Source organism: Eleginops maclovinus, chromosome 20, assembly GCF_036324505.1.
Source record: "Eleginops maclovinus isolate JMC-PN-2008 ecotype Puerto Natales chromosome 20, JC_Emac_rtc_rv5, whole genome shotgun sequence".
Taxonomy (NCBI): domain Eukaryota; kingdom Metazoa; phylum Chordata; class Actinopteri; order Perciformes; family Eleginopidae; genus Eleginops; species Eleginops maclovinus.
In genome coordinates, this window is record NC_086368.1 from 7,977,296 (window position 1) to 8,049,384 (window position 72,089).

A 72,089-nucleotide genomic window follows, 5' to 3' on the forward strand; every position below is an offset into this window, starting at 1 on the left:
AGTCTGATTTCATTCATCATCCACAAAGCATTGGGTGTACTTTTCAAAGAAAAATGGAACAAGGTATTTCTCAAACACAGGTTTTATCATCATTCTCTCAGAAACAAAGTGTTAAATATCAGGGACACTGTATTCCGCAATACTCTTGGCTTACATAACACAAGCGTGACACTGTACGTTCATACATGCAAGGTTAGTTTACATTTCTTCCAAACACTGTGTGTGACATGTGCACACACCGCAGCATTTTCCAGAGGTCAGTCTCGCTATTTGTCAACTCATTGGAATTCTGTGAGCCAGTTAGGAGAGGAAGCTCATGGCGTGAAATTGTCATTGCGGTGACTGTGGGGGACTTGAGGGACGTGGGTCAGTTGACAACCAAATGACAGGCTAGTCCAATCCTTGGCTGCCTCCCAGGGCGTGTGTCTCAGTGGCACACACTTCCCTGCCAGGAGACAATATAACACAGCAATCCTAAGCTGTTGTGGCTTATGTTGGGATCCATCCAGCAGCCTGTTGTGACATCTTTCTCAACTTTTAACCCGGTCACAGTCACTTGCCTAAGAAAAGCCCTGACATTGTTAGCACTTATGGATTGATAAAGACAGCTCTACAACTGGCTTGTTGAATGGACTTCCAAGCCACTCTGAGCCTGTGTACAATTCAGACAAGTCACAATGTATTAATCTTAAACATGGAGTTCAAAAGAACCCATTGACCAATAAAACCCCCGTGCTTTTAACCCTACACACATCTCATCCAATGACTGCCGATTCACAGGAAACAAGACCTTCCTTGTAATTTGCAACAAAAACATAAACCCAACCTAGGTATCAATATTCCCATCATCTAGAAATGTGTCCGAGGCAGAGTTGAATGTATCCTCAAAATCTGCCGGGACTCCCCACCCTACCACCCAGCCACCCAGCCACTGTTGTTATTTTTTCCATTTGCCTCAGCAATAGTAACCGGAACCCCAAACACACCATCCAAGAACGTATTTTTCAAACAATCACGCAATGCAGACGTTTATTTCTCCCTCCTGAACTTTTCCACACATCCCAACTCAACACAGCAACAGAACCACACAAAAATAAACAACACAATACTCAAACACTTTCCGACCCTTACAGCGCTACCTCAAGACAAATTCAACACAGAATAGAATCACATCACTTGGACCAGAACTACAGCCCAACACATTTTCAGGAGCTGGTGCAATTAACTGCAACTCCATGATTAATTACTGCTCTCTATACACAACAACCCACAGATGGGTAGGCCAGGGCAATTTATTCCTAACCTGGAAAACTCAAATTTCAACCATAATCCAAGCCTAACCCTAACCCTCACCCTGACGCTATTCAATTTGAAATCACAGATCGTGGAATAAGACAAAATAAGATGGTTTAAAGAGAGAATATTGTACTTGCTTATCCTTTATGCTGTCTTTTTTTCTGGCTGAATTCCAAGCCATTTAAGGTTACTGACTGGTCTGAAGCAATGTTTTTTTGTGTGGGAAGAATAAACCCATTTCAGATATATAGGATTTCATTGAAGCTACAGAATGGTGTTCACAACTTCTGTGCAGTTCTACTTTCTTCACCCCACAACTCCCACTTGATTTAAAGTAACATGTGTTAGGTTAAAAGACCCCGGGCCAAAAAGACACTTAAATCCCCCATAAGCTACAGCGGCACCCAGGCCTGACAGCAAAGCTGACGTGAAACTGAATAGCTCTCACCCAAGCCCTTGGTTTGACAAAACTATATTTGCTTTTAATCTTCTTATTGAGTTCAACGCTGGCCTTTTAAAGACCAATTGAAAAAATGTAAATCACATACAAATGAGGAGTAATTCTAAATTCCTCAAACCACATGTCCCTCAGTGACTATATCCAATTTTCAGAGTTATATTATCAGACTTGAGGAAGTGGTCAGCACACTAGAAAGGAGCTAATATCTACTGGACCAGCTACTCTGCCAGGGCTGCAGCTTGAATCATACAACGCTCTGTTAGCCCATTTACATGGATAGACTGGAGCTAATTTTAAATAAAGTCTAATTACAGACATGCTTTTGAAACGAAAAGAAACATAAGCTGGTGCTACCATCTAGCAGCAATTATTCTGTGGCATTATGCGTCTTAGAAAATGGAGCGAAACAGACTGCATCACATTAATCTTTCTTTTAAATGTCCATTTAAGGTCAAAGTTTACGGGTCATATATTAATATTTCCTCTCTTTGAAATGTTATCTTGTACGTTGTGCGACTGTGAATCAATGATTTCAAAGTATGAGCATGTCCTCCATCATAAAGCACTGTTGAGGGATAATCCAGCCTCCTGCCAAGAACCAACCAAATTAAATATTGAACCACTGAAATACGAATAGTTCAAATGTATATGATTTATGTAACACAATCTGCTCACTGAAACACAGATGACTGATTAAGCTTTTATCTTTACCAGTTGTGATTATTCTCATTGTGGTAGTGAAACATTTCTATGGGATTGAAAGAGAGCGGTAACAGATGAGGTTTTTTGAATGAGTGTGCCAGTTGTGCAGTACGGAAGAAAAGTGCAGTTTTGATTATATTTTGGCATTTGATTCATAGTTTTTTAAATCCAAGTTCATTTAAATGTTCTGACCTTCCACCTAGAGGTTGTTTGTTTTAAAACATGTCAGTCCTTTGGCTCAATGAGGCCAAATGTAGGTGTGCTATTGTTATCCTTTGCTCTTGCACAGTAAAAGTCTTTTCACCTCAAGGCTTTTAAAAAGTTATGGGCTGGGCAGAAAAGTATTGACGTCTTTAAACCACTAGATAAAGCGCCAGACATATGATCCGTGCTAGGGAAGTGCATTTATGTGTACTTACGGTAATGGTGTCTGTAATTGAGATGGTTATTAACAGCTAGATCAATCTTTCAAAGTGCTGGACTTTTGGAGCATGAGACATTCTGTATTCTTGTCAACAATTGTCCTCATTACGAATATGGCTCAGTGTTAATACGGACATGTATTAAACTGACACATACTGAAGTGTTAAGAAGAATTGTGTTATTGTGATTACCCCTGCTTAAGAACACCTTCCATCACCTTTCGATGGACTGACCCATCAAATCTTAAAATACATATAAATGCATTTACGTCAGTGTTAAGTGCTGCCACTCATGCCATGCTGAGTACTTAAAGGCTACATACTATTCGTCTTTGATTATATGTCATTTTGTAAACATGGTTGTTCCTCCCTTTGGGGTTTTGAAACACTTCCCACTGTGATGGCAGCCAGAGCTGGAGCTTTATGTATTGACGCGAAAAATAAACCGTGACCTCTGTCAAAAGGAAAGGTCAGAATCCCAAATGCTCTTTCCCAAAAGGCGTCCTGTCAGCCGCTCTCACAAACAGCATTTACCCAGCTTGGTGGCACTCCTGCATAAATCCCACCAGCAATTTTCACCATCTAAATGAACTGTCATTCTCTTGTCATAGTTAACTCTAACTGATTCTCAGCCGCTAATCTCCTTAGCAGATATCCCAAAAGGACACGTTGATAAAAGACGAAAATCTCGTGGAAACATTTCATAACAAACTCACATTAAGGTCGTTTGACAGTCATTGTAGTTCATCTCTGAAGGGTTAAGGCTCATGCTCAGTAATGGTATTCATCATTCTGCACAGTGTTTAATGGACATGTTGACATAATCTGCATTAACCAGGGATTTTAAATGTAGTTAAGTGCTGGACAGTGACTGCCATATTCCTGCTGCATTCAACCGTCAATCAACTTTAATGCGCTGGGCTGCTCTGCTATGTTGCTCCTTACTAACTTGCTTAACAGTTTAAAATGTCCAATTACACAGTTGGATGACCATTATGACTACATAGGCTCGAGACCGGACTAAGCTATTGAAATTGCAGTGTGGAATAATCTGAAATCCAAATGGTATGCAAATGATGATAAATATTAAGACAAAGAGAGCGATGCTGATTTGCTTGTAGCTCTGAGCTCTTCCTTCAATTCCCTGCTAAATACTGAATATATTAACTGTAAGGCATAACACCCCTCTGAGGATTTAGTACATTTGCACTGCATATGAAAACAAAACTTTTCTTTCATTTTTTCTTGTCTGTCACAATCACTCAAATTCTCCAAGCTTATTTTCCTCGCCACATCCTGTCAGGAGTCTATTCATCAAGTCCACATCTGTGCCATGTGTGATTGATGCATGTGTTTGATGGCAGCCAGCTGAAAAATACCTCAGAAGAAAGTGAGGATGCTCTTCAACAGACTGATTTTTTCGTCCTCTCGACGTTTTGCTTGCAGAAGCACTCTCGCACGATCTCTCACGGCAGAATCAGTCACATCAGAGCAGCCTCTCCCTGGTGATGTCTCTGTAAATAATATCATTGCACGCAGGTAAACAACAGCCCTTCCCTTGCACCGACCACATTATTCCCTCTGTAAACTGATTTCCATTTCGCATTGCTTCAGATGACCGATTCTTGTCTTCAAGTTCCAGTTGGCCTGCATGTTTTTGCTGCATGATAAATCTGCAAACAGGGGGGAACTAAAATTCAACACACAGAGAAAACAAACCAAGCTACACAAACATTTAAATAAGACTTTTCCTGCCCAAATTTTCCGAAGCAAAATAGTTGCTTAGGAACATAATTCTCATGAGATAAGGTTGCCTCCTCCTGCGATGTATTCCAGTAATTCATTTTGGACTCTGTTTGAAGAGGTTCATTCTAGGCAAGCTCTTTGAAGCTGTGTTTTATTCTGTTGAAAGAGGTCATCCTGTCCCAGGCCCCCTAACACCTGTGAATCACAAAATGTAGATATTGAAAGCCTAAATCTTACGGTCCGTCCTATAGAGATGTCTGGAGTTGGTTACGCCTGGTGCAGGTGCAGATAAGATGCAATAACAGGTGCAATAAATATGCTTTTTACAGCTTCACAGCACAAAATGATCCCAAAACATCTCTGCTGCTGGTTTGATTGGGCTGTTTATCAATACCAATGACACAATGATTGCTCTGCTGGTAACTGAGGTCCTTGGCTTTCAAAACTCACTTTCCCAGCATTTGCCAAAACTTGCTTTCGAGCCTGTTTTCAAAAGAAATGTCAAAGCCAACCCATCTCTGCTTTAATTGACATTGCAACAAGCAGACATTTATTTTTTATTTCTGCTTTAATTAGCCCCCTTTTTTCATCTCAGTTGAGAAAATGTTACTTTATTTTGTGCCAATTATTGTAATGGTTGCCAAAAACCTACCAATGTTGTTGGTCTTCCTCGTCCTAGACATAAAGTGACAATCTATATATATATCTTTAAACAGCATGTCATATTATTCCACTTTCTAACGCTTTACATGTACCTCCCACCTAAGAAAGAAGGAGTTGGATGTTTGTTTGCCATCATTTGTGTCTTGGAGCAGCTCCTCTAATACTTTGTATCAAATGACATTGGAGCACAGACATGTCCTATTAGAGGGTGATACAAGTGTTCCTCAATTAAGGATCTCATTAGAGGCATTTGATAAGCCTCCCTCTCCCTGGGGTATATCAAGAAACTCGCTAATTCCCAAGCTTCAATAAAGTGCCCGACATTGCCTGCCCCCCAGAGACTGACAGATCTGACGGTTGTTTGGATATCTGGGGAAATTAGTCTGTGCAGACATGACATGTTTTGTACTGTGGTACACATTCCTACACATGGTAGTATACATAGTTGCATATAAGTATTTCTTTACTCATTTTATTGAGTCCTAAACTGTCCAACAGCCACATCTTACATCATATTCATATTCATTTATATTAGTTATACAATGAGTGTCAAATTAAGTCTATAGTGTTGGGATATATTCCGTTGCAATTGAAAGTTACCTTAACCTTTAGTTTTGCATTCCCACAATATCAAATCCAATGAAAACATAAGATATACGAGTATATTATTAAGTTGTACTATGTAACATAAAAAACTATGTTTCCTTTAAAGTGAAGTCCTTGTCCTCTGATTGGCTGCCTTTCATTAAGCATACAGTATTCAGTTGCCTATACACTAACAATGAAACACATGAGCACGCACTAAGGTTAAGAAATGCAAAGATTTAATCTGAGCTGACAAAAAAGGCTTTGTTTTAGTTTAATACATACTGTTAAGCTCAGAGACAGTATTTTATGAACATAAAAGTTCACATCCTGAATTAAAAAATGAACAAATGAACCAAAGAAAGTGCAAACCATAAACCAAATTCAGGCAGTAGGTGTATAAACTTAACGTATTAGCCTACAGAACAGAACAGCTTACAAAGAGGAACAACATGTGCTCCTCGTACAGCAAATATAATTTTCTCTTTTAGTTTTGTTGCAGTAATCTGACTCTTTTTATTGTAATTGTAAGGGAATACAGTTACCTTTGTTTTAAATTGTGATTACTTTATCCTGTTACATGTATTCCGTTGCTCCCCAAGTCTGACTATATCATCTTTATTTCCAGCAGCATTTCAACGCACAAATAATCCAGAACGATAATCCCTTTTGAATCCATACATTTTCCATTTAACCATACATCCCTCCTGAGTGTGTCTGGAGTGTGCGGTTGAACTGGTTTAGCTTCCCCCAAAAATAATCCAACCCCTTCCTCATAAACGGACATATTATAGCAAATAGTAGATCAAGGGGTGTCAACAAATATATTCAGGCGAGTAGATAAATATTCAACACACAACATTTGTAGGCCATGTATACAAAAAAAACAAGAAGTGTTAAACAATTAAAAGAAAAACCAAACGTTTATAATAAACTCAGTTAATGAGTCATTTATAATACAGCTTAAAGTGTTTACACCCATAATTTATCTTCATAAAGCATATAGCTAGGTTTTAAACACCTTTCATATTTAAACACTTAGAAAACTATTTTATCATACCTTATTTTGCAATTCCGGTAAGCATATTATTGTCACAGGACATGTACTTTGTGCAATGACAATAAAGTGAATTCTAATTTAATATAGAGACTACTATCTGCTGTGCAGGTTTTAATAGTGTGAAAACAGACTTTGTGCATGGCATGGTCCACTCAGACACCCTGACCTTCTCCAACAGAGGCGTTTGACTAAAACAAATGATGAACATCTGCTCTGGAGTCAGTGTAGGTGGCACAGAGACACATCCGGCATCCTTGATTAGCGGCACATTTTACTCCGGGGTACAAAACCCACCAAAACCTTCAGCTCCTGTCCTGATGCAGAGGGCAGTAAAACAAACTCACCTCAAGAGTACATATTCTGATTGGATGATTCCCTGGATAATGTGGATATATTGAGGGCCACACGAAGTAGGACAAGGCCAAAACCTTACCATAATTATCCACACTGTTTATCAAATATTATTTTTGTATTAAATGAATAAACAAACCTTCAATTATGTAACAATACACATACAGTAGGTTGACCTCCATCATATTTCCTTTCTTACTCCTCATAATCCCAGGTGTGCATGTAATTTCTGTATTTACTCATGCATTAGGCCATGCTCATTCAATCTTTATTTACTTCTCCAGAATGTGATTAGGGGGAGGACCCTCATTTGCTATCATGCTGACATTACATTAGGTAACAGACATAACAATACACTCAAAACAAAAAAGGACAATGATAGTGATCAAAAACAATTAATGAGAAATTAATAGCAATATTGCTTACAATTACTAATTAAAACAATGTCATGCTAAATCATTAATATTTAGTAAATGGCCAATTTGAAAAGCATTGTTGACTTGACATATTTTTAAAACATACTATTGTTATCAGGGACTCAATATTGCATGTGTTGTAGATTATTTCATTGGCTTGAATCTCATTAAGTCATGAGAACTAAATCTAAAAGCAGTCTTTTAGAGTTCAAAGTTAACTTCCAGTCCTGAAAGTGTGTTTAATAAGCTGCTACCTTGAGTTTGTTATGGAGGACTTTGTAAATAAATACATTACTGTGTTGATGTTGTATCAAAGAAAGAGAGGGCATCTTTTCCATAGAGAAAACACGATGGGTCATGTAGGAATCACCAGTAATAAATCTAAGAGCAGAGTGATCTATAGCATCGAAGGGCTTAAGGGTGGTAACAGCAGCATGTCTATATATCACATCACCATAATCCAATACTGAAAACAAGACGGTTGCAACACTTGTTTTTCTACTAAATATGGGAAACCAGGTTATTTTTCAATAAACAAAGTCACACTTTGGCCGTAGCATTTCAACCAGATTATTATTATAATTTTTAACGCATTAATACATTATTTATAAGCGATCATTTCCTTATCTCTTTTTAAAATGAGCATGAGGGTGATATCAAACCCCTCATATATTTCCATTAAAGCAATAGATACATTATTCAACCATTTTTTATTATAATCTTTGATTATTATCTCTCAATTAATATATTAAGATAACAAATCTGCTCATTTTTCAATGGCACCAGATTCATCTCAATCCCGATTTACTATTCCCTGAATTCACCATCAAAGCAATACATTCAAACATGTTTGCATAGCATTAGGAACTGAGCCTCAAAAAATTATGACATTTAAAAGACCCCTCCTCCTGTCTTTGTAGCCAGTTATATTCCTTTAAAGAAACCTCGCTTTACATTTTTCTACACCGAAATATAAGATACTGTTTGAGAAACTAGTATCCTGAGCTGATCAATCTTTGGATATTAAGCAGTCGTCAACGACATACAGTAGTACTTGATAGGCTAAGGACCGGGACATCTATAAGCGGTTGACCTATCACAACAGAGCAAACCAATCAGAGCAGACTGTTCTCTGGTTTCAGACAGAGGGTGAAAAGAGGTGCTGCTGCACAAGACAGTATGAGAAAATAAAGAGCTTTTTGAACATTAATGCATATAAACATGTCACAGTAGAGGCACAGAATACAAATATAAAACCTGGACATTAACACATGGGCCCCTTTAATTCCTCCTGAGAAAATATAGAGACTTTATCATCATCACATATCTGCTCACCATGTTATATTTTACTAAAGTGACCCTCAATATAACATTAATTAGTCACAGAGTAACACATTATTAGTCTTTCATCTCATGCAACAAGTGAAATAATTCTTGATAATATATCAGATGGTTCTGCTCTTTCCAATGTCTCTGAAATTCAAATAATTCAGAAACAATCATAACTAGACAGTCTTTTATGTTTCACCATATGTCATTATCAAATATATAAAGTTTATTTTTTATTTATTAATTGAGAGCTACATTTTTTAAGGCTTTTTTTTTACCAGTGAATTTATGACACAGCAATTTTGACATTTACTGCATGTTAGTTTAAATCACAGCATCATCTGAGAACACTTGCAGCGCAGGAACAAAAAAACAGTGATGGTACTGTAGCCAGAAGCTTTTCCCCTTAAAACATATACCTCATTTTGCTTTAACTAGACAAAAGAATAAAGCAAATAGGGGCCTCGATGTACATTACTTCCAATAACATACCATGGCATACTTTATGGAAATGCTTAAAGGCCTATGGAGGCTCTATTGAATGTTAAACAACACATGTGAAGTGATTCCAGCCCTGTGTGCATAGAAGAACTGTGCCCAAAAGAGGAACAATCCCAAATGTTATTTGCAAATGGACATTTTATTACAACAGATTACTAGATAACCATGGTCAACTGGATTTACCCTCTATGTAGCAGCAATATCTGCTATAAATGTCTTGCCACTCCATTAGAAATGGTTAACTATGGTTAGCATGACTGCAACTGAAAAATCCCAATTCCCTCCAACATTCCCCCTCTGTCTGAAACACCTTCATTTGACCCCCTTGGTTTACTTCAGTAACAAAGTGACATCACTATGTAACACTAACACTTCTATTGGCTAGCGCTCCACTATTGTATGTGATTTGCTGAAGTGTGGGACATCTCTAAGCAGATGCAAAAATCACTACAGAGCCGACCAGTGAACCAATCAGAGCTGGGCTCTGGTTTCAGACAGAGGGTGAAAAGAGGTGCTAAAGCACAGGCAGTATGAGAAAAATAAAGAGCTGTTTGAACATTAAAGCATGGAAACATGTCACAGTAGAGGCACAACATGCAAATATGAAACTGACAATCAGCATAACATGTGCCCATTGAATAAAAAAATTCCCTAACCCCATTTTTATTTCTTTTGTGATATTTCTGACCTAGAAGGGGAATGTTAAGCATATTGGTACAGTAGCACAGGGTGAAGGGATCACACAAAAACGTCAACAAAGCTAAAAATATACAATTGTGTAGATAAGAATTTAGATCATCTCCAAGGGATTGCCTCAATCACTCTCGACACAGCGACGGGTGTCTGTGAGACAAAGGAAACAGTTTTTTCTGAAAAATGAAAAATCTATTGGTGTTGATAGATAGTGTTTGTAATTGCTTGGTGCCGATCAATTAGGAAGACAGCAAGAAAGAAAGAAAATTTCAGAATCCTTTAGTGTTTGACTTTTCAACCCACCTACCCCAATCTTAAGCCTAATAGTGCAATATTATCTAACAATAAATAGTATTTTTGCTTAAGAAAAGCTTTATTTTCTAACATTACACAGTTTAATCCAAGAACCATCCCAAATCTCTTCCTTCTAAAAGACAATCACATTACCTGGTCCCCCAGCTCCTTCTACGTCTGCCGTGAAGCATTTGCTTTCTTGAGCAAGTTGGAATGCAAATATGAATCTATTATGCATCATCAGAAAACACCTGCTTCATAATTCATCTTTGGTAATGCATTGTGTGGCTTAGTTCAAGCCTATATTCAAAAGAGCCCATAGACAGAGACTTTAAGCAGTAGATAATAAGGATTAGACATATGTAATTATAATTGTAATGCCACAGTGAGTGAGCATATTCATGAATATCAAAATGCCTCAACAAAGGAGTTATTCTGTCGGAGCACTGGTACTGAGTAGCTATTGTGTGGTTCTTGTGACCTGTTTTAAGCTGCAGAAAAAGGAAGTTCACTCTTTTAACAATAACAAAAAATAGCAGGTGACGCTTAAAGCAGGAAATCTGGATCGGATCTAACTACAGTTGAGGGAGATAGAGAGCTATTTAAAGAGGTTCTTCTAGTTTTTCTCTCCTCATGTGATGGCTGTTTTATATACTGTAACATATGTTCAGCTGATTGAGGGGAGTCATTCACAGCCTTGAGGCAAAGCAATTGGTTAAGGCCATTTAGACAAGTAGGTCAAACGCATATTAGCTAAAGTCATGCAGAGAACTGCTTAGTGCAAAAAAGTCAGCCAGACTTTATTGGGGTAATTAGCGTTCTTAATGCTATTGACCGGCTCTCTAAACTATCTCTGTAGCGATTTAACATCAAACAATGTGATAAAATAGCAACAGGACAGCAGAGACGCAGCCAGGTCAATGAATTGCACCGAGGCTGAATAAGTGGGAGTGTAATTGCCACTTTGTCGGTAATTTTGCCAGCAGTGGGGACATCAATCCACTATTCAAATGTAATTACACATCAAGCTGACAGACAACTTTTAGGTTATGGCAACTTGTGATGCCTCCATGATCCCAGAAAACATGCTACTCTATTGGTTTACTGTGGGCAGGGAAAATGTACCATAATCCCATGGGGGCCCCCTTTAGGTCCACAGGGTCACTGTGTAGCAGCCATGGGAATTCCCGTGAAAATGTGTTGCTTTCACAATGATTCTTTTTAGGTTTATAGGGGCAGGCTAGCCCCCCATGTCAAAAGCACAGCACAGCACAGTTAATAATTATGTATTTCTAGTATGGCTCTTATTGCTGCCATAACACTTTAATTTCACATTAAAATCCATTTTGATCCAAGCTAATCAGAATATAAAACACTCTTATAATCCTGAGGGGAATTACTTTTCGTGACAGTTATAACATTTTAGAATCAGTTAAATAGAACAAAATTAAATTAAAATAATTAATATGAACATAAGAAGTAAAATGTGTGCGATTAAAGGTAAAATACAATATATAATTATAAGGAATGTGTTCTAAGTACATACAATATTAAAATACAATTTTATTTCATTTAACATATTAAGGTATGACATTTAAATACTGGACTGGCCCGTTGTTCTCCATTCTAGGTTAGGGATTGAAACAGCAATGATACAGCTTGAAAAAGAATGTGTTGATTAAGAATCGAGACGACATTATATTGATCCATCTTTAGGAAAACTATTTTCTGCAGTACTTGTCAGGATGAATATGCGTGAGAATGGCTGTGCTTTAGAATGGATGCTGGCATACGATGAGACTTACTGTATATGTTCTTGCATTGTTCATCTTATATTCTCCTTGGCTATGTTTTCCATAAACCTTCAGTATTGTAAGACGTCAGTTTCAGTTTCAAACAGCCACTTTTAGTTTTCCAGTTAAAACCCACTAGGTCAAGGATATTCAAACTTATTTTTCTATAAGGTCTACATGTGAATGCTGCATAAAGCGGACTCTTTAATAATTTAATTATTTGAATAAATGCTGTTGTGGTGTTGAAGAGAACATTTATGACCCTAGAGAGGCTAAATATTGTATATGTCGATTTAAATTTTTCAACATGTAATATTAGAGCTTTACTTCTTGTCACATAGTGGCACATCACTTTTGGTTCACACACAACACATAGGGGAAATTGTCTGCTAATAAATTGCTTCACTGAGCACTTCAGTAGCTGAGCTCAGAGTAGAGTTTCGGAAATCGTTAGCTCGTTTTTGAAATGTTTTGACCAGAGGAAAGGCAGACGCGGTTGAAGCACTGGGTGCATGAGGGCATTTCTTTCTCTGCATGGAGTCATTGAGTGAGTAGTTTTGAGAGGGAAAAAGTTGCTGACTGATGAAGTTACACTAGTGGTGAAGTTTCCCCATTTCCCCGTTTCCACTGGTTACATTTTGACATGTTTTTACCTCAACTGCACCTTCTTAACAAATGTTCATAGCTCGTTTTCCCCTATAGTGACCTAGATAGAGCAGTTGTTTCATTTGAAAATCGGCAACAGGTGGCGAAAGGAGCAGCAATTGTCACAGAAAATGAAGTTATCCAACGTGAAGTTCGAACCAGTATTCAGATTCTCAGCCCACCCAAGATCCTCTCATTTCTGCATACTGTACCTCAACTCTATAGCTGCTCCATCTGCTGCAGCCCATGCATTTAAATAGGATATTTAACTGAGCTGCAGCAGCATTTTGGTATATACGGTGGTCACTTGTACATTTCCTGAAAGTTAAGCTCACACTTTTAACCTCTAGATATCACATTTTAATATATGTATGCCTCATTTCAAGTACATATAATGTGTCAGTGTAATCTGTATGAAATACTTCTGTATCAGCAGTTTATAAGTCATGCAATGCATAGTTAACATCATATAAATAGGCACTGTGCTTAATTCTGTGAAATTCAAGTCGATGTGTATATTTACCGTGCATTGTTTCTAGTCAATATAATTACTGGGACAGTAAAAAAGTCCTTGGTTTAGCACTAATCCACCAAATTATGCAGAACAAAATACATTTATTTTTAGTAATAAATTACCTCATATTTGTCGCTTTGCAGAGTAACTGCCTCAGGGTTTAAGGTCATGCTTTGTAGGCGAATGGCAGGAAAAGCCTGGATAAAGTTTGACAGCTGTAAAAAAAAAATATATATCTATATACCTCAGAGGCACTGTGCAGTCATGAGTGAGCAGAGGAAATTACTTTCCACTAATACCCAGCTTGGACAAAGCGGACAGGGCAAAGTTTGATTTGGGTACACATCTGGGATCTTAGGTTAGGAGGATTTGTAGTTGTGGATACATATACTGTACAATTTACATTTACTACAAGCCAGATGGTTCTTATTAACTCATCTTAAATAAATAACCTGTCCGGGAGGATGTAATGTTTATGGTTTGACTGTTTTCAGGCTGGCCCTGATTTTCGACCAACAATTTTTCATTGAAGCAACATTTAAAGAGATGCTTTTTATGCAAATGTTTAGAGTCATATTTGTATTTTGTGTTTCTACTGTGACATGTTTACATGCTTTAATGTTAAAAAAAGGTCTTTCTTTTTCTCACATAAACTGGCCCTTAGCCTATCACATACAATGTGTTATAGCACTAGCCAATAAAATGCAAGCGTTACATAGGAATGTAAACAAAGGAGTCCAGAGGAGGCGTTTTCCTGTGTTTACCTCACAGGAAAGAGGAAATCCAAAAGCCTAATAGTGCCACTTTAAACATTTGATGAACATCTCCAAAGTGAGGCCATTTCTCTCTCTGAGAATCACAGAGAGACTGATGAATGCTTTTATTACCAGCAGGCTCGACTATCCTAATGCTCTCTCAGTTTCTGTTCCACTAAGGAACCCAATCAATCAGCTTCTATTAATTAAGGATTCTGCAGCATTAGTGCTGACTAAGAACAAAAGGAAAGAACACATTACGCCTAGTTAAATCTTTGTTACCTGGTATGTTCGTATTGATGTTAAAGCATACCCGTGCATCTGAGTACCTCTTCGAAAGGTTTTTGATTTATGGACCAAAAGGAGCCCCTGTTAAGACTTTTATTATTTTATCATTATTTCTAGCTCTGAATCATTTATTTAAGGGTTTTGTGCCTCTTCGTTTTATTTTGAAAAGTCGGTGTGGCTTCCGGTGTTATTGATGACGGCAGTTGTAACCAGGTTTTGCCAGAAGCACGTGGCCAATTGGTAAGCTGCAAGTAGCTGGGAAATAGCCTGCTAATGATGTGTAGCCTGTAAATATAATGTGTTGATGTTTGCTGCACTGTTAGGCAGTCTTGAGAGAGTGATATGAGAATGAGAGTGTTATTTAGCGCTCGCGGTTAGCATTCGGTTAGCGCCGCTAGCTTGTGTTAGGATTGCCGCTAGCTCCCGTTAGCATGCTAGACTGACTCTATTAGCATTCCAGGCTAGCGCTGAGCTAGGTCTTGCTAGCATTTAGCTATTAATGTTAGCTGCTAATGTTGGCCAAGAGACTGTGTTTAAGCTTTTGGGTCCGTTGTGTTTACTGCAATGTATTACCTTAATTCACAAGAAGACATTTGGTTGATTATATATTAAAGAGTCAATGTTTTGTTTATTGTAAAAAGTGAAATAACTATAAGTTACAATTTCATTAATATTATTATATGTAACCTGTTGTATTGGGTTTAATCATTTCAGGTTTATGACCTCATTTTATTCTTTTACATTTACCTTTTACTACTTTTAATATCCTAATGTTTGTTTATCACGTACAGCATTTTTAATTGCATTTTAATTTTTCCAAAGGTAATATATGAATATAGTTTGATTGATTGAATGATGAATTATATCTTGGAGCACAGGATATACAGAGCTTGCATCAGAGACCAGTTACTGTAAATATCTCTCCGTAGCACACAAGTTGACTACTCACCAAAAGCAGACTCATCAGCCCGCAGGAAATATCAGGGAGAATATGTCAGAGGTAAGAGTGTGTAGCACATGTGTAAACCATAAAACACAGGGACAAAGAAAATGAATTTGCCGGAGCAACAAGAGAAGCCAGGCAAAGGCTAACAACAAACAACCGGTGCCATTTTCCAAATATTCAATATGGAGCCATCTCATCTCCGTCTCTTCCTCTGGCCTCTGCAGGTCCTTGGTAGTGCAGGCCACTGCTGGATTACTTGGTCCTGGCAAAAAAAAAGGTGAGTGATGATTAAAGAACACCATCTCATGGATTTGGACAAAATGTCATCCGCCATAGAAGAGTCTGGCGATAATACACCAGAGCAGCAAAGAAATCCTGGATAAACAGAGCTAGCAGAGCATCACGGAAAGTGTACGGTGGAGGAAAGCGGGGCAGCTTTAAAGTCAAACACAGGCACCAAGAGGCTAAGAAATTTGGTAAGGATTTTTCAAAACATGCTGACAGATATTGGTAAAACATTCAGGAACAAGTTTAGTGTGTGTGTGTGTGTGTGTGTGTGTGTGTGTGTGTGTGTGTGAATGCAGATAGAGTTTCAGAACCAGTGAATAATGCGAGATAATGTATTTGAGGAGGAATTCTTTACCATCTTCTTATTAAAGGGGCCCTACAGTATAATGCTAATTGTCAGGTTCATATTTGTATTTTGTGCCTCTACTGTGATATTTTATTACATTTTCTCATACTGGCTGTGCCGCAGCACCTTTTTTCACCCTCTGTCATAAACCAGAACCCAGTCTGCTCTTATTTGTTAGTTGGCTGTCTCTGTTGAGATTGGTCAATCGCTTAGAGATGTCCCTCCCCTTAGCCAATCACGTACAATGTGTTGGAACGCAATAGAAGCCTGACTGTAACATTGTGTTGTCACTGTCATGGACGAAAACTAATAAGTCCAATCAAGGCATTTCAGGCAGGGGCCAAGTGTGTCGGAAAGAAACTGGGTTTTAGCCTTTGCTTGCATTTACATGCGCACAAACTTATGTAACACATAGGGCCCCTTTTAAGTTCTATTTGTTTTTTTTCAACAGAACATGTTATTTCTTACTTTTATCAATATTACACCTTTTTGGAGGATTGAGCAGCCTTGGCAAAAGTATTCCTCACTGAGTTATTGCTTGTTCAACCTATGATACCTATGAATTGTTATCTTGCTCATGTAAGGACATCTATCCTTGCACATTGTTTTACCTATGCGTTACAGGTCTCTCTGTTCAGGCTCCAACACCGGGCTCAAAGGAGCAGTCAGCAGTCTCACTCATTTAATTACGTCCATGTGATGTACTGGCTGAGAGATACACCTCGCCTGGCTTCCCTAATCTGATGGCAAATAAGGGTGACATCCATCTCACCATGTCAGAAATAGTAATGGCCACAATTTCTCTTCTCTCTTTGGTCTACATTGATGCAAGACAGCCATTCAGCCTCCACTCCCCTCTCATCCTTCCTTTACTCTTATCATTCATCACAGTAAGTCTCAACAGATGAGATCGTTTAACAGTGGGCGTGAATGGTGATGTGCACTCTCTCCTTCTGTTAAGGAAGAGACTCTGAGACTTGGAGTCCAGCGCTTGGCTTCAAAGGAATTTGTCACAGGGACGGACATTTTAATTGGACCATTAACTTTTGGAAGGACTCTTCCCGATATCTTGATGAGTCGTTTTTTCTCACCTATCCTAAACTCAAACTCAGTCCTTTACACACACCTCTAACAACTTTATACGCACCATTTACACATAAAACTATCGGAGACTTTCTTCTCCAAGGTGCATTACACTCTAGCCCTGTTTCAGTCACTGTGGCTCAATAAAAGAGATAGGAAAGGTTTTGAAGTTGTGAAAAGTAGACAATGTTCCGTCGTGCAATAATGGTTCGTATCCCACTGTATGTTTTAAAGATATTCAATGATGTAGTGAAACAGTTTCGCCAAGAACTTATCTGCAATGTAGAAACGTGATTTCTTTTGCACCTCTGGACAATAAAAAACAAGATCTATTAAATAGTGTGCAATTACAAAACAGGTTTTATTTTACTATAGGTACCAAACATACTAAAGGTAAAAAGCAACTGAGTAGATTCATGTAGATGTTGTTGCCATAATTTATTCAAAATATGCCACAATAGAAACTATTGATTCTGATTGGACAATTTGGACTTCCCAGAGGTTGTTAATTCTCTCTTTCACACCACTGCTAATGAGAGCTGACCGTTGCTAAGCATGATCAAGGGACGTGTGCAGTCAATCCACAGAGAGAAGTGCGGTATATTTAACTTCAGGTAACAAACACTAGTTTTCTTCATCATAAAAACACCATGAAATACTTCTTTAAATATTCACTTTTATATTTCTAGAGAGCATGTTTCTATTCATGATGGCTAAACTACCCCGTAAAAAAAGAGAGCAAGAAAAGAGGTTAAAAGACATAGCGCTGGACGTTAGAGAAAACAACACAGAGGAAGACAGACTAAATATACAGTGATAGAGACAACAGAAATCGGCAGAAGAAGACAGACAGGAAGTAAACACTTATTGGAACACGGTATGGGCAAGGGCAGTGTTTAAAGATTTGTTCATGAAAATGTCGACAGAGTTTGACAGTTACAGCCGGTTGTAGGCGATAGGATGGACAACTTTTTCTTAGTGGAAGAAATACAATCACTTTTAAGCAGGATAACGCGTAGTAACGCCTCCCATTATCATGAGGGCCATGGTGATGCAAGATCCGTCCGCTTTGGGTCAGGTTCCTGATCACCATGTCGGTGTTATTTTCCATTAATGACCGCCTGGCTGCACATATCCCTCATATACCATAACCATTGTACTATACTGTGTTCTTTGTAACATTTTCATGGCTAAGAGTTTTAATATAATAACCACAAAAACATTTTTGAAAAACTCTTGCACTTTGAATGATTACCATAATTGTGAACATGCTGAATCACGTCTACATCTCATATTACACAAAAGAGTGTTGATTGCAAACCAACCCGAGCAGATTCAAGAGAGAAACACAACTTTTACTATACTTTAAAACACTACCACACAGCAAGCAATGAGAACAAGGAAGGGGAGTAGGTGTAGTAGAGAGACTGCCAATTCTCAAACCCTATCGAAAATTACTCTCGCCAGACGGATGAGGTGAGAATGAAAATAGAAGCATACAATAGAGGAAAGACTTGCTATTCTTCTTTCTGCCTGTGATCAGTAATCACTGAGGCAGACAGGAGAGAGTAATCTCAGAGAGGGTTCAACAATTCTGCCCATCCTGAGATTACATTATTTGCCCAAATTGCAAGTGAAGCCTCTCAATCCACCACCCAATGAATCAACAGTGTAGGAAGGGAGGGGAGCGCAGCATGCCGTGTCATCTAAGACAAGACGTGTGTGAGGCATCCCATTAAGGAAAGAAAAACAGCTGGGAATAGTCTGTGTGGGCCATAATGGCAAAGCGGTGCAGTGGCAGGAGTAAATTACTTCTGAGACCCCTATTGAAAAGTTTCTGTGGAGAAAGTCTCGTCCCCAGGAAATAAAGAATTAATGATGCAAAGGTCGGCCAAATCATCTATTAACAGTAGTGATTATTCTGGTGATGTGATTCTGTTGTTTTCAATTTGAAAATATGTATGCACAAATACAGAAATAAGATATGTTGCAGTTGTACTAAAAGAAAAGTGTCTTCAAAACATGGCTGTACTGTGGATCCTACCTATCATGAAACAAGAGTAGAAGTGGATTTTTTTAGCGCTATTTAGCAAAGTTAAGCTCAACAACCATTAGCCATCGTTTGTCATTTGTTGTAATCTCAGCTCCACTCTCATAGGTTTGTGAACGTAATGCTATCATGTTAGCATGCTTATGTTAACACTGAGGATTTTTATCAACTTGAAGTCCGAACACTCGAATAACCCTTATTTAAAAAAGGTTGTGTAATGGCTAAAAGCCGAATTTGAGTTATTTTGTGTCTCCATTCATTTTACTGAGCCAAGATGTGCTGGGACGGTGGCTTTAGAAAAAGGCATGTGTGCATGCTCTACAGGCCAACGTTGTATCCAGTGCTCATGCCAGGGTAGCTGTCCTAGCTCAGCATAAAGGCCAACAGCCGTTAAATAATAAACACGTTTTTTTTTTGTTTAATATTGTACATCCATGTTTACGGTCATGCTAGCGAGCTATGTTTATAGCCCAAGTTAAATTTAAGCGTAACCTGCTGTGTGAAAGGTTAAGGGACGGCTATTGTATGATGCTATATATTATTAAAAACTTCAATAAGTCTTGTGAATGTTGTGCAGAATTCAGGCAAAGCTGATGTTTAACTAGTTTATAAGTAGTGCTTTATGTTATATATATGTTTTTAAGAAAATGTCCCATGTTTCTCTATATTGTTGAATGCTATGTATTGTCTTTAAACCAGTGTTGCAATGCGACATGTTGCTTCATCAGTATTCCCTTCATTGTCAGTCCAACATACACTTTCTTACTGCCACCAACACTTACTAACACATCAAATCCACGGCTGAATTTACTCTCCAAAAATCACTTTCTATTCCTTTCAATTTGAGTAGAATATAGTGCCCAGCTGTTTAAGGAAATCATTGACACTTTATGTGAAATGAAAGTACACTTCCTCTTATGTCTACACAAACAACAAATATGCTTCTTGCTGAGTGCCACAGACTGTGAGAGGAAGATGCAAATGAATTGAAGGATACACTAATGGATTGTTGCTTTTGGTCCTTTCATGAGATTTGTTGGTAATATCAAATAATGAAGAACATCCCCTGCCTTACTCTTAAATACAGAGCAGTGTGTCACCACAGAGCAACAGACAAAAGTGCATTAGTGAAAAAGCCTTCAGTTTGTTAGCGTCTAAGTGATGATGATTGTCAGCTCTTCAGGTTAGCCAGCTCATATCTGTTTTCAACATCATGGGTTTTTTTAGAGAAAGAACCATGACAACATAGTGCAATTTGTATCTCATTGTAATGATGGCAATTTAAAACCTATTACAGGCCAATATACTGTAACTGTTATGGGTTTGCATGTTCTCATATATCAGAATAATAATGTATTTAGGCGTCATGACGTCAACAAGCATGGGGCACAGACCAAATGTACAAACATGATATGAAATGATCTGCTTTTTAGATATCTCAGCTGGTTTGTATTTTTGAATAATTTGTAACTGCAAATCATTCATGAAATATATGACACTCAAACCATATCTGTGTCATATGTTAATGCTTTATTAAATAATTAGAGAATAACTTCTGATCCAATGAACCCATTGAGTTGAATCCCTTAGGGGATGACAGGCTTAAACCAGCATGTTTGCTTGGCCGATTAACGAGTCTGAACCACCAAGGAAAATCATCCACAGTACTATTGATTCTGAAAATCTGTGGCACCTTTCACAACCTCTAGAGAAACCATTAAGCTCCTCTTAAGATGAGAGCTGTTAAAGACATCCGAAAGATACAGATTGATTACAGCTCATTCAACATTTCTGGTGGAACTGAAAGCCTTTTTTATACTAACGTCCTTTTTGGTAACTAACTAGTCAGGTTTTATAATAATACATTGCAAATCAATTAATAATCATAGACATTAAACCAACATGAATCAGGTGGTGAAGCCATTGTGGCCCAAAGAGCATCTGCTTTTGCAACATCAATTGTATTTTTGTATGAATGACTTTTTTAATTCACACAGTGGTGATGTGCTCCATGCTGTTGAAGTGGTCTACATCATCAGCCCTCTATTTAAAAAATCCCACTGAATGAAAATACTAAACTAACACTGGGTGCAGTGCACAAAGAACCTGAGGCTAGTTTTATAAATAAAGTGCAAATGTAATATGTTTGCCATTTTCTCTGTTCATTATTTTTATTCATATATGAGAATGACAAGCCACATTTAGAAATAAATGACCTGAGGAACAATTGGTGGAAAACAAGCAACACATTACCTAGACTTAATAATACCAATTTACATTTAAAAAACAAAGATTGTAGTCCCTTGGTAAACTTTTAAGATTTTGATGAAATGCAGTAAGAATAAGAGTTACAAGTCTTTGAATTATGTCAATTAAATTGACTCCTGAACTATCGCTAAGATGCTTTACATCCAGTTTTATACTGTAAAATGAACTGCAGTATTTGTGTTTACGGTAATAGTGTTTGAACTGTAAAATAAAACACTGCCATTTAAATGAAGCAGCATCCGGAACGAGTGATTTAAACACGGCGAGCTGAACCGGGACGAGAGAGGGTAGAACCACGCATTTCCCAGTAAATGTTCTTAATCGATTGAGATCAACTCAATCTCATAAAGGTGTTTTATGTCTTACAAAAACGATGGCTAATAATCCATTAAAATGTACTAGATATTCTTACCAAACATCTATGTAACATCTAGGAATATTAAATAAATGCACATTTACATCTGCATTCTTTAAATATTATCATTTATAGTGAAATATGTTAGTTACTTTTTCACTTGGTAATTCAGTTATCTATCATTTCTTCTTGACTCAATCCTTTGGATTTGTTCAGGTTTTGGTATATTTGATAGAGTTTACCATTAATTGTACCATAAATGAAAGTGTTTATAATGAATGTGTGAACTATTTCAATAGTGTTAGACTTTTAATGATACTTTTTTAATAATAAATAAACAATAGGTTGGTTTAAATACACTGTAGATTGCACAATAGTAAGCCATAAAAACATAGTCATAAAACATCACAATAAAGACTAAAGACCCAAAGACCATCTTACACTCTAATATACAGCAGATAGACGTACACACAAGTAGGCATTCAATGAGCTTCATTGTAATTGGGTTCAGCATCAAGTAAATGGTATGAAAAAAATTGTCTTGATGTGCAACTGACCACAATAAGTCACACTGATTGCATTTTAATGCTATGTGTAAAAAACAACAACGTTAATGGTCTTGTGTTGGCACGAGGTATCGGCCGTTGACAGAGACTTATCTCGCCCACTGTGGAGACGAGTCAATCAGTGTGAGCACCTGTGCCAAGTACTTGTTATCGTTCGGTGTCTCTGCTGGAAGGGTCACTCTCATCATGCTTTATACTAATACATCCTGTCCCTCACATCCCCTAATACCTTGGACTTTGTCCACTCCGACCATACAGCACCTGTGACTCATCTACTGTACTGTAGATGTTGCACAAATAGTGGGTGCCTCATAAGAATATAATTGCTGCCCTTTTTGTATTTATAGCGTATAAGTTAGAATAATAAGACAGGAATTCTGCTGCCCCGTTGAACAAAATATCTGTAATACAACTACAGGGGATTGAAAGAGCTGTTGATCAATACCAATGACTCACTGATTACTTTGAAGAATTTTCTCAGGCTTTCAAAACTCATTTTCTCGCTCCTAAACTGTAATGTGAGGTAAATATCTTTTATATCAGAGGCTAATGTAGGATGAGATACAGTACAGTCAGTGATGTAGCATGTCAATAGGTTTTCTGATGGAACAAGATATGAAACATGGATAACTTAATTCCCTTTTTTTGGTCTAAAAATATATATTTTTTGATTTATTTTTTAACTTAAGTTTTATTTCAGTTTCAGCAACTTCTAAATGCATTAAATAAAACAATTATAAATAAGCAATACATCAAATAAATAATGGGAGGGGGGATTATATGTTTGGGAGGTTGAGATAATAAGTAAGTGTGGAAAGGGTGTGGGGAGATTTGGGTTTTGTTTTTTGTTCTTTGGGGAATTGTTTTCTGTACCATCGTCCAGCAAATTTTGAATTAGTTCTCTCCAGCCACTGTAACCCCTGAGGTCAAAGTCCAGTACGTGCTTCTTCGCTGGCAGAGGTGAATTTTCCAGAGGTGACCTAAGGTCACAAAAACCCCAGGTTCTAATGGTGGTTATAGACGCCATAGCTCTCACTTCAGAGCAGAAAATGACGAAGCTTTCCTCTACTGCAGCTCTGCATTGGCAGGGCTGCACAAGTCATCAGTCACATAGGTGCAAAGGGGGTAAGGGTGGGCACATTCAGACCAGGATTGAGAACTGACTGATGGGTTATTGCAGGAAAGCTCTGCCACTGAGGCTGGCCATCTATTAATGTCAGTCCAACCAACAGAGCCCTGTCTAGGGCTGTGGTCCGGACAGTGTTGCTGCGGAGCATTTGATTTCACAGCATTTAACGAACTATCAAGCTCCTTTTCAGATGTGCAATTCAAACGTGCACAAAATGATAGCGAGAACATTGTAATTACAGTCAGAAAGAGAAAGAGAGTAATAGAGAGGCAGACCCAAAAGTGGTACTTTTTTTTTTACCCTCAGCAATTTTAAACGTCAATAACTCTGTCCATCCAGTTTAGGACTAAAATCAAGCTGATTGCACCAGATGAAAAGTGATTTTCTGAACAGTATTCATTCTGTGTGATGACAGTGTGAACCTGGGATTGCATCAGGCTTTATTCAAAAGGCTTTTTTCATGACTCCCCTTATATCACAGACACTTATACAGTGGGGCAAAAAAGTATTTAGTCAACCACCAATTGTGAAAGTTCTCCCATTTAAAAAGATGAGAGAGGCCTGTAATTTTTATCATAGGTATACCTCAACTATGAGAGACAAAATGAGGAAAACAAATCCAGAAAATCACATTGTAGGATTTTTAAAGAATTAATTGGTAAATTCCTCGGTAAAATAAGTATTTGGTCACCTACAAACAAGCAAGATTTCTGGCTCTCTCAGACCTGTAACTTCTTCTTTAAGAGGCTCCTCTGTCCTCCACTCGTTACCTGTATTAATGGCACCTTTTTGAACTCGTTATCAGTATAAAAGACACCTGTCCACAACCTCAAACAGCCATACTCCAAACTCCACTATGGCCAAGACCAAAGAGCTGTCAAAGGAGACCAGAGACTAAATTGTAGACCTGCACCAGGCTGGGAAAACTGAATCTGCAATAGGTAAGCAGCTTGGTGTGAAGAAATCAACTGTGGGAGCAATTATTAGAAAATGGAAGACATACAAGACCACTGCTAATCTCCCTCGATCTGGGGCTCCACGCAAGATCTCACGCCGTGGGGTCCAAATGATCACAAGAACGGTGAGCAAAAATCCCAGAACCACACGGGGGGACCTAGTGAATGACCTGCAGAGAGCTGGGACCAAAGTAACAGAGGCTACCATCAGTAACACACTACGCCGCCAGGGACTTAAATCCTGCAGTCCCAGACGTGTCCCCCTGCTTAAGCCAGTACATGTCCAGGCCCGTCTGAAGTTTGCTAGAGGGCATTTGGATGATCCAGAAGAGGATTGGGAGAATGTCATATGGTCAGATGAAACCAAAATAGAACTTTTTGGTAAAAACTCAACTCGTCGTGTTTGGAGGAGAAAGAATGCAGAGTTGCATCCAAAGAACACCATACCTACTGTGAAGCATGGGGGTGGAAACATCATGCTTTGGGGCTGTTCTTCTGCAAAGGGACCAGGACGACTGATCCGTGCAAAGGAAAGAATGAATGGGGCCATGTATCGTAAGATTTTGAGTGAAAACCTCCTTCCATCAGCAAGGGCACTGAAGATGAAGCGTGGCTGGGTCTTTCAGCATGACAATGATCCCAAACACACCGCCAGGGCAACGAAGGAGTGGCTTCGTAAGAAGCATTTCAAGGTCCTGGAGTGGCCTAGCCAGTCTCCAGATCTCAAACCCATAGAAAATCTTTGGAGGGAGTTGAAAGTCTGTGTTGCCCAGCGACAGCCCCAAAACATCACTGCTTTAGAGGAGATCTGCATGGAGGAATGGGCCAAAATACCAGCAACAGTGTGTGAAAACCTTGTGAAGACTTACAGAAAACGTTTGAGCTCTGTCATTGCCAACAAAGGGTATATAACAAAGTATTGAGATGAACTTTTGTTATTGACCAAATACTTATTTTCCACAATAATTTGAAAATAAATTCTTTAAAAATCCTACAATGTGATTTCCTGGATTTTTTTTTCTCATTTTGTCTCTCATAGTTGAAGTATACCTATGATAAAAATTACAGGCCTCTCTCATCTTTTTAAATGGGAGAACTTGCACAATTGGTGGCTGACTAAATACTTTTTTGCCCCACTGTATATGTTCTCCTATAAGTCACCTCCAGGGCATACAGTACACTAGGATTCATTTAGAGTCTTCTGAAACAGCAATTATGGTCAAGCATTTTCAGAAATGATGGCACATTTGTGAGAGCTCCTTAAATCGACATAGCTCTCAAAATGTGGCCCTATTTTAGGAGAATGAATCCACGCATATTAGCCAAGTTCAGAACAGTATCTCAAAAGACAGGAAAACTGAGGCAGTATCAGGAAAGATGAGATATGGAGTACTACAAAAAACCTCTTGCTATAACCATGTGCTCCAGCTCTCATCTTTCCAGAGACCCTATTCATTTAGTCCATTACAACTCTTAAAATGCTTTGTCATCTTCTACAGACACTACTTAGAAGGAGTAGACCAGATAGAATATATTTACCTTTAGACATGTTTTTGGTAGTCCATAGCTATAAGTCATAAATCCAACTCACTAGTATTTTTGTACTTATATTTATCTTGTTTTTTTTCTTTCTACCCTACTACTTTTTTCTGCACTGAATGCAAATGCACAAATAGTGAAATAAATGTTCTCCCACCCGGGATAATGTAACAGAGGCAATTGTATGACAGGCAGTCATTTACACTTTCTCACACACATAATCTTGCAAAGACACAACTATACCCTTTCATATGCACAATGATACTCTCACACACACTTAATTACATATAAAACAGTTATCATTTCTTAGAAAAGACATCATTCCCACTTAGTCACCATCAACTCTCACATAGACTCTAGTAGTATGTTTGCAATGGTATAGCGATCTGTTTGAGAAAGAAAATATTTGGATAAGAGATACTCCAGTATATGTGTAGTGTGTGAGAGGATGTTATTGTAAATGTAAGTAAAGTAAAGATCTTTGCATGAGACAGAATGATGTTTATGTGCTTTGGGAATTAGCAGGAGGATATTGAACAGACTCAGCAACATTACATTGGACCACTGACATTTTCAATAATGTCTGATGAGGTCTTGACTGATATTGTTAGTGATCCTACAAACCAGCCCAGATGCAGGGGAAAAGTGTGTGTTATGAGGCTATCCATCAGAATCGTAATTTAATATAGTCAAGTGGGATGCTGCCTGCGACATATTTTCCAGTCCTTCCGAGTCAATATGATTCCAAACATACAGATATTTTTTGACAACTCATTCAAAGGGTTTTTTCTGAAACACACAAAACAGCTTATCCTTTACCTAAAGCATCCTCACAACTTAGTTGACCACCCCAGGTTGAAAGTTACTTGCCATCAAACCCTGATGGGATTATCTCACTGAAACCCTAATTTATCCACTGCAAACTCTTAAAATCCTTATACTGTATGTTCCACAAGCGGAAACAGTTCACTGATGCATATGTTCGCCAAATAGCATTGGCAGCTAAGGGAATAATCATGGAGGAAATCAATTGATGGTTGTAGGACAAAAACGACAAATGAACAATGATTAACAGCCATGTTTGTGTCAGATTAGAATAAGAAGCATTTATTGCATCATCTATGCAGAATCAGAGCGGCAAAAGCTAAGATGTCTTACGAAATAAGGATGGTATTGTGAAGGGGAAAGATATCACACTATCAAATACATGTTATGAGACTGATATTATTTTTGGAACATTTTCAGACTTGCCCTTATAATTTCTAATCTTGGTAAATACAGATTTGTAAGATAATTATAGTTTTAGAAGATAATTTGTGGAAATATGTATACCTGTTAGAATGTTACATTCTGACAATTTTAAAAGAGAACAAAAAAAAAAGCAATACTTTTGTAGAATATTTTAGCTAATATGGGCACACAAGAATGCAATACAGTATATGTGTGATGAATCTGCAGTCTCCCTTTTGTGCTTTGCTTTGCTTTGCTTTGCTTTGCTTTGCTTTGCTTTGCTGCAACAAAGTAATGGCACACACTTCTGCACCCATCAGAGCTGTTGATTGTGACTCATTACTCTGCCAGTCTGTCAGGGACACCTTAGATTACCAATGCTCATTATGTATATGCAAGGTGGCATCCCACATGTGTTTTATAAATGGTGTTGGCTGATGTGGTAATATAAACCACTCCAACTTCGAATACTGAAAAGCGTTCTTTTGGCAAAGTCTCAAGCTCCTCCAACAATGCAAGATGTACTTAACATAAAAGTAGAATACATAGAGCAAAAAAAAGACATCTCTGCTCAGTCCTAACAACAACTGAATCCCTTGGTCACTACTTGTGGAGGTCTAATCATCTCATACAAACGTATATAGCATGAGTATGTATGTGTTTTAGAGATAATCACTGATGGAGTGTATAATAAAGTATGGTTGTACATAAAAGAGGGTTAAGCAGTGGGTGAGGAAATATACAATGGTGCATGTGAGATTATGACGTAGCATGTGATATCACGTAGGAATTATCCAGTAGTAATGCTCTAACGACATCTTATAACACCATTTAATGGCAAAATAATTCCACAGTATGTCTTCCTAATGTGCACCAACACTCCCATTCACGCAATCCTTAAAAAATCATTACACCTGGTTTATGTTTGAATGATACAAAAATAATACAAACTGCAAGTGGTTGGTAAAGAATGATTTAGGTATAAGTTCAAATGGAATAGGAGGTAAAATTTAGACTAAGACAGTGAAAAGTCAGCATTTTCGTTTCTCACAGGAGACTGACAATGAAAAAAAAAACCACATACTGCTGAAAAATATTAGATATTGTTTATTGAAGGACATTTTTCTTCATTTTCCTAAGCCGTCCTACTTAACAAACCCAGGCATGCAGGGGGAAAGTATTGTGGCTGTCATTTTATTTTTTTTATCTTTTATTATCGAGACATTTTTTCCCAAGGGACGTTCTGGAGACGGTTGGGAGGACTGAAGGGAGATGAAAAATGCAAACTTTTAGCTTATGAGATTTTTCATTCAAGTCAAATAAATAAATAAATAAAGGGAACAGTGTCCTCATGAATTAGGGGATGGGAAATGGGGAAATATAATAATATAATATTTAAAGCACCAAAAGGTTACGCCCTTCTGTTTATAGACTGCTGTCACAATATTTAATTCTAGACTTGCAATGTCTTAATGTGATTATCTCTTACTAGTTTCCTTTACTTTGTGTTCATGCAGTCTTTCCCCTTTTTCCTGATTTTCACTCCATAGAAAGCATTTGCTCTCTGTTGACTCAATATTGGTGCTTCTTTTGTAGTCATGTGAAATACTTTGTGCTTAATTGTTTTAGATAAAATAACTTTCTGATTTAATTTAGAGCAACTCCATCTGAGAAACGTATGTTGATTATATACCTGTGACCTGTATAATTCAAGGTCTACCAGAGCAAATTGATTCTATGACTGGCTCACTAAACTTGTTTTATTCAGCACATCTCAAGAGAGGGAAAATTAAAAAAATAACACATCTAATTGAGAAGAAAAGAACAACCATGATGTTCGGCACACTGATTATATCTCTCCTGCTGGGGGTCTGCCTATGTGACACAGTGTGCTGTGAGTTAAAGTTAGACCTTCTATAGGTTGTGGCTTACTGTGACTTCTTTATGCGCAAGCTAAACCTTCAAGTTAGAGTGAAAAATAACATTTTTTTCTTGGATGTTTGTGGCTCATTACACTTAAGCCTGGGGACAGTAATCTATGAGATTACAAATAAGTGGGCCTTACCGCTCGAAGGCAGGATCTGTGCCTTTTTGCGTGGGGAGAGGGAATTTGGCAGACTGCTGTCAAGCCAGTGCATCACAGTCCTTTTCCCACTGCAGTGGCTCATCACAACAACAGAGAATAAAAGAGAGAGGGAGAGAGAGAGAGAGGACGACAGAGATCTTGGAGGAAGACAGCTTACGCCACTCATGGTTGGCTTACTCTGCACACTTGCTTCACATTTTAGATCCAAAGCTCATACTGAGCATGGCTCAATAAAGCACTCAAGTCAGCAGGGGAGACTAGATGTGCTGTCAGTGTCAGTACATCCAAATGGATCGTGACAGTAACACATAAGTGTGTACAGATGCAATGTCTCCATGCAGAATATGAAAAGGATGTCAACATTTGGGGTTAAAAAGAGTGTTTGAAACTTTTAAGATCCTGCTACAGAGAGAGTTATAGAAGACCTTACTGCAGTACATATATAGACATCCTTTGGTTCTGGAAACTTTTTTTATGATACATAAGTATGTTGAGGAATTGCAAAATATAGTGTCACTGTTGTGCCGCTTCATTTTGTCTATCTGTACTGTCCCTTTAAAAAAGTACTATTTAGATTTTTTTTTTTTTTTGTTTTGTTTTTACGCTTCAATTCCTTTGGTAAATGCCGTAACATAGTGACATGACTATGTTACACTCACACTTCTATTTGCTAGAGCTCCAACTCATTTTACGTGATATGATAAGTGATGGGACATCTCTAAGCGGTTGACCAATCACAACAGAGCCGGCCAGCTAACCAATCAGAGCAGACTGGGCTCTGGTTTCAGATGGAGGGTGAAAAGAGGTGCTGCACCACAGGCAGTACGAGGAAAATAAAGACATTTTTTTGAACATTAGAGCAAGTAAACAAGTCACAGTAGAGGTACAAAATGTAAATATGACCCTGAAAGTGAGCCCTTAATAATGTAAATTTCCCCGCTTTGGGACAAATAAAGGATTTTTGATTCTAATTCTTTAAAAAGGAGTGCACATGTAATCCATATATTCTCCATAGTGCAGCAGCCATTATTTTCCCCCTTTTCAAGCCAATGAGTGCATGAGAGCAAACAATTGTGTCTGGCTACAGGCGATTTCCATGTGACTTGATATCTGTGGACATTAGAATAATACCACAGCCTTGGAAGAAAAACAGATTTATGCAGACAAAACAGAACTTTAATTAAACAGGGCTCTGGGATTAGTATCACTACTATCGAGGTGCCCTTGAGCAAAATACTGAAATAATTCACAATTGCACAGATGGAGCTGCACAGTGGTCAATCACAATCCTTTGCAAGCAGCAGTGCGATGCATGCTGTGGTTTGTTCAGCCACAACTCTTTGACTGAAAGGAGACAGAGAAAACATCCATCACAAAAGCCTGGATGATAACGCAAGAGGAAGTCATGGCCTTGTAATGTATCACAACAGATTGTACACGTTTAAACACCTCTATCACTAACCTATATTTGGACATTAATAGAGAAGTTAAATACAGCATCTACAATGCCTGTCACATTTATGGAGATTTCACTCTCCCTCCCATTCTGTCTGTCTCAGCATTCATTATTAATCAGAAAATGTTTTTTTTTTGTGATCGCTTTGATAATCAAGGTTGCTGAGGGGAGCGCAGACATTCAACATTTATAGTTTGAGCATGGACTACTCGGGGGACAAAAGTGTTAATTAATTAAGTAAGGTGAACAGAAAGTGCTCGGATGTGCTCAGAATCCAGGAGCCCCCAGACCCTCCTAGATGCATCAGTAAAAATGGATTAAAGCCATGCACCACCAAAAAGCGATTCATGTGTTTTTTATACTTCATTGTATTGTCATCATTATACCAAGTGTTTAAAAATCTTTTAGAAAACAAAGGTTATAATGGAAATTGTTATGTATCAATACAGGAAATATGTTTTTGGTTGCTTATAGAAATATGAATACAGTGCATGCCACTGAAAATTAGAACGGGATGGCGCTAAAGTAAAGTCACAAGATCATGAAAATTATCATAATTAATCATGTGGGAACATACATGTCTGTTCCAAATGCCACTGCAATCAATTCAAATTATTATGTCTACTCATGTGGAAACTAACAAATTGTATCAATGTTCATATTTTTTCTATTTTGACTAATCTATAAAGACAATAAAGAAAAAAAAGATGGAAAAATGAAGACGTCTCAGTTTAATAATCAACATACAAATGAGGAAAAAACATAGCACTTAGCATAGTAATAGAATCAGCTTTTTCCAGTTTAAACTAATTAAAAGAATGGCGACCCCCAAAAAATAAACAAAAATATGTAAATTAGATTAGATGAGATTTATTGTCCCAGTGGGACATTTGCCTCACAGCTGGTACACAACAGATTTGCACATTTCGAAATGGAAACACAGGAAAACATTGAACGTACAGATACAACATACTGCATTAACATATGGCAACATGTAAAAATAGGCAGTTCAGAAGTGCATGTGTTCTTCCACATCAGCGAGGCAGCAAAAAAAACTCCTGCAAAGGCAAATCCTTCTCCATTTAACTTTCCTGTATCTCCGACCAGAAGGAAGTAATGTGAAGTGTTGGTTTGCCGGACGTTTGATGCCATTTGATATTGTAAGTACTATGTATGTGATGGCTCTGAGGTTCGTATCAGATAGACTGAGTGGGAAGGCAGAGGATGTTGGAGACAGTGCACTTGATGCTGGCGAGTTCGTTTTTGTTAGAGGTAATATAGTTGTTTGGGCTGTGCTAGCAAAGTCCATAGGGTCTTGGCTCAGTTCACATCCCGACAGACCAAGTACTACTGAGGTGTCCCTGAGCAAGGCACCGTTACCTATACTGCTCCCCGGACGCTGTACATAATGTCAGCCCACTGCTCCTAACACTAGGATGGGTCAAATGTAGAATTTCAATTTCCCCTCTGTGGGACGTTTAAGGGTATTATTATTCTTTTCTATACATAATGAAAAAGCAGAGGGAACACTGGCATCTCTGTACGTCAGATGTGCCAGTGACCAGTTATTTAGTCTTGTTGACGTTTTGAACATTATGATGGAGTTGTTGTCATTGAGTATACTGTCACATACATTTTGCCAGGTTCTGTTTACACATCTAATGTTTCGATTTTCAGGTTTAGGTTATTTGTTTCATGTATAGTTAAACATCCATGTTTAGATTTGATGTTGAGTCATGTATCATTGTTGTTAATTCACCTTCACTTATGTTTAGTCTCATCATGCACGGTTAGTCACTTCCTGTTTTATTTTGTATTTACCTATCCTTCTCTTTACAGAGCCCTTGGGTACGGTCGAATAGTCAGTTTAGCTTAGGAAGGTTCCTAACAGGGCGAAATGACCCGGAAGTACCCAAGTGGCCGCCATGATAACACCTGTTCGAATTCTCTAAATGATAGGAAAGGAGCTCCGAAACTTCCTTTATAACCTCCTTTAGCTAAGGAAACACTGGACTTTCCTTTACGAAAGGAAAGTCGAAAATGCTGTCCCACAATGCCTTGCGGCCGCAACATTTCCTATGACACAACATTCGACCGTTCACGGAAACAGCCGATCGTGACCGAGAAATGCGTTTCATGAAAGTAAAGGCCGATATATGGTTCAACGGGTTAGAACTAGTGCGTCACCTCGATGCAAGGTTACAATTTTTGGGAGGTGCACGCAACGACGAAAGGAGGGCCCGCAACGACGCAACGGGTCTGTAAGGTACCTTGCTTTGCGGCGACGTTGAACCACATATCGGCCTTAAGGGCTGTGATTGGTCCGCTAAAACGACAAACGTCATTTAAAAAAAAAGCTAGAATGGACCAAGCAGAAGAATGTCTGGTGAACGTCTGGTAAACAAATACAACGAGCGACGACGATAGACGTCAAAAGAATCTTGGTCAGTCTTTACAAAAAACATTGTGCCCCCTACCATTGTGGCGATGAATTGCATTGCTTCACGTATACCCGACGCAGAACTATACATGTTCATGGCAACGCGTGGACGTTGCGTTACGTCAACGTTGAACCATAAATCGACCTTTACGGTGCTTATTAAGCAGTTTAAAATGTATGCTGTAACTTTCTAAAGTGCTTTGTTTTGAACGTTCAACACTGTATTAATCAAAAGGAGAAATATGAACGTTTACTTTTTAACTGAAATGATCAAATAAAGTCCACATTTCAGTGTTTACTGAGCTGTGTGGGGTTTCTTAAACGTTTTAAAACATGTTTAAATGGTGATATACAAAGTGATAGGTGAAGGCATAACTAGTTTATAATAAACACATTTGTATTTATTTTTAGATATTTCATACAATCGTATGTATGGGGATTCATGTGGGTTAATACGCACGGACTCGAGGTTAAGCTAAGTTTCACTTTACTGTTTTTATTTCAATTCCAACCTTGGGAATTAAGAATATATATATCACTGTTGTCCACATTCATAACGCATAAAACAACACCATCAGAGCACGGTGCAGAGTAGAGGCGCTTTCAGTAGTCCGCTTTATAGAGAACTGTAGTCCCCCACAGCAGACGCACATTAATAACGTCTGCTGGCGCATCATAAATACGTGGGATAGTGTAATTGCAGTCGGAGCACTGCAGTCTCTAGTCTTTGAATTCTCCTATCGACTATTCCTTAACACTGACTTTTCACGCAAAGCTTAAGGAATAGTAGATAGGAATAGACGATAGGAGCTGATTTTTTGACAATTCGTCCTTAGCCTTTGACTTCATGCAATTGTGTGTTTTCCCGTAGTTATATTTTCAGCCCCTCCCTTGATTGTTTCCAACTGTGTCACATTACCCATTCAGATAGCCCTTGTCTCCCTTTGTTCTCTGCCAGTTTGTCTTGTTTCATTTGTAGTCAAGCGAGCCAGTGTTATTTCAAGTATGGAGGTTATTTGTCTGAAACTAAAGCAAGATTACTTGTTTTTGTAAATGTTCCTTTGTGAAGTTTTACCTCTTCAAGAAATATTTTTTGTTGTAATTTTGAACGAGTCCTGCATTTGAGTCCAAATCTTTCAATCACGTTCCTGATATTGAAGAGTGAGAGAATGTCAACGCCAAATGTATTTCAATTTAAGATGTAACATTACAGTGAAATACATATTGCAATTCACCCTTAACAAAATTGAGCTAAAAAAATACAGGTCTGGGAATAGCTAAATACTGTATCTGAGTAAAGCACAAACTAATTAGAGTACAACTACACAAAGAGATAACACGCTTGAACCAAATACAAGCATGTACTTGACTGGCAAACAAATTGCATCTGTAATTTGGCACTCCACGTCCTTAACTTCTTTTCCAATGTACCTGCTGGTTTTGGCATTAAGGTGTAAATTATGTTCAGCTAATGGGACATGGATTCAGATGAAACATTTGAGGTCATAACACATAAAGTCTACACCGCAACTGAAAGCCAAGATGATGTATTTTACGAACAGTGGGAGAGATGCCCGTGGGCACAAACAGATAAAGAAAGTCATGAGATTGCAGCAAACGTGTGATTGATGTAAGCGAAGCCAATTTCATGGGTGCCATAAATGCCCGGCAAAGTATGCTTCATGCAGCTATTTTATGAATAAAAGAAGAAAAAAATAAACTTTGAACATTTCATCGACCAGAAAAGTGCTTTTTTAATGTAAGTAAAGAGAGTGTGTGTGTGTGTGTGTGTGTGTGTGTGTGTGTGTGTGTGTGTGTGTGTGAGCTGACTGAGATGGTATGAAAATGAAATAAATGTTAGATTTTTGTTGAATTGCTTTTATCAAGTTCTGTCTACCCATGCATCAGAGATGGACCTTTACACCTCTAAGAGATTAGAGTCCCAGCTCAAGTCCTTTGTCAAGCCAACAAATATGTTCATTCAACAAGTATGCATGCTCGAACACAAGAACGATGGTGTACCAGAGGCCTCCAGTGACCCTGGGAAGTCCAATAAAAGATGAGATTGAGAGCATAATGTAGAAGTACAACCAATAGGTATTGTACAGGCATTTCATCATTATATATGTGTGTGAAAAAATGTCTCAGCAGAGCATTTCTTTATACTAATCTGTCCACCCTTTGACATTTTAAAAGGCACTATTCGACCTTACCTCAGTTACTTAACAAATGGCACAAACGGAAAATTATGTTCTAACAGGGGCTGCACACTTTGGACCCCCTATCCATCTCTTTTTTTAAAAATATTTTTTGGGGCAACCAGTGCCTTTTAATATGGTGCAGTTCAGAGACGGGGAGACAGAGGGGAGGACATGTGGCAAAGGGCCGGATTCGAGCCTGGGTCCACCGCACCGGGGATCGAGCCCCAGTGTATGGCCGCCTGCTCTACCCACTGAGCTATACGACGGCCCGGCCCGGCCCCCCCTCCCTATCCATCTCTATGTCATCCTTAACAGGGTTTGCCTCTCTGTACTGCAATGCTTTTCCTTGCTCAAGATTATGTGGGTTACATACAAAGTGATTGCCTGAGCTGTATATATTTTGTGTATCTCTTTTTGTAGTACACACTATAAAAACAGCAAAAACAAGAAAGAAGACTGCAAATGACTGCAGTTGTTTCAGCTGAGAAGAAGTTCTTCACAGTTTTAGTTCAACATGTACCTCACCCAAACAACCCAAACCTGTGCAACAAGTGTTCAATTTGTTGAGCAGTGAAGATGCAGGATACTGACAACACCATCAAGGTTAAAAGGTCTCGGAACTGGAATTCTATATTTTACAGCTTACCAATACTGAGTTCCGGGTGAAAAAACTGAAGTTGTGAGCAAAATAAAATAGAGACTGGAGAAGCTTGAACTAAAGCTAAGCTGATAGCAGTGTTGTAGTACTTGAGTCCGGGACTCGGACTCAAGTACTACAACACTGCCTGGCTCGTGAGCTAAATTTAGAGACTCGTGACTTGACTTGGACTAAAGCACTAATGACTTGAACTCGGACTTAGACTCAAGCATTCGGAATCGCAATGACTCGAAAGGACTCAACTTTGTCATTAAAACCCTGTGGTCGACTAACGCGCCGGTGTATTTTCGCAACGTTTTCGATATGTTTCTATTAACATTTATGCCACAATACGGCGTAGAAATGTTGCCGGAATCGGTAGACTCTCTTCTTTTCCGATGCATTCTCCCGCGAGATCCTACGTGATTCACGGAGCTAGAGGGCCAATAATAGAGGTTGACGCATACATCTTTCTGAATGATGTGTGTGTCAAGCTCTCTTATTCGCCCTCTAGCTCCGGTGCAAGGGAGCGTTTTTCTGCTTCCATGTCATACATCGCACATGACGTCACGTCATGTTCTCATTAAAAAAAGAAACTAACGTGAACTCAGGTTTAACCGCGAACAAAAACGACCCAATGCCCCAAAGAGAGCTCGTTTTGCGTTCAAAGACTTCACGTGCCATGGCAAAAAATGGAACGCAAAATGTTCCCTCTGTTCGAAGACGATTGAGGAGACAGCGGGGACTACCTCAAATTTCAACCTGCTCTCTCTCTTACACTAACTATCTCGCTCTCTTACACTTACTGTCTCTCTCTCTCTCTTACACTAACTGTCTCTCTCTCTCTTACACTTACTATTTCGCTCTCTTACACTTACTGTCTCTCTCTCTTACACTAACTGTCTCTCTCTCTTACACTTACTGTCTCTCTCTGTCACCTGGTTAAATTGACGGGTTCAATACTTATTTTCCTACTGTTTTTGTGTTAAAAGCATGTTAAATAAAGCACATTAGAGTTTTGCATTTCTGTGAGTGTTGTGTTTTTCAAGTCTAAGAACATCTATGCTTAACATTGGTGCTGCCAGCATTTTTGTAAATAATCTATTCATGATAAAATACATGGTTATGTATGTGCAAATAAAGCACATTAGAGTGGCATTTTTGCGAGTGTTATTGTTAAGAAGACAGGAGTGTAGTTATGAGCAACGAGAGTGCGTTAAACGGTAAAATGCATATGAAAGTTCATAGCACCCGCCATTAAGACACGCCTATGAGCTGCGGGACCACAGTTGTGTTTTTTTAAAGTTTAACAACATGTATGCTTACTTTAGTGCTGGACTTGCCCTCGGACTTGATCAATAGGGACTCGACTCGGACTTGACTCGGATGAGTAGTGGACTCAACTCGGACTCGACTTGGACATTTTTTTAATGACTCGGACTTGAACACTGGAGACTTGAACCTGGACTTGGATTCGAGGCATAGTGACTTGACTACAACACTGGCTGATAGCATAAAATAACAAAGAAACGTGTTTGTCGAAAAGGAAAAAGCAACATATGTTTAGCTTTCTTTAGAAGTTAGCATAATGAAAAGTGTTACCGCTACTCAAATAGTTTATAGTACATGGTCAATAGTACAACGCATATTCATGTTATTAAAGTGTTGTGAACTTATACCATGGCAGGCATTACATAAGACTCAATCTCCCAGGATCCTCCACCTTTGTCAAAACATTACATAACTTCCTGCAACCTGGAAGCAAAGGTGGTTCTCTACATCAGATGGTTATCTGATAATACTTATTAGAAGCAGATTCATCTTCTTTTAAAACTACATACTGAACACTTGCCTAAATGATTCACAGTTAGTCTTTAGCCAGGTTAGCATGCAGCAGCTACACTTCACAGTAGCACCAATGACTGATAACAATCACAGAGGCCAACTTTATCGACCTTCCAACAGAACAAGCTGTTCAAATGAGCAAAGAATCAACTGACATCATGCAGCAGCAACATCAGAGTGTGTGAGATTCATCAGCTTATCTAAAAAGCTAAGTAACCTCTTTCTAATGGTTTCACTGGGCAAAGCATTTAGCTTACATTTAGCTTACAAGGATAAGTTAGCAATTACTGATTTAATTTCAGTTAAACACAAAGATGGTGCCCCATTCAGGTGCTTTAATATAAAAGCAGCCCTAAAATGTAATAATTATATTTGATTAAAACAAATTCCTCCTGATAGCCGTGTTAATGACTTTGAGCTACTGGATCTACTTAATTGTAATCCCACCTTATTATCAACCCCATTATTAATCATTATTAATTTTCAACACTAACCACTTATACCAAACCAAAAGAAAAGGACAGCTGCTGGGGTTCTTCTGACTGTTATCTCAGTATGTGAGGCAACATAAACCTTTCCCATTGTCCTCGCCGAAAAAACAAAACAAATAACGAGAAAACTCATAACCCTGAGAAAACAAACAAAAAAACAGATCAACTCGGTTCCAACTGCATTGGGCCAGAGGGGCTGTATCCAGAGTCCTCACAGGGTGGTCCTTAAGCAGGTTATAGGAACTGTTAAAATGACCAACAACTAAATGAAATACTATTGGTGCAACATTTCGTTTAATGTGACAAAGGGACCAACTACTCTCAGCTTCAATGGGACAAACAATGAGAGCAGTTGCATCAGTATGAGAAATGATCCACTGTTTATGCTCTTAACAAATATAAATGCATGATTTCTGAATGAGATGCCTCTCTGACTACCAAATGGTTATGAACTGAGCAGTGCATATTTGAGTTATCCTGGGAAGGAAAAGAAAAAAGGTCATACATTGGCAAGATAGGAAGGTAGTACTCCTGATTTTGTGAGGATCCTAAGATTATTAGTGATGGTGTGATTCCATTGAAGTTTTCTGTTCAGCAATACATAAACATAACACAAATACCTTTTACTTTGTTGTTCTAAGTATGGATTCATGGACATTAATAATTTCCACTCTTTATCCTGTCTTTTTTTCTCAATGGTTGCTTTTCTACCATCATGGGAGAATGTGCTAATGAGCAGATGGTTTGGTGTGCCCAGGTGACGGCTCGACAATAAGATATGTGTATGTCAACATGTTGCTTGAAAGAAATTGGCTTGGCTGTTCTGATGTCTTGGGCCTGGTGATTAATTGATGTATGATTAACAAAGCCGTCAGCTTGAGCTCCCAGGACAGAGCTGGACTGCGTTTATTGAACATATTTCTGCTGATCTGGGAAACATAGGATTCCAATTGTGGTAACCATAGCAAACCTTGCTAGGTAAAAAAGGTAGAGCCTAAAAATGCACAGGAATATTTCATTATGAATCTTTCTAGAGAATAATCACAGGTGGGAGATGTAGATATTCGACTTAAGTATAGTACAGTTTAGTAATACTCTGTTACAAGTAAAGGTCTAACATTATTGACATCAAATTAAACCTGGAGTACCTAAACTATGAGTATTGATTAAGCAGAATGGTCATTTTGATAATAATGTATATTATTGGATTCTAAATAATGATTCATGTGTATATCATTTTGAAATGGAGCTAACTTTAATGACTTTTTACACTGCCAGGTGTCTTAATCCATAATACATTATAATTCATTTTTTACTGCTAAAGTAAATTGGCAAAATAACTAGAAAAAAATCCTTTCAAATCAATATAATGAGAAAAAAGGTAAAATATGTTATTCCAAATTGTAGTAGAGTGGAAGTATGAAGAAGCATAAAATAGAAATACTCAATTAAAGTACACGTACCTAAAAAGTGACCTAAGTACAGCTCTTGAGTTAATGTAATTAACTAACTAATGTTAATGTACTTTATTTAAATAAATAATTATATACACCTACAATAAGCTTGTAACTCTTGTCAATGCAAACAACACAATTGCAAGTATTTCATATTCATGGTCCTTAATTCAAACACCTTTGAAAGGAACATTTCTAAATATATATATCTTTATTTTAACATCTCCCACATATCAAAGCACTGGAAATAAAGCCTCTTGTAAGTATATCTATGAAAATACAGTAGACTTTTAAGACCCTGTTTATACATTCTGAGATAGCAGTCGCTTTATAAAACTGTCTAAATTCTCTAAGTTGTTAGTAGTTACGGGTGAAAAACTCTACTCCCAGACTAGCTTGTCACAACATGTGCAGATAAATCGTTAAAGCCACAGCTTAGTTGCAGAAACATTGCAATAATTTTGCCAGGAAGCCAATAGGAAATTCAATTTATTTAGACAATAGCTAGATACCAGTGTTCATCTCATCTCCAAAATGCACAATATCACAGTACGGCTATTTTATTTTTCACTGTCAGCTACTTTTATAGTAATTACTTTCTTGTAATATAACAAATCTGTCTGTATGGATTTCAGGCACACAGTAAGCTTCTAAAACACACAGTGCAGATCCTCTGACAAGCTGTGGGTCTTATGGTTTGCTCTGCAGTTATTGATTTAGTTTCTCTTCATGGTGCTTCTCAGGCCCGTCTGTGGTAAAGTTGTTCAAAAAGGTCATGTATAGGATCCTGACATCTCACCCACTAAACATTTCAAATCCAACAAAGTTTTAGACTTTCCAGCTGAGTTTGTACACTCTTAAAATACAGGGGCGTTATCTTGTTATTCTCAGACTTCACTATAAGTATTTGCCCTCCTGCTTATGACATTATTGACAGTCCCTAACAACCCTGTCAGTCAATTGATAGCTTAGCAGTGATGTACTGTACAGCATGTTGCCTGCAGTGCCTGACTCATCACCCTCTCTCAGACTTTATTTATACATTTTCTCAGAGGTCATAAGGTTTTACATTAAACAGAAATGAGCCTAGCATTTCACATGTGCCATCTGCAGACTCTAAATGACAAAGTCTGGCAGTGGGTGGAGAAGGTGGGAAGAAGGATTGATTTGATGCATGTGAGACTCCACAGGAAAATCAATATGCTCACCGAAACCCAAGATTGACTTAAGAGCACATGCCAACCACCTCTGAGCAGTGCTGAGAGCAAATGTCGACATAGTTTGTTATAGACGCTCTGAGCTGATAGGATCTCGGAGGCCTGCTTTTTACTCCAGCACATCGCCTGCCCGTAGGACACTCACTCAACTCCTCGCCCAGTTGGGTTGGAATAATATTACAGAGGTGGGTGGCTAAGATATCACACTCCCCTACTATGTTATTGCTGTCAAGCTCCAGCATGTGTCAAACTAAGCTCTTTCTGTGGGCGTTTGGTGAGCAACTCACCTTTAAACATTCCTGAAGAATGAGACCATCAGATGGATTTTTCCCTTTCATCTAAGGCTGTGCATATTCCTCTTTAAAATGTTCTAAATTCCACATGGTATTTTTTATTTAGACTTGAATAATAATGAGTAAAGCTTTAGATTACCAAACATAAAAAGTTGCTCTACTTTGATGGTAAAGATTTATGATGGAAAAATAAAATGTACGGCATGGATTATTAGAAAGGGCTTTTTCTTGAAGATGGTGTCAGAAAAGACAGCAACTATTTTGCTTAGAATTGTTGCTTATCTACAATATAAGGCAGTTGGGGAGCAGCTCGTTATTTTCCATCAGTGTAATTGATAGTAATAGAGTGGTGCAGTAATTTGTTTAAAAACCCGGAAATAAGATAGTATTTTAGCGCAAAGTCATGTGTTTGTGGCTAGAACCCTAAAATAAGGTCTGTGGTTAAACAACCTGAGGAGATTTTCATGTTTTGTTTGACAACATTGACACTGATTTACCGTTTTACATTTCAACACTGGCTTAAATACGACAATACATAAGGGGAGCAATGGACTCAAAAACATAAAAATATGGACATGAAAAGTTACTTTTTTTCAGCTTTTGTTATAAAAAATCCCTATTCATCTTCCTCAGTTTCAGATTAAAGTTAATTATAACTCCAGTGTTTCACTGTTTAAGTGAACATTTGGAGGCACCTGCCAATCACTGTCCTTCACTGACAGCGCTGTTTATCTGAGCATTCAGCTCCTGTCCTCCCTGAAATTAATACCAGGCCAGGACAAAGTGGCTTCAAACCAAATCGGTACTATAATTGCTTTTTAGGGATGAAATGTATTCTACACTTTGTAATAAAATGAATCTTCCTAGTTATGGCAGCACTTTGGAAAATGTTAATGGACGGCAGAAAGCCCACGGGGATGTTAACTCCAGGCGAGTAACCCAGGCAAAGTCTGAGCGGAGCAGAATTACAGCACATTAAAGGTAAATCTGGAGGTCATCGCCTGCACTGTGAGGCACTCTGTGTGTGACCCTATAACCCCCCCTCCAAGATTTTTATAGATGGGAACACTTTAATTTAACTTCATCATTCTTTCAAATTCATTGGCAACACTTTATAATAACCATCATTAAGAAATGATAAAGTATTTCTCTGTTACAGAAAATTAAGTAACAATTATTCATGGTATTACTAGTCAATTCACTCTTTGTATTATTTATTCGTTTTTTTGATGTTATATATAATTAATTTATATATCCTATATTGTAAGATAGATAACATGAGATGATAAAAATGATATCTAATATTTCTATATTTTACATATTATACAAGTATTTGCAAGGGATAACTTGATGATATGTAATCTTTAAAATAGTTTTAACTGTTTAATACTACTGTTTATAGATCTATAAACAATGTATAATATTAACCTTTTACATAGTACTAACTGTATTTCTATATTATGTTTGTTGCTGCTTTATATTAACCATTTAGGAAGTTGTTGTATTCATTAGGTTCAATTGAGTTGCAGTTTCGAACAGAAAACATTGTCACATACTTGATAGTATTTAAGAGCACATACGTGTGTCAATAAACTTGTAAAATGATCTACATTATAAGATAATTATTTGTAATTAGTACAGTTATTGAACTGCTTTCAACAGTAACAATAACCCTTGATAAAAGTGAAATTAACTATAAATGTATCATTTATTAAAGTTAGTTTCAATAAACTGTTACCCATCGTGAAATAAATAGCTTAACGTGTTATAGACATTAGACACACATTTTACAGTGAAGGCTTTGTACAGCTTTGTGATTTAAAAACGAATGTGTGAATATCACAATCCAAAAACATCCACTTCAGATTCAAAGGCATTATGGCATGATAATGACAGCAGGATGTAAAAAAGGTCTTTCATGTCTGATATAATAGGATTTCTATTTAAGAGTGGAGTGGCACCACGGTGCCAAATCTCCCCCGAACACTAACCTGCCGTCAGTACAATCCTTTTAAAAAACCACGAGGACAAGAGCTCTGTCCTTTCATTGTTGCTCTTCTCAAAATTATCTGAGCTTTCATATGAGCTTTTCAAAGTATGAAGTGCAAAATCTCCCATCCTACCACAGAGAGGCTACCTCTACATCCTGCTCATTACCACACCATTTGAGCAAATTCTCTTATTATCTCCCCTTTAAATTCCTGCATTAATTATGTGTTTAATTCCGGCCAAAACAGCCCTTCAACTATTTTTGCAGAATATAGAATCCCCTGAGCCGCAGCTACATTTACTAATTGCTTAAGATTTAAGACTAATGATCGGGATTTTTACTCGGAGCCCTGTCAGATCTATTTACAGTCGTTACTGTCACAATGCGTAGTGAAAGAAAATATATATTTCAGTGTTAAACTGAGGCTGCAAAACAGTAAACCCCGCAAAGCAGTTACAAGCTTATACCCATTTTTTCATTACCAGTATTTCATTTACCTGTAAAAGAAAAGAAAAACAGTAAAATGTGTTTTCATGCGTCTTCTTTTCAGCCTGAATGACAGTGACACTGCAGCAGCACTGAAAAGCCCATCTCCACTTTACTTAGATGGAATTTATAGAAGTCATGTTACACATTCTGGGGGTGTATTTCAACTTGTCAAACCGTCGCCGTGTGAAACTTTACCACCAACCAATTAAGCTGCCTGGAGCTGCAGTAAACACATAGCCAGAGAGATATTTGTTACCTCTTGTTTATTGAATAATTAACATCCTTTCCTAAAATGGATGGCATATAATTTCATGAAAGTGTATGAAATTAAGACAGAGTCGATAGAAATCTTGCAAATAGTTGTGTCATGTAAAGGGTTTAAAATAGTTGATATTCATAAAAAAAGAAGGAACCATTGTGTTAATTTTGAACTGCTATGTGATTATGTGATACTTTAGTCAAGTTTTTTCAATAATAAAGGGAAATATTTATACTTATCTGTTTAGTGAGCTCTGGCTTCTGCTCATTCCTTTTTTCGCCACTGATCTGCTGCCAGTGAATAAGTGCATCACTGCCACACGCCCTCTTTCATGCCAACTGATTTCACCCTAGGTGACCACCAACTGTCAGTGTGGATGCCACCCTTATCTGATTTGATGGGCCTCATACAAGATATGTTAAAAGAAAGCCTCCATTTTCTTCCCTGCTCTTTTGGAAGAATACAATCCTGTGTGTGTGTGTGTGTGTGTGTGTGTGTGTGTGGTGTGTGTGTGTGTGTGTGTGTGTGTGTGTGTGTGTGTGTGTGTGTGTGTGTGTGTGTGTGTGTGTGTGTGTGTGTGTGTGTGTGTGTGTGTGTGTGTGTGTGTGTGGGCTCGGGTCACTGATTCATTGCTCTTTCTGCAAATGACTACAAAGGAGCTGCAGAGGCACTCATGTCCCCTGTGGTTTGTTCACTCAGGGAAGAAGTGGGCAAGCAACATTAGAAAAGCTTAGATCTGACAGATTGGTTGAGGATCACTATTGAATCAAGTAGCAAAATTAGCTCAATACAATTGCAATTACACTACTCATGACAATTAAGGACTGCTTCTTAGAATATTAAATCCTTTACACAAAATCAACGCAACTATTTAATTGAGCAAATTCTCCAAATGCCAATACTGTTAATAAATAATTTTGGGTTGATGATATTTATGGCTGAATTACTCTGCAAAAAGTGAAAGTATCTTGAGTTTTAAAATCAGCATACCCTTTTGCTTGACTTTGACTTTGATTGGTCTCACATCATCAGATGACATAAGAAATGCAATACTCTCCCTCTTAAGCACTGACACAACTTTTCATAGAGTTTAGCAAGTTCTCAGGCAATGTAGCGCAGCGCCCATTTGTCCTGCACACCTTAATCTTCTTTCTAAGAGGTATATTTAGCTATCAATAGGGAAAGTATATTTTGAAGGGACAATGCGTTCCCTTCATGGCATCTGTTTCAGGTTGGTTTAGTGTTTGTCTTTCCACAATTAAGCTTTGAACGGCTGAATATGTGTTTGATCATTTTGCCAAATGTACGTCTGTAAGACTCGTTGTAGCAGGGCTTTGTTGTGGGTTAGCCGAGACACAAAGAGAGGAAATCTGTCAAAGAGCATAGAAAATATTTTCCTTGCTACATCCATTCATATCCACCCAATAAATAATACAAATAAATTGCTGATTTATGTTTATGTTTGTTTTGCAGTGTGTGTTTCCTGGTTTTTGTAACCTGGACCTTTGCAATGTAGGGAAAGACCCTGAAGTAAATATAGCTCTTCTATGAAAAGCAATCATTGTTTACTGAAGGTTTACTGAAATCTACTTATTCAATACCGAACAGGTTTTAGCTCTAGAAAAAAAAACACTGTAGGGTCTGTCAATGCATTGTTTTATCAATATTTTCAAAACAGCATTAGAAAACACAAATGTTAATTGTGGAAAATTCCAATGTTGATTGGATAGTATTCATAAGATGGCTGACAGGTGCAACTGTGTTACTAAAGCCCAAGACATTTCTATTAGCATTAACCCGCTGCAGCATCTAAAACAATGCAAACATGAAAACACAAATGTGCAAAAACACATGCAAATTAAGAAAACATCTTCCCCAAACATCACAACACATGTGTTGCATAAACAAAGCACTTTAAAATGTTAAATTCAGCAAGAAGCTCTTAAAACAACGGGAATGTGGACACTAAAAACTAATGCACACAACTGGGACCGAATCTCTGGTTAACGTTCACTGATCATTGGCCAACTGCCACTGTTGTTGGAAAGTTACGTAAACTATAAGGTTGGCTTATTTTAACAATGTGATCGGATGATTCCTTCCGATATTATTGCAGATCTGCTGCAAGCTAGCTAGCTAACGTAGCTAACCTAGTCATTTTAATCAGAGAACTTTTAATATTGACGAGAACGTTCACTCTCAAAACCGTTCCGGTATGGTACTGCACCTGGGGGGCGCTGGTGGGCCAGTGCAGAATGAATGTGGTCTTATGGAGCCCCACCCATAGATTCCTACATTTCTTTGGATATAATTTTTTTTTAAATCACTGCTATAGTTTTTTAAACATGGAATGGATAATCCTCACAAACGACACATAGCTAGTATTTTATATTCGCTTGATTTTGACTAAAATTAGGTTTTTGTAAATCGGATGACGTCATGCGTGATAAATTGCTTTACGGCACCTTGTGTCTCTCCTTCCCTTTCCTTTCCCTCGCAGCAACAGCTGCATACGATCGCAGCTGATTTGGCTCCGTGGGACTGATTTGAACTCGGCTCTACATGTTTTGAAAAGGTGTGACATTATTTGATACTCATAATTTACAAATCGTTGTTGATGTTCTGTGGACAGGTACCACAAAGCGTATTCTTCGGTCGTAACCAGTCGTGAGTTCTTCATTGACCAATCGGCTTTCATTAGCCAGATGCTAGCAGAACCTGGGTCGCAACTGCCCAACCTGTAAGAAAACAAAAGGCTATGACCCCCAGATTATTCCACTTTTGACGAAAAATCCCTGTCGACCTCTCGGAAACCACAGTAGTATTTTGGATTTTGTAGACGATATGCTAGGAGAATGATGTAGCTAGCCGCCTAGCTCCATAGGGGTCCATGTATTCTGCACTCGCCCGCGATCGCCCCCTAGGTGAACTGCAGCCAAATTCGGCACAATGGGGGTGAATAGAGAGTGAAGGGGCTTTCCGTAGACGGGCTTTGTTTTAATATACTGAAAAGACACGTACAATTATGAAAACAGGGTTAATGTGCCAACAGGGACAGTTGGACAGCTTTATCATTTTTTATTTGCAGCATTTGTGTTTGCAGTTTCGTTTTTGTTCCTTCATTTGCATGTGTTTTAGCACTAAATGTGTTTTTACACAGGCATCGCTTTTTGAATTACATTGCACGTTTCTCCTAATGGAAATGTTCTGGGGCCTCATTTATAAAGCTTTGCGTAGGATTCACGTGGGAAGGTGGCGTACGTAGGACAAAGCAATAAATATTCATTTAGACTGACTGCCTGATGACAATCGTAGGAAATGCCGACAGAACAGCTAAACAAAAACATTTCACACCGAGTAAGATTTTAGTTCTTGTTGGGGAGGTGCAGACAAGTTCTTCATATTGTTTGGTGGACGCAGTTTGAAGAAAGAGTTGCACCATGTGGAGCACTCTGTGAACGCTGCTGCCTCAAAGTCAGATCGTCAACAAAATAAATAAATGCAGTCCGAAAAAGTTAATGGCAATATACACACAGAGTGTTTTTTGCCACGGGCCGGGGACAGGGACGCACCCCCTTGATAAGAAGCTGTCAGAAATTATCGGGGAATCCCTACGGAGTCATGACTTGGAGGGAGAGGGGGGGGGTTACACCTGTGCGTCTGGCACTGTAACGTACTCTTCTTTCCTTTTTAGAAATGATATCAAACCAAGTACAATCTAGCTGGATTTGCACATGTACCAACAGTTGGGACTTTGTTTACAAAATAAATATCTGTTTATTTGGTGGTTTATGTTCCGACTGTCGATCAGCTGTGCGCAGCATCTCCACTGCACCCTGTGCGTCTCACCCCCCAGCAGCAACTCTATCAACCAGTTAAAGGCAATAAACAAAGTTCTAAAATGCTTAACAATTTAAACACATTTCCAAACATAATAACTGTATATAGTACAACCATGCACTCGTAACCAAACGGGGTCAGTTTAAACGTAATTCTGTCTTTCTGTTTACCGCATCATTTATCAGAATACATTTCATCACATGTAACATAACATATTCGAAGGGGGGTTCAATAACATATCCGTATTTATTTATTTCTCAAAGTTATGATATTGTGTGCAGTAGCGGTGCGTGGCCAATTTTACAGAGGAGGCCAGAGAGATCGTAAGCTACTGAATGACGTCATACCCATGTCAACAATGTGACTAAAAGTAGCATAAATAAATCAGGACAAATGATTGCAGCTGCTGCTATTTATTGACACCATATCGCAACAAGCTTAAACAAACACAACACAACACAACACAAAACCTTACACCCATATTTGTAATGTCAATAATACACTGAACTGTAGCCTACAGGTGGCCTCACATTCTAAAAGTCTCTGACGGGTTCACACCGCTGTCCGCAGGATGCTAAAGTGAAAGCCTCGGCTGTCACACTGCGTAAAGAAATAAAGTAAGCTTACTCACTATTTGTAGAGAAATGCCATTCTCCTATCCTTAATGGTGGCGAAATGATCTGTGACCCGGTCATACAGATCCCCATGCTGGAGCGGTCAAACAAGAGGCATGGCCAGCAGAAAAGACAATTTAGCATTACACTCCCTGTTAGCCAGTCCGTTCTCGTATAGTTCCCTTCACAAAACGTCCGGGTATTTCCTTTAGCTCTTCCCTGAGTAAGGTCGAGATTCGGAGTGGACCTACCCTTCTGTTTTATTTTTAACTGAATTTCAAACGGTAGTTTAGTGAAATCGTTTCTCAGAAAAAACTCTGGGTCTCCGTCGCCATCCATTCTTACTTTCTAACCTTCCTTCACGGTTAGCAACAGCATGGTTGTGTGTGGTTACGTACTTACGTATTAGTGTAGGAGGCACGTACAAGCTAGCCTCCTCATTTTTTTAATTTTTACAGTTTGATTGACCTTGATGAGCGTTCGGTGACAAGCCGAGCTTCAATCTGATTGGCTAAAACCCTTAGTAGTAGTGGAGGCCAAGTTAAACGGGCCTCCTTAGATGGCAGTATTTCACCTATAGGGGCGCTGTTTTGCTCGCTCAAAGAAAAACATGACATCAGGGAATTAAACACGGCATATTTGGAACCTAAAATGTGCGTCATGAATCCCAACTCATGGATATTTTTTTATCGAATATAAATGAGGAGGCCACGCCTCCCTTGGCCTCCGGGAGAAAACGCCACTGATTGTGTGCACTCAGGAGTCTCAAACAGGCGTTTGCCCATTTTTGCAATATCTGATACATTTAGATTTATGGTGTTATTTCAAGTTTCCCTCCATTCTTCCTTCTGCCAACGGTCTCGTGCTTTCTCATCTCTCCCTTTTTTTGTGCGTACGCATGGGTCAGATTATGCGTGGTGGACGGCACATTTCCCGTCAAGTTGTTTTTTTTTATAAATCGCAAAGATTGCTTAGACATTTTCGTTTATAAACAAGGCCCCAGGGCGGTTGTAAAGCATTTGCACCTGTCAGCCACCATACAATCTCCCTGGAAAACCGGAAACATTCTAATTCATGTCAAAAATACATTTTTTAATTACGTATATCAACACACCTTTTACCAAGGCAGAACATTCTTGCCCTGACACTAAATGGATGGCTATCACTGTGTGTATCTATCCTTTTAAACATTTAACACCCCAATGAGTTTTATTCCATTGTAGCGCTTAGAGCTCTGACTTAGAAAATGTAAGCGTATCCCTGGAAAATCCGCCTGGGTTCTGTGCCACAGTGTCCACAAAGCCAGCCCAGTCCTCAATGAAATTGGGGCTCTGGAGAGTATTGTTTACTGGCATGTTGAATAGACTTTGAGGATAAACTCCATAATATTTTTGGACCAAACCAATCGCAAGAGTATTCTGGTTTATTTCTGTTGTGAGTTTTTCAACTCCTTAATGGTGTATTGCACCCAAAACACATCCAGCGTTTTTGCAGCAACTTAAATGCACCAAGATTTTCCTCTTGTTTGGTAATAAGAAGTATTCAGCCTGCCATACTTTACCTCCATTGTATTGTTGATTTCAAGCATCCTTCATTCAGTAATAAGGTGTGATTAAAATTAACTTAACATAATTGCGTGTCCCTCTACATGCTTAGATTAAGTGGCAGTACTCAGTTCTGGGCAAAAACATCAAAGATGGAGGATTCTAATGAATTCCTCTTCAACCGTCACACATGATGTACACAGCACCGCACACACAGTGAAATTAAGTCTCTGTATTTAACCCATCCTAGAATAAGGACTATATTAAGAAACCAGATAAGTGGCCTAAATGAGTTAATCAAAATACATTTAAAATGTTATTACAGTAAATTACCGGTCTTAAATATACTAGCAGTGTTAGGCAAAATACCCATTAGAAATAGGGGATAACAATCCATATGACAGCGTGTGTCTAATGCAGTTTGCCAAATGAAGTGAGTTAATGCAGACACCATTTGACTGTGAGGATTGTTCATACTCTCCGACTGCTCAATGCATACCACCAAGCTTGGGGAGTAAGGTGTTACATGTAACAGGATTATGTAATCAGGATACAAAAAAAGATAAATGTATGCCCTTCACAAAAATCTGACACTGTTAGATTTCTGAAAAAAGGATTACTAGCAGGATTACAATGTTACTACAAAAACTAAAAGAGCATATTGTGTTTGTTGTAAAAGGAGCAGATGTAGCCTACTGTTCTTCTGTAGGCTACACGTGTGAATCTATATGCCTGCTGCCTGAATTTGCTTTATGGTTTTCCCTTTCTTTGTTTATTTTTTCTTTTCTTTATTCAGTAAATGCACTTATATGTTCATAAAATAATGTAGGGTAGCTTAGCTGTATGTATAAAAAAAACCGGATCCTTTTCTTTTAGCTTTATTTCTACTTTTGTAGTTTGTAGTGTGTTCTCATGTGTTTCATTGTTGGTGTATATTGATAAAATGTTCAGCACAAAAACACATGTTTAATACAGTATATATATTTTAGTTTCTTCATTCTAAGATTACATTGTCTTACACATGTAAAAACAAATCGTATTTCTTTCCTCTTGTATTTATTTGCGCTGCATTTGAAATTGAGTTAGTCCAAAAGTAACGGAAATTAATAAGGTTAAATTACTTTTGATACTCAGATAAGTTTACTAATACGTTTTTTATTTTCCTACTGGTAACTGTAATTCTAATAAATAATAAATCTTCATATTGGCATCACAAAGCTACATCAGCCAGTTCAAAGTATGCAAAGAGATTGGAATATTCCATTAACTCCCTTCCCCCGTTCATGTCTCAACATCAGCCATGGCTATTACATCAGTCAGGACATTAACAGTAGGGTGAGGTGGGGAAGAAAATAGATTTCATATTTGACAGGTCTTATCTGCCCTTCACTAAACACATTTGCAGGTAGGGAAGGATATGGTAGATTAGTCAGTGCATCATGAGGAAGATGAGCGACAAGGGCAGGTGCCAATAACGTTATGCCAGATTGAAAATTTAGAATTTCACCGCAAATGTAAGGTGGAGCCACACCGGCCGCTTAGCTGACACCGCTGCCTCCAACAGCAGGGGCCCTGGGTTGGTAAATAAACTGCATTTCATTTAAAAAGGAAGCATAAGCAGTGTAATGTGTCTATATGTGATCTGTGCAGAGTTTTTTAAGACATGCAATAATTTAATGCATTCATGGTATTACTTACACTTCATATGATTAAACAAACCTCTGGCACTTAGCTTTTTTAATCCTTGCCCAGAGGAGATGTATTATGAGGAATTAAGTAACACAGCTTTAGAGTTTATTTTCAAATTTATTTTTACTTTTTAAGCCATTTCATTTAGATTTTTTTCTCTCAATTTAGTCCTTGCACATCAGCAGCATTCAGTAGCAGTCCCATATGTACACGAGCAGTTTTAAACTTTTCTCACAAAAGAACACCCGGCTGTTCCAGACAGACAGAAATGATACAGACTGCATGATAAAAATGAGCAAATAGGGATGTAAATAAATAAATATTTCAAAAGTAATAACTGCTTTTTTCTTTCATACTGTGACAGGTTTTGCATGTACAGCAGTTACCTGGTTTTGCTACCTGCAGCTGTTAATACATCTACATTTGGGAGAGGAAAACAACAACAGAGACGCAAACTGACCATCTGCTCATTATTCCAAACTGCAATTCAATTTGCAGTTAGTACTTTATCTGATTGTCATTTTAAATGATGTGTTTTAATAATTTACTTTCTCTGATGTTTTTATTCTTATAGCAGTTGAAAAAAAAGCAATAACTTTTTCATCACCCTGAAGACAAAATGAAAAAAAAAAGACAGTAGAGGGCTTTAAAGCTATTCTTCACTGAACATATTGGATTTTCTTTTTCTAACCAAACATACCACATGATTCATATAATTATTATATTACTCCACAGGCTTCAATCATCCATGAATGATGTACTGAACATGGATAATGTACATCTGGGTAAATGCAGTTGTATTACAATGTAAGGAGGATTTAACATGAATATATATTTTATACAAGAAGCCAATATTCAATAAATAAAAATCCATGCACCCATTAAAGTTTATTTATTAACAAACATTATTCTCATTTTTGTATTCCATACCCTTCCTCAATAAGTCGGTTAGGTTAAGGAAAACAAACGTTTTGGTACAAGAGGCTCTATATTGCTTTTTGGGCTTTTCTCTTTCCTGTAGTGTGTTGTTTAGGTCTGTGTCCCCCACCCCCCCCGCACTTCCATAACATAATGACATCACTATGTAACACTCTGTAACAATTCTATTGGCAAGCGCTCCAAAAACATTGTACGTTAAAGGCTAAAGGGCGGGACATCTCTAAGCCGTTGACTGATCATACAAGAGTTGGCCAGCTAACCAATCAGAGCAGACCTGGCTCTGGTTTCAGTCCGATCCATGGAGGCCCCACCTCTCTACTTACAGGTTTTAAAGGATCTGCTGCAAACGTCTTGGTGCCAGACACCACAGCACACCTTCAGAGGTCTAGTGGAGTCCATGCCTCGATGGGTCTGGGCTGTTTTGGCTGCAAAAGGGGGACCTACACAATGTTAGCCAAGTGGTCATAATGTTATGGTTGATCGGTGTATTTATTATAATATGGTCATGAAATCTAATTTCACCCTGTGATTAAGAAAGTATTTTGATTGATTGATTAATATATGAACAGATGTAAAGAAATGAAATAATGGTATAGAGCTGATATACATAGAGAGTATATGTAAATTATACATTATAAACAATATTGACTGAAATCATTTCAATACACTGACTATTATTGACATTTTAATCACTAAGATATATTATAGTGTATTCATTATTTCTAAACAAAGATTACAAGTCATTTTTAAAACAGAATATTTGGCACTGTGTTTTGCCTGATACTGTTGTACATTATTGAGCAAGCAACTCTTTATAGTGTGTTTTGTTAGGGCATTTAAGACACAATTCATAACTGTTGGGGATATGTCACAACAAGAAAACAGATCAAGCACAGATCTTTAGCATAAGTCAGTTTTATCTGTCGCTACCACCACCAGCTAACTGCCTCTAAAGCCAGAGGATGTGTGAAGCATGTCGTCTATCTGAGCTCCCATGCTGAGAGCAGAAGAGACACTTGGCATCTTCCTCTTGAGCACTCCTGGACACAAACATTAGACGCTCAGTGGGGGTCGCATTACGTTGCTTTTGTAAATATCAATTCAACATGCAGATAACTATGGTGCGTTATCCACTTATGTAACATGTGTGCTTATATTGCGGTATTATAAGGGATGAAATCATACCATAGTGTGTCTCCCCATCTGCATTATAATAATGCTTAATTTACAATACTAAAATATACATTTCTTCTTTTAAGAATTCATGAGCTGCAGTCTATTTTTATCAGTGAGAGGTAATGGCCATTACTACATTTGACAATAACAGCACTCAGACCAAAGTGCAGGCACATTAAAGAGGAGACATTAGACTTTACCGGAACACCTGATACTATTCCTGTCTGAAACATATCCTGGTTTACCTGTTAGACGATGTCTGGGGCTGTTAGTGTGTCATAACACCCAGAGCCATCCTGCTTCCTGGCATCTCATTACTGACACAAATCATCCAGAGATAATGCATTCCCATTTGCGATTGGCATGAAATTGTTGATAATGCTGTGGCTCTTATGTGATGTCTTAATTTGGAGTAGAACATAGACACAAACCAAAAGAGGCTCATATGCAGGGTTGGGAGGGTTTTAAACATGCATTCCATTACAATATCTAGCTAAAATATATAATCAGTAACCTAATGTGAGAATTAAAATATGGAAGTTATACTACCTGATATATTCCTTGAATTTTCAATAACCTCGATATCAAATGCAACGCAAATTAATACAAAGGAAACCCTGTAACGGTGGAAGAATTAGAAAGAGCGACTTTGTCTATGCAGTCCAATAAATCCCCTGGCTTAGATGGGATACCTTCAGAGTTGTATCTGTTGTTCTGAGAGAAATTAGGCCCTTTACTTCTGGACATGATCAAAGCGTCAATTGAGAAAGGCACTTTTTCAAGAGATGTCAATACAGCCCTTATATCTTTGCTCCTAAAGAAAGACAAAAACCCCACAGACTGTGCTAGTTACAGACCCCTGAGTTTGTTAAATGTGGACCTCAAAATCTACGCAAAGCTAATTGATAGGCTGGAGTGGTCCTTTTTGTGGTCTGTACTGGAAACTATGGGGTTTGGGAAAGGGTTTGTCCATATGATTCAGATTCTTGTACTCTAACCCCACTGCACAAGTTCTAACTGGGCAGTTGTTTTCCGTTCCGCTCCCTGTCACTAGGTCATCACGACAGGGCTGCCCTTTGAGCCCTTCACTCTTTGCCCTTTCGCTCGAACCCCTGGCTCAAATGATACGACAGTCTTCCTCCATAAACCCCATTTCGATTCTTCATACGGAACATAAAGTAGCTCTTTTTGCAGACGATGTCTTAGTCCTTATGGAAAATCCTATTCAGTCAATACCAAATTTATTATCAATTTGTGAGGAGTTTGGCTCTCACTCTGGATTTAAGATCAACTGTTCCAAATCTGCTCTTTTGCCTCTTAATGACTCAGCGAAAACACTACCTTTACCTGCTGATGTCCTTGTTATCCAGCACTTTCAATATCTTGGAATTAAGATTTTCCCTTCTTTGCATCGCATTACAACTCATAACTTTTTGGAAATGCGTAAAACCCTGAAGAATGATATGGATAGGTGGGCTATCCTACCTGCCTCTCTCCAGGCCCGGACCGCTATTGTTAAGATGAATATCTTACCTAGAATTCATTTTATTAGCTCAATGATTCCACTTGGCCCTCCCACAGATTATTGGAAGAAACTCCACTCTGACGTTTCCCAATTTATCTGGAACAAAAAACGTCCCAGACTGAAACTTTCCACCTTGCAGAGGAGTATAGGGGATGGTGGTTTAGCTGTACCTAATTTTAAGTATTACTTTTGGTCATTTGTGCTCCGCCCTATTGTTACGTGGTGTGATCCTGACACCCCAGTATCTTGGCGCAAGTTGGAAGAAAAAATAGTACGACCATGGAGTTTGGAAGATGTCTGGTTTTCTAATGTTTCGGACAAGCAAACCATGTTACGCTTTGGTCCCTTAGTTTCAAATGTGATTAGAACGTTGGTAGAAAAGGAATGTAAGATATCCTGTAAATGGCATACTCTTTCCCCTCTGTTTAACAACAAAGGGCTACTGATTGGAGGGAGACCTATCTCTTCATCACACTGGAGCAATAGTGGCATCCATTACCTTAAAGACTTATACAATGACACCGCCCTAGGTTCCTTCCAGGATATTAGAACTTCATTCAATCTTCCAGGTTCCTCTTTCTTTTTTTACTTACAGATCATATGGCATGCCTTGGCGGCAACCGTTACCCATTCATCCCCCTGAGCAGATTGATGTCAATGCAACATAATACCAAGGGTATGATATATCAAACGCACAATATCCTTCAGAAACCTCAAATCCATCTCCCCCCAAGACTTCTCAGCCTCTCTTTCCACCATTCTGTCCACCTACCCTCCCCCGCTGTCCACTGACCCCGTTGACCTCGTTAACTACTACAACAAATCTCTCTCCTCCTGTCTTGATCAACTGGCTCCCATCAAATCCAAATCTGTCACATTCACACACTCTGCCCCCTGGTACAGCCCTGATCTCCGCCACATGAAAACCCGCAAGCGCCAACTCGAACGTCTCCATAAAAAAACCGGTTTAACAGTCCATCTCCAAGCCTACACAGATCACCTTCTACAGTACAAAGCCGCCCTCAACACTGCCCGCTCCGCATACTACTCAAACCTCATTCACACCGGCTCAAACAACCACAAGGCTCTCTTTTCCACTGTTAACAAACTTCTAAACCCCATCGACAACATCTCGAACTCCTTTACCGTAGATAAATGCAATTCTTTCCTCTCATTCTTCCAAACCAAAATTGATACGATCTACAGTTCACTAACCGCCTCCCCCACCCCTCTACCCTCCGCACTCCCATCCACCCCTCTTACCTCCATACCCCTTTCCAAATTCACACTTACCTCCCCGGCCGACCTATCCAGAATCATCTCAACCATGAAAACTTCTACCTGCACATTAGATCCCATCCCATCCTCTCTTGTTAAGTACTGTTTCCCCACCATCGCCCCACTTATTTGCAAAATCATCAACTCCTCCCTCAGCTTTCCCTCCGTTCCCCCTTCACTCAAACTAGCTGCTGTCACCCCCATCATCAAAAAACCCGGTCTAAACCCTGACATCATGAACAATTTCCGGCCCATTTCCAACCTCCCATTTCTGTCAAAAATACTGGAACGCGTCGTTGCCTCTCAAATCAAATCCCACCTCAACAATAATGACCTCTTTGAACAATTTCAATCTGGATTCCGCACCCAACACAGCACCGAAACCGCCCTCCTCAAAATCACAAATGACCTCCTTCTCTCCTCCGACTCCGGCCTACTCTCCATTCTCATCCTCCTTGATCTCTCCGCCGCCTTCGACACCATCAACCATTCTATCCTACTCTCCCGCCTGAAATCCCTTCTCAACATCACCGACACTGCCCTCACCTGGTTACACTCCTACCTCACTGACAGAAAACAGTTCATCTATGTCAACAACTGCTCCTCCACAACTGCTCCCCTGTCCCAAGGCGTCCCCCAGGGTTCTGTGCTTGGTCCTCTCCTCTTCATCGTCTACCTCCTTCCCCTTGGCCAAATCATCCGTCGCCCTGGTATCCATTTCCACTGCTACGCTGACGACATCCAACTATACATTTCAACAAAATCCATCACCCCTGTAACCCACTCCATCCTGTCAAACTGCCTTTCGGAAATTAAAACCTGGATGCAAGAAAACTTTTTACAACTAAACTACGACAAATCTGATATGATCCTCATTGGTCCAAATTCCCTCACCCAAACAGCTCAAGATTTCCACCTCACTGTCAACAACTCCACACTGTCCCCCTCCCCCCTCTGCCGCAACCTTGGTATCATCTTCGACAATAACCTCAGCTTCAACCATCACATCAAACAAGTCACCAAAACAGCCTTCTTTCACCTCAAAAACATCTCCCGCCTCCGCCCGTCACTATCTTTCACTGCCGCCGAAACCCTGATCCACGCCTTCATTACATCCCGCCTCGACTACTGCAACAGCATTTTCTATGGTACAACCTCCAAACTCCTCCATAAACTCCAATACATTCAAAACTCCGCCGCCCGTCTTCTCACCCACACCCGTTCACGCGATCATATCACCCCTGTCCTCCAGAACCTCCACTGGCTCCCCGTCCCTCAGCGTATTCAATTCAAACTCCTCCTTCTCACCCACAAAGCCCTCCACAACCAGGCCCCCTCCTACCTCACTGACCTGCTCCATCACTACACCCCTCCCCGTCACCTCCGCTCCTCTGATGCCAACCTCCTCACTGTCCCTAAAACCAAGCACAGAACCTGGGGAGACAGAGCCTTCTCCGTTGCTGCCCCTACCCTCTGGAATTCCCTCCCCAACCACATCCGTGACTGCAATGACCTCACACTTTTCAAATCACTACTCAAAACACACCTGTTCCACTCTGCCTATAATTCTTAACCACCACTTTTCCTAATTCTGTTTTTGTTCTGTCTGACTGTTGTATTGTGCTGTTCTATTTACAATGTATCTACTTCTCTGCGTTTTCTTGTGTTTCTGTGTTTTTAAATGTATTTTAATTACTTATTTTTCATCTGTAAAGTGTCTTTGAGTGATTGAAAAGCGCTTACAAATAAAATGTATTATTATTATTATTATTATATAGGTTGTACATGTTTATTCTAGGATCCTCATACCCTGACTTGCCTTTAGACAGATTGTGGAGACAAGACTATCCTACTCTGGATCCAGAATTTGACTGAGAGGATGTTTGGGATAGAGTAAAGGAGACGTCACGTAATCCTAACCATCAACAGATACATTTTAATTTCATACATAGAACTTATTTAACCCCTTGCAAACTTTTCTACATGAAACTGATAGACTCTCCCTTGTTTTCCTTTTGTACTCTAAAGTCTCCAGGAACGTTCCTACATATGATGTGGGATTGTCCACCGGTAACACAGTTCTGGTATGATGTTGCTTCGACACTGTCAGATCTAGTGGTTGTGTCGGTACCAGCGACTGTCCCTGTTCTGATTCTGAATGATTTTTCAGGACTTCATACTTCTAGACTAAATAAGCGCATCATCCTAGCTGGGCTCACGGCTGCCAAAAGATGGTTGTTACGCGATGGAAACCCTCACAGATACTTAACATTAGACAGTGGATTCTTACCTTCTTACATGTGGTATATTTGGAATTGTCAACTGCCCGTATTCATGGAGCTACTGAAAAAACTCCGTCCGTTTGGCAGACAGCAGCTGAATCTTTGAAAGGCTTATTGGGGTAACCTTATAACCACAACTATCATCACCCCTTGTGACATTCATTTTATGAATCCTTCTTTCCCCTGAAGTTTGATGTGTGTGTGTGTGTGTGCGTGCGCGTGCGTGCGTGCGTGTGCGTGTTTGTCTATTTTATTGAAATTTGGATGCATATTTTTGTGACAAATGGCCGACCTTACACTTTTCATGCCCACTCAATATTGTATTGTATTTTTGTATTTTGATGTGCAATTGCTTAATAAAAATTTGGTCACAAAACATTTGTGATACAAAGGAAAATAAATATCAGTTAGACGTTTTCTTTATTTAAATGTGTTACTGTATGTAAACAACAGAACAATGTTACCTTAAAAATAAGAAACCAAGATATTTAGTATCAGATTTGTCCTCTGCTCAGAGATTTTATTTAAAACTGGCTTTTATTCAGCATATTCAGGCAGTCACCTATAACCCAACAATGAAACACATTAGCACATACTACAGTTTAAAAAAGCTGACAGTTAAACTCCCACACACTAAGTTATGGGTTTACCTGAACAAAACAAAATAACCAATTTCCAGTAGTGGTGGTATAGATTTGCACCTAACATATTAGGCTACAGAACAGGACAGCTGCACAATCTTGCTAGTAATCCCAGATTTATTAAAAGGAACATTAATCCAATTTGTTTATGGAACTGAAAGAAAATACAGTTACCTCTTTATTTATATCCTGATTATGCCCTTACATTCAATCCGTTACTCCCCGAGCCTTCTCATACAGTATGCAATTGTTTGCATTGTCACATTTCAAAGCAGCAGTGAAACTTGGATGTTGGACATTTGCATTACGTACGGAGGATGTTACGCTTCACATTGTGTCTTTTTGATGTGTGACAATACAATCTTATTGCAGTAAAATATTTAGTAAGCACACTCACATGTATGCATATCCAACAGACATTAACCTTATTTTAGATATATCTTTCCTTATAGTACTCTCTGGAAAGTTACATAGCAGTTGCCTCAATAGGAATTTTCTTATTCCCTTCAATGTCAGCTGAGAGGCTGTGTCATTTAGAGTTCATGTGATAGGAATGAAATAATCATGATACCTACTGATAGAATGCATTTCCATGGCTACAGTTAATATGAAGAAGAGGAAAACTGACAAATGCAAAGCCTTGAGCAACTTATAAAAATATCTGCAGGAGCAAATAATATCAGCCTTTCTCAAAGTGACACAACACAATAGCTACATTTGTATTCAGTATGTACAAAGAGGAACAGTACATGGCCATCCCATGACCTGAGCAGCAAGTACAAGACAAACTTACTCCAGTCCCTTCATGATTTAGTAGTGAAGCCTTAACCCAACCATCTGGATGGTTAAATTAAAGATCTCCAATCTGCATCTATTCCTGCATTATAGTGGCTTTAGTGTATTTTATTTATTTTCTCTTCTCTTTTGGATGCTTTGTAGACATCTCAAGCTGACAGAGACACGGACAGATTGAGCCAATGGAGGTCAATCGCCATGCACCACTTATTTCTGTGGCAACATCTATTTGTTGAAATGATTTAGAAGTCTTCTCCGATGAAAGTCAACCATCCCAACCCAAACAAATGAGAGGTTTTATGTGAACAAAATAGAGCACACAGAAAAGTATCTCTGCTATGTTTCACAAATTGTGATATTGGATAACGGGATCAGAAGTTGTTTGTTGAGATTCTGGGAACAATCAAAGATGCCAGTGGTGTTTAATTCAGAATTCACAAAATGTGAGATGTGATTGGCACATTTGGTCATGCTCTTTTGAAGCACTGATTAGCAATCAGAATGTTGTTTCACAATAAATTAGTATTGATCTATTTCCAGGAATGCAAAAGCAAACATAATTGATCTTTTTTAATAAACTTTGAAAGAAATCCAAATTCTTTCTGTACATGGCATGAAATAGAAGCCTTGTTTCCAGTAACTGTGAAGGTCTTGGCAGAAAATCTCTTCCTTTGTAGTTTCTTCCTTTCCGTTTCTATTCTAGTTTGCTTTAAAGACTCTCTAATATTGGACCAAACAACATAAAACCTTGGCCAACATCCATACAGAGGATAGAAATTACATAATGCAAACAGGCAACGTTGTGTTTTTGGCTCAGGTGCAGATGTGTTTCCAACTGTTTCAATCTGCAGGTTTTAGTTAGTACCCCAACTCAGTATTTCGTTTAAAGAAAAAATCTTCTTATTTAAAATGCAAGAACTGAAACCACATTGTATAGACACCAGAAATAAAGCGCCACACTTCAGTGAGTGTCATTCAATAAGCCTAATGAAACCCTGGTGGAAAATAATGACACTCCAACTCAGCAAAGTTGTAGCATAATGACTGGGTCAAGGCCAAAGTCAGTCTCTGTTTAAATGCAGCCATTATTGTAGGCTTACAGCAAAACAAGCAGCAAAGCACAGCTCTTGTACTGTGGCGTCTGAATACTTCAAGTTATAAATATCCTTAGGCCTGGTAGTGTTATTTGACTAGTTGTAATTCTTTATTTATGTTTAACAACTCAGAAACATCCAAATCAGAAATAAAGTTGAATTTATAGATTTGGCAAATGTTTGAATATGACAGGATATGAAAATCGTTTGATCCATTGAAGAATTTTAGTAATATTAGTCTTAAAAATAAAGTTCATGCAAGGCAGGTCTCAGTACCAATACAATGATTCTGGAAAAAGCAAGCTGGTAAAAGATGAATGAAAGCTATCTTTAGACGCAATATGCTCCTTTTTAGGTTAACAATTGTATTTTGTGCCTCTACTGTATCATGTCTCCATGCTTTAACGTTAAAACAGATCTTTATTTTTCTCACCCTGCCTGTGCTGCAGCACTTCTTTTCACCCTCTGTCTGAAACCAGAGCCCAGTCTGCTCTGATTGGTTACCTGGCTGGCTCTGTTGATTGGTCAACTGCTTGGAGATGTCCCGCTCGTAACACGTATAATGTGTTGGAGCGCTAGCCAATAGAAGTGCAATTGCTACCTTGCGATGTAACTACGTTACGGAAGTAAACAAAGGAGTCCAACGAAGGCATTTAAGGCATGGGAGGAATGTGTGGGAGAGAAACTCCCTCTGGAGGGAACTTTGGGATTCTAGCCTTTGCACACCGTTTACATACACAAAAACCACAGGAAAGGGAAAACCAAAAAGCATAACAGGGCCCCTTTATTCTTTATTGAAAGGATATTCTATGTGGTTTAACACAAAATAATAATAATTAAAGTACTTTGGGAAGGGGTGTGGTTATCAGACAATGATCAGTTGATTGCAAGACAGTTTGGTGAATTATCTTTAATTTATAAAAAAATATAATTGTGATATGTGTTCCCAAGAGACTCTTAAAGTACAGACATAATGTGCAATGCTTGGCTACACTTTCGGGAAATATGTGGTACAATGTTAACATAATGTATTCCAGCTTGTGTTTCTTTATTTGTTTGTTCTGTTTTTTCTGTTGAAGAAAAAGTAATGTTTGGTTAAAATAATAATAATGTCTGAACTGTTGATAACCAGAAAGTTTGTTTTCTTTCATAGTGGTGAAGGATGGTGTCTGTCAGTCAGGCAGGGACATGAAAGACCGCCAAAATAAGAGCGTGAGCTGTCAGGTTGAAGAGACAATATAATTTTCATGTCTTTTCTACACGTTCTCTCATATCTTTCTACAGCTTCAGATTTGATAAATTGATCAGTAGATGAGCTAATTATTACTTGTAATATAACAAGGTGCAGCATACTATTAATCAGCTTTCATATTTCCTGTTGTCAGCCTTTAATGGGGAATTTGTGGAAACCTTTGCAGTATAAAGATAAAGATAAAGAGATAAAGATTCAACTTTATTGTCATTGCACAGAGTACAAGTACTAGGACAACAAAATGAGTCTCTGCATTTGACCCATCCTAGTGTTAGGAGCAGTGGGCTGCCATTATGTACGGCGCCCGGGGAGCAGTGTAGGTAACCAGTGTCTTGCTCAGGGACACCACGGTGGCACTTGGTCTTTCGGGGACTTGAACTGGTGACCTTCCAGTTCCCAGGCCAAGCCCCTATGGACTTTGCCACCACCGCACAAAAGAAAGAAAGAAAGAAAGCATGTTAGTTTTTTAAAAATATAAACACATGATGAACAAGTACAAAATATATATTTATAATATATATATATATATATTTATAAATATATATATATATATAATATATACAAAATTAGGATAACATGTAAATGCTCATTATGTAAATTAAATATTATTTGGAACAAATTAAACATGTGGTAAAAGTATCAAGCCGTCAGATACAAAGTGCTAAATGCTTTAGATTTGTAATGGCTTGAATACTGTTTTGTTTTTTTAATGAATGATTTAGACAGAAAATAATTTACCACTAGCTAAGAACAATTGGACTACCATCAGGCAGATATTCACTTTTTGTTTAATTATGTCAGAAATGCACTGGCGACACAACCACCAAACATTTATCATCAAAGGTTATTCTCATTTGGCTCACCATTATCTCATTATGCAAAAATGAGAAGGTTCATGGTGAATACAATAGGATACTGAAAAGAGTCACGTAAAGAGCAATGTAGGTGGAATTTCTCGCCAGTTCAAAAGTGTTCACGAAAATATTAATTGGTGTTTCAAAATTCTTGAAATAGTATCTCATCACTTTTCAGGGAACCATAACAAACTGCCAAATAATTGGTGTAAGACATAAAATGTAAACCAGTTTCAAAGTACAAATCCCCTTTGGTAAAAAATAAAAATGGTATAATCTAAAATCATTCACACAAGAATATATTTGTATTAAGTATGACTATAGTATTTTATGCATGTTATGAAATAGCCAATACTTAATAGAGACCATTATGTAGAGGGAAAGAAAGCTAAATAAATTCATATTTATTAAGGAACTCCTGTTGTTCCTTCATATCACTCTATGGGAAAATCAATTATTCAAACACAGCCCATTTGAGTGGTAGAGCGCGGCCAAGGTCGAGATTTGACCTTGGGTCTGGGTGAGAAGCTGTCCAGGTATCTGCTACAACCTGCAGACAGCAGGGGGAAAAAGCCACTCCTCACTGTGAGTCCTGGATTCATTCATAGCTCTGGGTTAACCCACATTCATTTCTCACTGTTTAACACCTCTCCTGGACTGCAATGCAATCAGTATTCACACATTTGCTGCAACAGTGACAGTAAAAAAGAAAAAATACTCTTCTACATTTATACATGTGCCAACCAATGTGTGAAAGTGTGGCTTATATTCACAAAAATGAAGAATTTCTATAGTGTTTAGTGTGTACTTTTAAAGAGGCCCTATTGTGCTTTTTGGGGTTTTCCCTTTCCTGTAGTGTGATGTGTAGGTTTGTGTGCATGTAAATAGCCTGCAAAGGCTAAAATCCCGAACCCTTGTGCTTCTATTGGCTAGTGTTTCAACACATTCTACGTGATTTGCAAAGAGGATGGAAGTTTCCAACACATCTCTAATTGGTTGAACATTCACAACAGAGCCGGCCAGTTAACCAATCAGAGCAGACTGTTTTTAGACTGAAGGTGAAAAGAGGTGCTGCAGAGCAGGCAGCATGAGACAAATAAATACCATTTAGAACATTAAAGCATGTAAACATGTCACGATAGAGGCACACAATACACATTTGAACCTGAACATGAGAGTAATGTGTTCTCTTTAATTAAAAATAATACGTTTGTTTGAGAAGGTGAAGAAATCACTGAAAAAAACCTTGATTTGATTGTCAAGAATAGCACACTTAAGAAACAAACTTGATGCTCTGCAATTTTTAACAACTCATAACACATCTGTGTTGTAATTATGATGAATGAAAAGCATTGCAAATGTGATTGCCCGGTGACTGATAACAGTGAACCACATCTTTTCTTTGTCAGTACAGTGCTAAAAATCTCTTCAGTACAACAATCAATTTGAAGACAATACGGGCAAGAGGGAGGATAAACGGAGGGGCAATCAGTAAAATCTGCGGCAGAGTTCACCGGAGGATGTGAAGTGAGACCTGGTAAATTGCAAGTATTTTCACACTTTCACACAATACAGTATGTTTTTGTAAAGGTAATAACAACAGTTATTTATAAATGAAAAAATGGCTTTATCATAAAATGCATCCTCTAGATAAAATATAACTAATTGAAATGCCAGTGTTGCAGTCATAATTGAATAACTTTATTTTTTTTAATGGCTTATAAAACATTTGGTCAAGGAACATCATTTCAAACTGGGCCTTTGGGCTAACAGACACATTACAGTGATCGGTGTGCAGAGTACTTTGTGCTGTTAATCCTATGTTTTCTTTATAAATTTTGGATATGTTATATCTTGGCTGGGCTTTGAGTACAGCTATACATATTTTCAGTTATACGTTTAGTGATTCTCAATTTTGTCTTTGGTGAATAAATTACATAAGAGACATTTGACTTTTATCATTAGTTCAGTATTACTTGGCTCAGGAACCGGATGGTTGCCGGTTCAAGTCCCCACATGGCGCAAGTACCGATTGAAACTGGTACCTGAAGATGTGCCAGTTCACTTTCTGGACACCCTCGATCGAGGATCAGGAACCCCTCTGAGTGTTATTTGTTCAAATAAAAAATGTGTTTGTCTTTGAGGTTATTAATTGAATGAACTTAATAAGTGTGATTCTTAAAACTCATTTTTGTTTGGTTAGTTGATTACATTCAATGTGCATCTTTGGTAAATCTCATATACTTCAAACAAGTCTTTTAACCTGATGTAGAAAATGGAATTTAACTCATTTGTGTCATGTGTGAGGGAAAACATTACACCATATAATGGTTGGCGGCGATAGGCTCCTCTATGGACTAGGATACATGATTGTGTAATGCAGCCTTTCTTTAGTGGGCTGCTTTTGGTAAATTGTGGGGCAGGTCGTTCTCTGCCATCTCCATCCCTTGTGGGAGACACAGAGAAATGCCCTGTGCGCCACTTGGCACGCTACTGGTGGAGAAGAGCACTTATTTCACCACATTCTCTTTGGGCCGTTGTCTGCCATTTGCTTGCTGTCAGTTTTAGCGTCTCTGGTTCTGTTAGTGGAATTGTTGTTTGAGGTGGTAATTTTTTGATTATCTGTTGGTACGTTCGTACACCCCTAGGACTAAAAAAGTAATAATGAATGCTGCTAGAGCTATGACACTCGTAGTGTCTCTGAGACCCGTTAACCTGTCTGTTTGAAAGGATAATGTGGTTTTGGGCCAAGTCTTTACGTTGGCATCATCGTGCCTGACTAATCGCACCATTTTCCACAAAGACCACCTCCTTCACACCCTTTGAGTTGTTAGATTCCAAGGCTCGGAGGGACTCCCTCTGCCCCTATTCTCTGGGTGTTTGGGATTAGGTTATATTTCAAACACTGGTAGCTACATTTGCGCTTTGTTTGAGCCTGGCGTGCTGCTGTCGGTGTGGAGTGATGCCTTCCCCTCGCACTCTTTGGTCCTTTCAGTTTTGGAACCGTTTCAATCTCCAGCTCTTTCTCCTTAGGTCCTTCACTACTACCCAGGTCTGAGGGCATGTACAGTTCTCTCAGCTGGTTTGGTGGGGTCTCTTTGACCTGCTTGTCAATATCAGAAAGCAGAAGACAGCAACAACAAAGCATTCATTTTTTGGCTGGAACAAAGCCAGTTGTTTGCCAAAAAGGATTTCAAATGGGTTAAGGTTGAGAGCTCAATTAATTATTGTTAATTGTCATTAACTGGGCGATAAGTTAGTATTCATTATGAAAAAATAATGTCTCTGCATTAAAGTGCATCAAATATGAATAGCACTTTGATCCAATTAGAAAACCAATCATCAATGACTAAGCAATTATTTTTACCTTTGCCTGGCATCAGTTCAATGAAATCCAAAGAAAAGGGTCAAGCATGGCAATAATGAAAGCAGCATTCTGGAATTTAGAAAAGCAGTACCAGGATGCTCTCAGTTCAACAGGTGAGGAAGGACACACTGTTGGTGCACATAGATTGTAACTAACGACATTGCAACAATTATTTTAAATAATTTTTCCCAAGCTTAGCAAAACATGAAAGCCAGTAAATAGAGATACCCAATAGAAAGTACAAATCACACAATGATATTATTGAAGTAAGAAAGTGAGCATCATATTTTTTCTGTTACAGTCAATTTATCACACTATGACCACAGAATCCTGACTTTTTCTGAAGGATAAATATTGTGATGGATAGATGGGTGTTTGTTGTCCATGTAAGTAATATCTGACAGACAGCTGTGTGGTATGAGAGACGGCAGCGCAGCCTTTCTTTATTTCAGTAAATCACAGACAAGAACAAATGGCACGATTTAACCTTCGCTGACAGACGCCTCAAACATGAAGGACAGTCTGCTGCGGGAGAGCAGCGTGTCTTTAGCCTCACCGACTCATTGATTTCATTTTGCATTTAACTGTTTCATTTGAAGCTCCAGGACAATCGGCTTGGGTTGGAGTTCTTTTGTGTTGGGTGTTCTTCATTGCTTTCAGTTATTTGAGTGAACTGAGCCCATATCAGCTTGGTAAGAGACACTAGACCTGCGTAATTACTGCCCAGGGCTAGTTTATCCCACTACTCTCCCACTGTACCATCACTTGATTGATTGGAGCCGCGGGGGGATCACCACTGTAACAGGTCATTACTCATACAGGTCTGGACTGGCAATAAAGAGTCCAACCTGCAGAGTGGAAAAAAGCTCCTGCTTCAATAAAAGCACATGCATTGCTTATCTGAAATGGTGGCAAGCCCATGGATCATTCCGCTTTAGATCCCTTCAAGTAGCTTTAACTCGTCCGCAGGTGGAAGGAATTCTTTGTCTTTGACCATAAAACACAGCATGGCTGACAGGAACTAAAAATAATAGTGCATACATGAAATGGCTTGTTAAAGGTTGATGTGCTGCCATAAAAGCAAAAAAAAACTGTCAGTATTTTTCATTTAGAAGAACATATTTAATGTCATGAATCTTGAATGCCTAGCACTAATATGTCTTTCCACCAACATCAGTTATCATTGGTAATTTGGTCGGTATGTAGGTAATTTTGCTCAAGGTGGCTTGCGACCAAATCAAGAGCTAATGAAATGAGGAAATCCATCTGGAAATGGATAGATTACCCTGCATGCTGGCAGTAATTCCATTGACATCTGGCAAAGGCAATGTTGATCCACGTTGTCTCAGCCAAAGACATTTGGCATGAAGTTGAGCTGCTCAATGAGTAAGAATAAGTGACACATAACGTTGCTTTTGATGTTATTGTTAAGTTGACTTTGCAGGATTTTAAATGGATGTTTCTTTGTAAACACAAATACTGCTAATGTTTTAGCAAGAAAAAAGGTGTCTGTGATAAGGGAGTCTACCTCTTGTTTTGTTGTTTGAACATAAAGTCCAACAAAAATAGATATCCATGGTTTTAAGTTGTTTTCAGCTCAAAACAATACAGTAATCTATTAGCACTGATGCTCAAGTTTCTCTTGAAAAGACAGTGGTTAGCTTCCCTTGAAGTTGAAAAAGTTCAAATCTCTCATTCACTCTATATTGACCCTCCCAGCTATCTGTAACTTTCAGCTGTGATTGGCTCCAACACCCTGCAAATCTGTACAGGAAAAGATTATAATTGGAACATGTACCCAGTCTGTATCAATGGGGCCCTATTCAAATGTTGGGGGTTTTGTAGTGGGTTGTATAGGTCTTTGTGCGTGAAATGTAAAGGCCGAAAATGAAAGAACTTGGTTGAAAAGCCTTGATTGGACTCCTTTGTTAGCATCTGTAACATAATGATATCAATATGTATCAATTGTGTTTCTATTGCTTGTGCTCCAACACATTGTAGGTGACAGGTTAAGGGGTTGAACAGCTCTAAGAGCAGACTGGGCTCTGGTTTCAGACAGAGGGTGAAAAAAATGTGCTGCAGCACAGACAGTATGAGAAAAATAAAGAGCTTTTTGATCATTAAAGTATGTTAACATGCCACAGTAGAGGAACAAATTATAACTACAAACCTGAACATCTTTTCTTCTCCTTTAAGCCAAAACCATCATTAAAAAACACCCCAAAAATGATAAAATTACGAAATGAATGTGTGTACTACAGTAAACTGGATGATTCAAACCCTTAACTGGTCCCTGTCATTCATCACTGATTTGTAAATAAACCCTAACTCTCTTAAAATACATTACTATTAAAATATGTCATAATGCACATGTTATCTTTGACTACTTTAACTAAACATTTCCTCAAATGTTAGATTGCTATTTTATTCCAGAAGGAATCATGTTGGTTTCAAACATCTTTCAAAGACAATTCATTCAAACTATGTCGATAGTATAATATTATTCCCAGCTAGTGTTTAATATAACACTATGGTGATTAGTGTGGTGTTATTCTATCCTTCTGAGGGTTTGCTAGAGTGATAAAGTTCTCAAACATAATAGGATTTGATCGGTTAAAGCAATGTGATCCTCTCACACATAAATCTTTCACAATTACCAATCCCTACCAATTTAATCACAGACACATATACACCTGTATGATGACAAAACTCGACAACAAAACATGTTTGAATAACTGAATCTAATGTAAAAAGACAGAGGCGGCATGCAAAACCACATTTAATTATGAGTAACCCTGTTAAAATATTTGCAATGTCTTGTTTCATAAATTAATTGTATCACCTGTCACATTTTATCAAGACGTGATCACACAGTCCAACAGCCATCTAGGTTACACACTGAAGCTCGATCTGCATGATGATGATGATGATGATGATGATGATGATGATGATATGATGAAAATACTTGCTTGCAGCACAAGTTTAATTCAGTTGCAAGATGCTCAATTACAAAATGTCATGATCAGACTTTCCATAAATTGAACAGAAAGGCTTTAAAAGATCAATCCAACAAAAAAGAGACAAGAAGGTTTTATACAGGGTTTAAAACAAGCCATATTTGTAGTATTTAGTAGATAAGCAATAGTATTTACAAATATCATTTGTCATCCGGATTGTACATACTATAATTTTAGAGTTATTTCAGGTAATCATTGAATAGGTATCCATCCTATCCTAGTTGCTCATGTGGTTTCTTGCCTCAAAAATATTTCAGTGAAAAAAGTAAAATTTTAGGCAGCATGGATGCTCTTCACAGCATGGTCTGTTGAGTATACTGAGTTACTGTCCCTTGAAAGATATTCCAATTATCATTTTTAATAGTTTGAGCAACACACAACACCATTCTTTCACCTCCATTGTACTGCATTGACTCAATCTCAGAGGTAGGCCTTGCAAAAGCTGGGCAAACGAAAACAAAATTATCGGCATAGCTGGAAGCTCTAATTGGTTAGTGATTTTCTTTGCTTTTTTTGTGTGATTTGTGTAGACCAACACTTCACAGTTCACAACTACAGTATATTCTGTAGATAGCAACATTTTCATTCACCTGTGATAACTCTGTAAACAAGTAGAAACATCTACAGTATTCATGAAAGCATGTTTCTTTTGAAATCAAGAGAACTTAAAGATACTGAAATCAGAAAAAAAAACAACTTTCATTTATCATAGCTTTCAATCAATCAATCAATCAATCAAAATACTTTATTAATCACAGGAAATTATCAGGTTTCTTGACAGTTGCACCATGTTAGAATGAAACAAATAGATATTAATAAAAACACAAGTTGAAGTTAGAATGTGCAATAATGGTCCTTAGTTCTCCACAGCTCAGAGACCCTCTGAAGACTCAGGCTCATGGTGAAGACATGGTGAAACACTCCATGCAATTCCTGTTGGCCATAATCATCCCGAAGCCCTCAAAGGAAAACGATGGAAACACTGTTGATTGTTTCAACGTTGTCCATTTTATCCTGGTGCAGCCATGTTGCCATGAAGCACATTAAAGTCCAGGTATTCCTTCTGACTCGTATCTAATGCTGTTAGCTTGTCAATTCCATTAGCCAGGGATCTTATATTGCATAATGAGAGGGGACGGATGCTCCCCATTGAACATAGTTTTATAGATATAAGGTGAGTTAGTCTAAATATTAGCAGGGATGACGTTAACTGTCACTACAAATGTGACAACCATATCTTCAATTAAGTTTAATTATCCAAACACTAACAAAGATACCACTGCCAAAACAATTGTTTATCCACTGGAGATACAACTTACTATTTGTGAAATATAAGTAAACTCATCTACTTAAACACATTGTTTTATGTTTAACATACAGGGAAATATGGATGAAACAAATATAGACCTGAATAACAATGTTCAATTCAATCCTGGATATTCAATTATGATTTGCATGGAACAACTTTAAGAGCCTTTCCGAGAACCAGCACCTTATCATGGTGGAGAGGTTTGTGTGCCCCGATGAACCTGGGGGCTGTGTTGTCTGGAACCTTGTGTTCCTGGTAGGGTCTCCCATGGCAAATTGGTCTCAGGTAAGGGGCAAGACTAAGATTGGTTCAAAATATCTCATGACAAACAAACTTGAAAGCGAGGATACCCGGCCTGGAGGAAGCCCGGGGTCCCGTTCTGGAGCCAGGCCCAGAAGGAGGACTCGTCAGCGAGGCTTGCCACGGAGCCCGGCCGGGCACAGCCCGAAAAAGCAACGTGGGCAACACCTCCACTTCTCCGTCCCGCGGGCCCACCACCTACGGGAAACAACGATGGGGTCGGGTGCGCTGCCAAAAGGGTGGCAGTGAAAGCAGAGGGTCTCGACAGACCAGACCCAGGCGACAGAAGCTGGCTTTGGGGACGTGGAATGTCACCTCTCTGGGGGGGAAGGAGCCGGGAGGTGGAGCGTTACCAGTTGGATCTGGTGGGGCTCACCTCTACGCACAGCGTCGGCTCTGGATCCTTACTTCTGGATAGGGGTTGGACTCTATTCTTCTCCGGAGTT

The 72,089-nt window shown here is 38.5% G+C and overlaps 1 long non-coding RNA gene across 3 annotated transcripts; it reads left to right on the top strand.

Moving 5' to 3' along the window:
* Positions 1 to 14,686: 14,686 nt before the first annotated feature.
* Positions 14,687 to 52,607, top strand: LOC134882864 (uncharacterized). Of its 3 annotated transcripts, none has more exons than XR_010168201.1 (4): positions 14,687 to 14,753; positions 15,443 to 15,513; positions 15,684 to 15,736; positions 52,179 to 52,607. It is a non-coding gene; the product is annotated as an uncharacterized LOC134882864 (long non-coding RNA). The 3 variants fall into 3 exon arrangements; XR_010168200.1 differs by lacking the exon at positions 52,179 to 52,607 and adding an exon at positions 30,969 to 31,340; XR_010168199.1 differs by lacking the exon at positions 52,179 to 52,607 and adding an exon at positions 17,055 to 17,428.
* The last annotated feature ends 19,482 nt before the right edge of the window (positions 52,608 to 72,089 follow it).